Below are 61,969 nucleotides of genomic sequence, written 5' to 3' on the forward strand. Positions count from 1 at the left end.
AATGCATTTGCTATTTAATGATAACTGCGTCAGGCTGAAACTAGCAAAAAACACTTGCGCCGCACCTGGCGCTGCATTGCAACGGGTGTATGATAGGGCCCTATGTATTATTGTCCAAGGTGTCCTCTTCAGGATACACTAGAATCAGTGACGCATGGTATTACACAGATATTAATAATAATCATATGCTGGGTGTTTAGGCCAGTCCATAGTAGACTTGTATCAGTATCACACGCTAAAGCATTCACTCCCTATGTGCATGGTAATCTGTAATGTTTAAAAGTGTGTTCAAGAGGCGAGGGAGGAACAGGGCTGGGATCATAATTGGTGAGAAACTGAAAATGTCAGTTCCGCTAGCTTAGAAATCTCAGTCTACCGTTTACAAGCTGAGCTTTTTAATTCCCTCTGGCCAGAATGCCAATTTTCTGCTATAGTAGTGCTATGTCCCAGGAATTGCTTATGTTAATAAAGCCGGTGAAATAACCGCACAATTAAGCAATTTTAGTGCTTAAATTTTAATTTGAAAATGCTGCCATTTCTCTGCTTAGTCATCTGTGGCATGTAACAAAAATAATACAGACATGCACATTTTTCATGTCTCATCTCTTTTCCTCATATATACAGGTGAAGGGTAGATTTTAGATTTTTAGATTTTAAGGGTAGACAGGTTTTGATTGCACAGATTTCAAAACTCAGGCTGCTCTTGCTTGATTTTAGTGTTGTCGACGGCCTTCAGTGCTGGAGAAACATTTGAGCAAAGCAAATACTAATTTTAATAAAAAACATTCTTAATGATTTTCATTTCTTTCTGTGCCTTAAAGTACACACCAACAATTCTTTCATTATTTATGCTGTTATTTTCAACACTATTATTTTCCCAGAGGAACACAAAATGAATGAACTAGTATAGCTTTTGGTGACAACGGCAGCATATGATCTGCTTGTATGATGCTTTTTTTGGAGCTTCATAGATGTGGTCACTAGTGAAGTCTGTACACAGTGAATCTTTTGAACTCGTTCATTGATTTGTCCCGTGACTCTTTCTGCAGGTTACATGGTTATGTCAGTAGGTGGCGACAACCAAGTGTTTTGTTGTGTGTTATGAGCGAATCATTGTATCATTCACTCTACTGATTTTTTCAAAATCGAGTCTTATTATCCTTCGTTTTGTGTACAGTCATCAATCATTTTACATAGGCTATTTGTAATTCTTATAATGTAATAAATAATTTGAACGAGATAACAAACTGAATGAACAAGAGACCCTTCTCATTTAAAAAAAGAGAATGACTTCATTGAGCACAGAAATAAAAGCACTGAAGGGAACAAGAATGATTCATTCAAAAACGTTGTTATCGTTGTATGAAATAGAGTGGAGTTGTATTCCATGATGAGAAAATGTACAGATTTGGAATAATATAAGAGTATAAAAAATATAATATAAGAAAAGACTTGATTAGCATTTGAAGACAAACAAAAAACACAGATCCAAAAGAGTGTCCTGTTCCCTCCAATAAAACCTTCAATCACAGGCCTGAATGAAGGGCACAAATAATCAGTTCTATCCATAGATGCACTTTGGTTATTTGGGTGGATTTTCAAGCTTCTTTGGCTCGTTAAAGTCGGTGTGTTCTCAGTGCGAGCGCAGCAACAAAACATTAATTATCATTTGAAAAAGAGTCAGCCCAAAGCAAATCCCTGTCAAAAGCTTTGTGCAGTACCTGGGACTGGAGCTGCAGATCAAAGGCGTTTGATAGACTTCTGCTCTGTCATCATGGAACTTTCTTAATCTTCTTATGATAATTCACAGAAGGGGGAAAAGAGGAATTTCAAATGGCCTTAGCACATTCAGTCAGGGTTTGTTTTATTATAGAATAAGGATGTAAATAAATAATGTAATGCAACGTCGCTCAAACAGAAAAGCTCTCGAGAACCACACAAGGTCCCTTCACTTTCTGTAGGCCTATCATCCGCTGACTGTAATCCTCCGTAACCACCTTGGCGTAGGAGCGATTTAGAAAATCTTTGACCTGCTCTGATGTGCCATGCATGTGTTCAATTATACACCGCCCTGCAATTTTTCATGTTGAAGTCTTCTCTTCGGTTTGACATCCACCATTTTGCGGTTCTCTGTAGACGTCTGACCAATTCAGATACAGCTGCAAAGAACCGTGTTTGACTGAAAAGTGTGGTAATTTGCAAATGAAAAGATGGTGAGTAAGGGCACTCTGGGCATCTCTCCTTATAAGATGAGAGGTGATTTGGGAATTAAAAACCTCAATGATTTCCAAAGTATGCAAGTGTGTGTTTATCCTCCATCAAATGATGATCTGACAAACCAATCACGATAAGAGGAGCGACGCTCAAGTTTGAATGACACGAAACACTCGACATCTTCGCTCAGCATGGGGCAATTTGGTCCTTTCTGCGCTTCTCAGGCTTGCTTACAACATCGGAATATTGATCAGCTTTGCGAAAGGCACGTTTATTAGACTCTGGCGTTTTTAAACTTACATTTGAAGTGTTGTGTACATTTTAGGCTACTGCTGCAATGTGAAAAACAAGAGTGTTTGGTCTTTGCATCCATATGGTTTTAATACAGTTTGTCAGAACAGTTAACCTCTCCCTGAAGGAAATAATCAACGAGTTGAAGCTTTGGCATATGATTAAGACTCTTCAGTCTTGATGCATAATGCACTACTGCCCTCTAATGGACCATTTAGTTACAACATCTATGTTAAACGGATGTGTGTTGCATGTATTGGCTGAAGAAGTCTTTAGAAATATGCTGTTTTGTAACTGTAATTAAAGCTGTACAGGTAAGTATGCCAGTGGACTTTTCTCAGGAGCTCAACATCAGACTATCTTGTGGAACTGATCTGGCCAATGGGATCTCAAATCTGTTTGTTTTTGATCTATCACATAGATAGATGATGGAATCAAAGGGAAGTAATACAACCAAAAATAATAAGTAAAAATGTCACTCTAAATGCAATATTGATTATCAAATAATTATTTTGAACTCTAAACTTGGTCTATAGGCTGGAGTTTAGTTTTGTGATTCATAAAGTCTGTTTCTCTAAATTATTTGCTGATGTGGTGGGTGCTGATGGTTAAAGCAAATATTACTCATTACTTATGATCATGATGTCCAGAGTAACTCCTCAAGCTATGATGTTCCCTATTGAGTTCATACAAGATCAAGACTATATCTTCATATAGGTCAAGGTCTTCTTGATGGGAAGTTAAAGCTTGTCAGTCTGGTCGTGCTTTTTACGTCACAAGCCTGTGATCGACCCGATCCTTCACCTTACAGTCTCTCAGTCTTTATCTCTGGCTCTCTGGGCGTAACTATCTGCGTCTGATACCCGAATTCACTCACAAGACTCTTCAGGTGTGACTAGCGGCCAGCAGTGTGTGACAGTCCTGCTGATTAGTGTGACGACTGACTACAGTAATCTCTCTGTAAAAAATCCCATAGACTTACACTGAAAAACTTACGTCAGCTGTATCTATAGAGACTAGATTATCATATAGACTTGGGTTTAACTTAGGTCAGTAAGCAACTACATCATAACACCAATAGTAACATCAACTTGATAAAGAAAAAACCTGCATAACCACAGAGCAACACCCTCAACATTATGGTGGAGAGATTTGCATGGACAAGCACCGCTCTGAAAATGTATTTATGTCCTCTCTTTTTAACGGGCCAGTCATGGCCTAATGGTTAGAGAGTCAGACTGGTAACCTGAAGGTTGCGGGTTTGATTTGATTCTCAATACTGGTAGGAAATGACTGAGGTGCTCTTGAGCAAGGCACCTAACCCCCAATCGCTCCCTGGGTGCCACAACAAAAAAATGGCTGCCCACTGCTGTGTGTGTGTGTGTGTGTGTGTGTGTGTGTGTGTGTGTGTGTGTGTGTGTGTGTGTGTGTGTGTGTGTGTGTGTGTGTGTGTGTGTGTGTGTGTGTGTGTGTGTGTGTGCGTGTGTGTGCGTGTGTGCATGTGTGTGTTCACTACTCATACTCCTATTGTGTGTGCACTAACTATCATACTTACCATAGCCTTCACCTGTCACTTTCAGGCAAAACCTGGCCAAAATGACACCGTAAACATTAGAATAGAATAGCACAGAAAATGACTTGCACGTATTTGTAAGATGTGTGCTCTTGGCTAAAAGAATAGTTGTTGTTGCTGGAAACAACAAAATCATATATATGTGCATCAAATGTTCCACAGAGGAAAGAAAATCACATGTGTTTGGGACGACATGGCGGTGAGTAAATGATCATAGCTTTTTATTTTTTTGGGGAGAAATATCTCAAATAAATAAAGTTGACTTTGATCTGTATTAATCCTTGCCAAAGTGCTTTTCTTTTTTCTATCAGTCTAAATACTTTAACACTTCTGTACAGAATTGCAGAATTGATACAATAATCCATGCAGGTTTTCTTCTGTCGGGCTGAGTTTCAGAAGAGAGGCTGTGCCGTATGTGAGAGACGCCCAGCAGAGAACAGAAGAACAGCTAGAAGCACCTCTGAAAGAGTCACACTTTCATCTTCTGTTTGAGAGACTTTAAAAGGACATTCCTGACAAACATTTGCTATTTTTATATTGCTGTAGGATTAGGTAAGTTTTCAGATAAGGGTAGAAAATGTAATACATTAACACTTGCCAGTTTGAAGTTCAGTTTACTATTGGTGTTTAATTATTATTATTATTATTATTATTATTATAAAACTTATGTCAGTATTATTAGGCCTATAGTAGATCCCTAATCTTTGCTTTATACCTATTCTCTGCTTAGACTATAGACTAGGTACATTAGTGACATTGATCATAAAAACTTTGTACAGACGGTCAGATGTTCTTGCTTTCACTGAAGCACATAACAACATAACAAATCAAAACTTTTCACTCAAATTGTTATGCTGATCATGTGACTTGTATCATAAAATAATGTTTTGGAACAAAGCAAGTTAGGAAGCGTTCTCTCTATAGTCTCAGACTTGACTCCACCTAATGAGACAGTCTGTTAACCCAGCTGTGAATGAACAGACCTCACTGCATGGTCTGGTTTGAGGATGTTTCATGTGTCTTTGGGATGACCTGCTGTTTTTGGTCCTATCAGAGTTCTTACATCTCTTCGGTTTCCCTATGGCAGCAGAGGACAGAGGAGAAGATCAAGACGCCTTTGATGTGTTGCCCACTGTAGGCGATACAGGGATATGGAATATGATATCTAAAAAATGTAACATCTTGATTAAAAAGTAACATCTGGTTGAAATTCACATCAAGGAGTGGTATGTTTTCATGAACTCGTTTTGATGTGAAATATAATACATAAATTCTTCATGGAATTATTATTTTCTTTGCTTTATTTGGCACTTTGATCCGTGTGTGTGTGTGTGTGTGTGTGTGTTCCATTTTAGTTTGAGTAAAAAAGAAGTCGGCTCAAAAGAGTTATTCATTCAGGAGTCTAAAAAGAATCGTCTCAAAAGAGCTATTTGTTCGGGAGTCTGACTAACCTATATTGATTATCCTGTAATGTTTTTGATCTACTTAAAAGAACTGTCATAAGAATCATTCTTTGCACAGGAGCTGGACTATTGGATGCGTTCATTGCGCTATATGTGTTTTTGAAAAGAACCGACTCAAAAGAGTTATTCATTCAGGAATCAGACTACTCTGGCCGCGCTGTTTGTTTTTGATCCACTAAAAAGAACAAAATCAAAAGAGGGATTTGATTGGGAGTCAGACTTCACTGGTCGCTCTGTATTATGATTCACTAAAAAGAACTGTCATTAATTCGTTCGGGAGTTGAACTGTTGGATGTGTTCATTGAGTTGTGTTTTTGAGTCACTCAAAAAAGAACCATCTCAAAAGAGTGATTAAATCGGGAGTCAGACTACACTAGTCGCGCTGTGTGTTTTTGATCCACTACACAGAAACGCCTCAGAAGAGTGATTCATCCAGGAGTCAGACTATAGGCCTACTGGTTGCGCTGTATGTTTTTTATCCACTAAAAAGAACCAGCTCAAGCTTGCGTTATACTCGCCGCGTGGAAGGCCAAAAGGTTCAAAAACACTTTCATTTTAACACATTAACAACACGTAAAATATGCATATTTCACACGTATTTAATACATCCTTATCACCGGGGGTTTATTCAGAGATAACAACCGGCTGGATGTACAGTGGGGAGAACAAGTATTTGATACACTGCCGATTTAGCAGGTTTTCCCACTTACAAAGCATGTAGAAGTCTGTAATTTGTATCATAGGTAGGCCTACTCTTTAACTGTGAGTGACAGAATCTAAAACAAAAATCCAGAAAAATCACACTGTATGATTTTTAAGTAATTAATTTGCATTTTATTGCATGACATAAGTATTTGATACATCAGAAAAGCAGAACTTAATATTTGGTACAGAAACCTTTGTTTGCAATTACAGAGATCATACGTTTCCTGTAGTTCTTGACCAGGTTTGCACACACTCCAGCAGGGATTTTGGCCCACTCCTCCATACAGACATTGTCCAGATCCTTCAGGTTTCGGGGCTGTCACTGGGAAATACAGACTTTCAGCTCCCTCCAAAGATTTTCTATTGGGTTCAGGTCTGGAGACTGGCTAGGCCTCTCCAGGACCTTGAGATGCTTCTTACGGAGCCACTCCTTAGTTGCCCTGGCTGTGTGTTTCGGGTCGTCGTCATGCTGGAAGACCCAGCCACGACCCATCTTCAATGCTCTTACTGAGGGAAGGAGGTTGTTGGCCAAGATCTTGCAATACATGGCCCCATCCGTCCTCCCCTCAATACGGTGCAGTCGTCCTGTCCCCTTTGCAGAAAAGCATCCCCAAAAAATGATGTTTCCACCTCCATGCTTCACGGTTGGGATGGTGTTCTTGGGTTTGTACTCATCCTTCTTCTTCCTCCAAACACGGCGAGTGGAGTTTAGACCAAAAAGCTCTATTTTTGTCTCATCAGACCAAATGACCTTCTCCCATTCCTCCTCTGGATCATCCAGATGGTCATTGGCAAACTTCAAACGGGCCTGGACATGCGCTGGCTTGAGCAGGGGGACCTTGCGTGCGCTGCAGGATTTTAATCCATGACAGCGTAGTGTGTTACTAATGGTTTTCTTTGAGACTGTGGTCCCAGCTCTCTTCAGGTCATTGACCAGGTCCTGCCGTGTAGTTCTGGGTTGATCCCTCACCTTCCTCATGATCATTGATGCCCCACGAGGTGAGATCTTGCATGGTGCCCCAGACCGAGGGAGATTGACCGTCATCTTGAACTTCTTCCATTTTCTAATAATTGCGCCAACAGTTGTTGCCTTCTCACCAAGCTGCTTGCCTACTGTCCTGTAGCCCATCCCAGCCTTGTGCAGGTCTACAATTTTATCCCTGATGTCCTTACACAGCTCTCTGGTCTTGACCATTGTGGAGAGGTTGGAGTCTGTTTGATTGAGTGTGTGGACAGGTGTCTTTTATACAGGTAACGAGTTCAAACAGGTGCAGTTAATACAGGTAATGAGTGGAGAACAGGAGGGCTTCTTAAAGAAAAAACAGGTCCGTGAGAGACAGAATTCTTACTGGTTGGTAGGTGCTAAAATACTTATGTCATGCAATAAAATGCAAATTAATTACTTAAAAATCATACAATGTGATTTTCTGGATTTTTGTTTTAGATTCCGTCACTCACAGTTGAAGTGTACCTATGATAAAAATTAGACTTCATGCTTTGTAAGTGGGAAAACCTGCAAAATCGGCAGTGTATCAAATACTTGTTCTCCCCACTGTACATTATCTCTTACTTAACGTGTTAAAATTTTCCCCATCTCGGTGGCGGTGTGCACGGCATTTTTTGTAACTTTGCGCGCGGCTCCGCTTGCAAAGATGCACGACTTCGAGCCGATTCTGGCCGAGCAGGTATGTGTGTACAGTTTGTGCTTGTCCAAATTAATTGCTTACATTTACAAAACGAGCCTACAATAGCAGAAATAAGACTTTTATTGAAAAAAAGAAGGATTTGTTCAGGAGTGGTTGTGCTGTATGTTTTCAGGAAACTAAGTTAACAGCCCGCATCTACGGAAGAATGCACATGAACCATTAACACAACAAAACGTCATGCGTTTTCAATGTTTTTAATGGTTCCATTGATTGTTCCATCAGAACACCAGTGTCCGGCCGAGGGCTGTGTGTAAAAACACGCACAACCGAGTAATTTCTTTGCTGTAAACGGAGTTTATATTTCTGAAGAGCTCTTCAATGAGGTATGCCAATTTTATACACTTCGGATGTTCAATCTAAATGTAACAGTGATCTCAATGTTTAATAATAAAAAAAGTAGAAAATGTCTTGAATTCTCACATTTCATCATAATAATTTAGTTCCTCTAATACCTCTGGTCAAACTGTAGACTAGACTAGAGCATGTTTGTAGTGCCCCCTGCTGGCTGAAATGGTGTAGTGCAGAACTCCACTGACAACTTGGCCTGCACTTACTTTCTTTCCCTCTCCTCTCCTGGTCAAGCCCTCATATTTACAGCTCACTCTAACAGGTTAGACCTTATGACCGTAGAAACTGTAGAACATTTATAGAGTCAACATGAATTCAAAATAATCACACAAATGATTGATCCTAGTTGTGACATTTATTCCAGGTGTACAAGATCATAGATACTATCAACCGGTGAACATGAACCTTATATAAAGTCTGACTATTTTGGACATTTCAATACAAATCCCTGAGCCGCACATAAAAAATAAAAAAAAATCAAAGACTAGGAGAGGATATAATACCTTTTGAAAACCTTATATCATTATTGATTGCTTTTAAGAACCGCAGTCCAGTTCTGATGATCAGAAAATCTCTCATATATCATCTCTCACCTATCAGTCTCTGCTCAGCCTGGTGTCTTCTCTTCCTCTGAACTATCTGACACCTCGCATCTCTTCACGCCCGACCAGTCTGTCACCTTCTCTCATAGGAGGAGACGGTTTCCTAATGCATCTGAGTAATGGGATGCATATAAAGTATGAGGAATTTTAAAGAGTGGAAGAAATGTTTCAGCTTCTCAATCAAGAACAATGTTTAAAGCAGGACCAGTGAGGCTGAGAGGCAGAACACTGAGGTTTGTTTTCACAGTCCAGTGCCACTGTGATTACCAGAACTTAATTAAAGTTCACTTCAGTGTTGGAATTGTGTCAGAGCTCTTGGGTGTCCTCTCGCAAAGTGGACCAGGGCTTGAAAAGAAATGCACATGTAAAATCAAATGAAGTTTGCTTATATGTAGCGTATCAAATAAGAAACATATACCATTCAAATGTTAATGGTCTGTTTTCAACATTGACCATCATAATAAATGTTTCTTGTGCACCAAATCAGCATATTAGAATGATTTCTGAAGGATCATGTGACACTGAAGACTGGAGTAATGATGCTGAAAATTCAGCTTTGACATCACAGGAATAAATTACATTTTAAAATATGTTGAAATAGAAATCAGTTATTTTAAATTGTATTATATTTCACAATATAATAAAAGACCAAATAAAAGACAACTTTCATTCAAACACATGAAAAATCTTTAAGACCCAAAACCTTTGAATGGTAGTGTACAGCTTAAACACACAATCTTTCTCAACTTATATTAAATATTAAAATCCTCCAAAAAAAAAAAAAAAAAAAAAAAAATGTTGACATGAGGTAGGAATAAAGGATTCACTGGACTGAAAATTATTTTGTTTTATCGAGTATGAACATAAGAGAAAGTCAACTATTTTACCTTTATAAGATGAGAAATTTCTGAGGGAAGGAACTGCTGTTTGCTTCACAGATTACACATATTTTGTGTAAATTCCATTTCCATTTAAATTTTTAGTTGAAGAATAGCATGGAAATATGTGATATTTTACACCATCTTCCTCTGAGATTACAGAAGAAAAGTTTCTATATAGACGTTTAGTTCTGTCAGGCGCTTCATATATAAAATATTTTAGGGGCTCCCATCATGGAATCATTTTAGGGATATAGTTTTAATTAATTAATTAATTTGTTTTAATTAATTTTATGTAAATTAAATGTTATGAATTAAGCATCTCATAAGCATACTTTATTACTAGAAAAATTTTTAATAACCTGTTAAAGATGAAAGTATCATGCAAATATTTCTCCTTATGCCTTTTTGGCATAAAGTGTTCTTTAAAACTGAGTCAGAAACCTTAAGTGTTCTATAGAGCCTCATTTAACCTTATTTCTAAGAGTGTACATCCCCAAACAGCTCTTTAACTTACCGTCTGACCTGTCCATCTCCATATCCGTCAGTTCAAAGCATGTATTTTTAGAGTGAAATTAATATTGGTCGATAATTATTATTAGGCTATAAATTATTGTCCTTGAGTTTGTAAGATAAATGACTTTATCAGATGAGAATATTACGAATTCGTACCAATTGGTCATGAGATAACGTTGGAATGTTATGTTAAAAATTGCTCTGTTATCTTTTGATCCGATCAGAAAAGTGAACTGTGAAGTCACTGACCCATCCTGCTGCTTTTAATAAACGGACCAAAAAAGCGATACGACAGACTTTCATAACCTTCGGACAGAGGTCAGCAGAGGTCTGGAGGTCATGAAATGGCTCCGGTTTCATTGCCCTTATGAAGCGATGCACTTCCTGAATAATAAGGGTTTAGATCAAGGTCTTTTTGAGAGCAGCTCTAGCTGATCTCAGTGGAGAATCATTCATGCTGACTCACAGAGACCGCGAGGCGACTGCCAAAACAAGCACGACAAAGGCCAGAGAAAACAGAACATTAAAGAGCTATATTTCTAAATGGAAAAGGGTGTTTGGATTGATTATTTGCTCTGTGATATCTTCAAAGATGAAACTTTTTTAAACATCCTAAAAATGTAAACATTTCAATTGATTATTAGTTTCATTTATGTTTTTAGCTTTAAAACTGCCCAAAGTCATTTGTGTTTGTTTTGACTGCCAAAATGACTATTAGTCTTTGATTAATTCAGCAAAATTAAGTTTAACATGGTGACCCATCCATGTACAATATCATAAATACTGTATATATATATATATATATATATATATATATATATATATATATATATAGTACTGTGCAAAAGTCTTAGGCATGTTAAGACCCTCCCCCCCCCAATATCAGTTTACATTTCCAAACATTCCTTTTTGCCATTAATTGTAATAATCCAGTGAGATTTCTGTATGCACAAGTTATCTGACAACAGCCTGATCTGATCTCACCATCATCGAGTCCGTCTGTGATTACATGAAGAAACAGAAAAAAGCTGAGACAAACTAAATCCAGAAGTACTGCGGGAACGTCTCCAAGATGCTTGAAGAAACCTTCCTGCAAAGCTACAGTACTGTGAAAAGTACTGACACTTAAAATGCTGTAAAGTGAGAATGCTTTCAAAAATAAAATCATAAATTGAATTTATTTATGATTTAACTTCTATTAACGAATTCAAATCAATATTTGGTGTAACGACCCTTTGCGTTTAAAACGGCTTTTGTCCAAGTACACTTGCGCATAGTTTTTCAGGTAGCTATGTGGAAAAATGACTCATAGTCAACATATTGACTATTGTGGTCAACCTCATGTGAAAACATATTGAGTATTGTGGTATAGCAATACTTTTTGGGACAAGTGTCACTGTGGCACCAAGTATCACAATACTTATTTACTTGATATTTTAATGGTTTTATTTTGGTCCATCTACATCTACACTGATATGATGACGATACTATGTTAAAATTGCTGAACACCACAATATGGAACACATCCTTGTTTTTCACAATATAAATTCAAACATAAAAATGGCTGAAGACAACTATAACAGAAATAAATCACAACCACAATTATGTAAATTTGACACAAGCCTACTTCACCTTTCACTTTTAACTCCACTGCAACATCCACTTGCTCTGGCTAGAACAGCAACTGTCAGGGGCGGACTGGGACACAAATTCAGATGGTGGTGTCCGTGCCAGAGACGTTGGTATCCATGCCGGAGTCGTTGTTGTCCATTCCGGAGATGTTGGTGTCTGTGTTGGAGACTTTGGGGTCCATTCCGGAGACGGAGGTGTCCGTTCCGGAGATGGTGGTGTCCGTGCCGGAGTCATTGGTGTCCATTCTGGAGACGTTGGTGTCTGTTCTGGCGACTTTGGTGTCCGTGCCGGTGATGTCCATGCCGGAGACGGTGGTGTCTGTGTCGGAGACTTTGGTGTTCGTTCCGGAGACGTTGGTGTCCGTGCCAGAGACGGTGGTGTCTGTGTCGGAGACAGTGGTGTCCGTTCCGGAGACGTTGGTGTCCGCGCCTGAGACGTTGGTGTCCGTGCCGGAGACGGTGGTGACGTTGGTGTCCGTCCCGGAGACGTTGGTGTCCGTGCCGGAGACGTTGGTGTCCATGCCTGAGATGGTGGTGTCCGTGCCGGAGACGTTGGTGTCCGTGCCGGAGATGGTGGTGTCCGCTCCGGAGACGTTGGTGTCCGTGCCGGACACGGTGGTGTCTGTGCCAGAAACGGTGGTGTCTGTGTCGGAGACGGTGGTGTCCGTTCAGGAGATGTTGGTGTCCATGCCGGAGACGTTGGTGTCCGTTCCAGAGACGTTGGTGTCCGTGCCGGAGATGTTGGTGTCCGTGCCGGAGATGTTGGTGTCCTTGCCGGAGACGGTGGTGACGTTGGTGTCCGTCCCGGAGACGTTGGTGTCCGTGCCGGAGTCGTTGGTGTCCGTTCCGGAGACGTTGGTGTCCATGCCGGAGATGGTGGTGTCCGTTCCGGAGACGTTGGTGTCCGTGCCAGAGATGGTGGTGTCCGTGCCGGAGACGTTGGTGTCCTTTCCGGAGACGGTGGTGTCCGTTCCGGAGACGTTGGTGTCCGTGCCGGAGTTGTTGGTGTCCGTGCCGGAGACGGTGGTGACGTTGGTGTCCGTCCCGGAGACGTTGGTGTCCGTGCCGGAGTCGTTGGTGTCCGTTCCGGAGACGTTGGTGTCCGTTCCAGAGATGGTGGTGTCCGTGCCAGAGATGGTGGTGTCCGTTCCGGAGACGTTGGTGTCCGTGCCGGAGACGGTGGTGATGTTGGTGTCCGTCCCGGAGACGTTGGTGTCCGTGCCGGAGTCGTTGGTGTCCGTTCCGGAGACGTTGGTGTCCATGCCGGAGATGGTGGTGTCCATTCCGGAGACGTTGGTGTCCGTGCCAGAGATGGTGGTGTCCATGCCGGAGACGTTGGTGTCCTTTCCGGAGATGGTGGTGTCCGTTCCGGAGACGTTGGTGTCCGTGCCGGACACGGTGGTGTCTGTGCCGGACACGGTGGTGTCTGTGCCGGAAATGGTGGTGTCTGTGTCGGAGACTTTGATGTCCGTTTTGGAGACTGTGGTGTCCGTGCCGGAAACGGTGGTGTCTGTGTCTGAGATTTTGGTGTGACAGATGGGGGTACGGGAACAAAATGCTTAGTTTTGCGTTCATTTAATTCTACCCCACCTTAAAATAACATTAAAACAGCATGTATTTCTAGCAGGTCCACGCGGATGTTAAAAGCCTTAGAGGGAACGATACTCTAAAATTGCTGCGTATTTTAAACGGAAACGGTGGTGCGTTCTGATGACGCAAGAGTTGCAACTATGGCAGCTGAGAAGGCTGTGTTCATTTTGAAGAATTTTCGGAGCCTGATGAAATCGGTATAAATACGTGTTTAATACTGCAAAATACGCTCGATGTTACAGTCACTGCCCTTGCCGTCCAGAATAAAAGAGAACGTCCCAATCGAGTGAAGGGATTTGTGGAAACAAAATTTTGTGACAAAACAAAAGAATAAATAAATAAACAAGGAGGCGTTTCTCTGACTGGATGTTCTTCCTCCATTTTTGACCTATACTGGCGTTAAAAGAGGAGTATGGGAAATCCAGTTCTCATTAATATTCATAAACTCATTACCATAACCAATTTTGGGCCAGGCTGTCATACAACGAAATTATGAACACATGCATAAACAGGAAATGAAAAATTATTAATTTTGTTTTTCTTTGCATTTTTTTTTTCTGCATAGGAAGTAAAACTTGAGCTGTATTTTGCCTTTTTGACAAATAATTTTGTCAGATAAATACCTTGACCAAGTTTATGCCAAATGCATAAATATACATAACTGACTAAGTGTAAATCTAAGTGAGAAAAAGCCTACCCACAAAAACATCACCATATTTGGCGCATAAATTCAGAGCAACAGAGGCTACAGCAGTGGATCACTCAATCCCACAGTACTGACCTTTCTGACAGGAAAGATACCGCCAGGCTACATATCAAACATATTTCACTTCAAACACCCTTATGAAGTGTTTAAAAAGCAGTTACTGAATCATGTGAACTTTAACACACACACACACACCTGGTTGTTTCTCCCTTTCAGGCACTGATTGATGTCTAAGGATCTGCTTGGCGTGATAAAGGGAGGACAAACATGATTTATACCATTAAACCCACCTATGGGATGACTGTTTTTCCCCCTGTATCTAACCAACATTAATGTGTCATCTTGACCGTGAACTATCTAAATGTGTTCATGTGCATTCAGTACACCTCTGTGGCCAAGCAAACAACATTAGATGCACATGTTGCATGTAGCACACACACTAAGTCAATGTCCATCTGAAGAGCTGACCTGTTTAACACTCTGGTACTCTTCATGTGTCGGACAAAAATGACAGATTTAAAAAAATATATATATTATTTCAATGAAATTATTTTACTGTATTTTAGTTTGATAATGTATTTGATTTAATATCTTGTATTTATAGGGGATTTTATGTTATAAAATTAGCTATCATCCAGTAATTCACTTTTTGAGTGTAGACCTGAAAATAAAATTTCCAACTTAAATTGTTATAAATCTTGAATGCTTTGGAGTACAGTCTCTTTTTAAAGACAACACTTGGCAGATTATTGCTGAAGTAAAACAAAGTTGAAAAAAGTGAACTTGAAATAAGTTTTTATTTTATATTTATTGTTATGAAAAATGCAACATTTTTACATGAAATATATATTTTCCGAAACATGTTTTACTCTAAAACTGTGTGTGTGTGTGTGTGTGTGTAGCAAATGCCAAAACCTTTACCGTTTTTCAATCTGTCACTGAAACTCATTGAATAAATGAATGAATGAGGCATTGTAATTAATTGTAATTATTTTATACTTGCTAAATATAATATTTATAAAGAATAATATGGAAATTTGTAACACCACCATCCACTCAAATTACAGTACATCCTCAAAAAGTCTCTTTAACTCACTGTCCATCTCTATATCCAGCAGTTTTGAGCAGTTTTTTTTTTAGCAGTATAGGCTATATTATTGTCCTTAAATTTGGTTTGTAAGATAAATGACTTTATAATATGAGAATATAAGTCTTATATTACTTGCTACTGTAAATATAACATATAGAATATTTTGCATATATATATAAATAGTGGAACAGCATTTCCTGGGTCATTTTAACTCTGAATCAACATGAACCAGACATCAGACCAGTCGTTATTGGACTTTAACTCTGATCGGGATCAACATTACTTTTTCCAATATGGCTTATTATTAAAGCTCTTCACATGGGGAAATTGTTTACAATCAGATTTTACATTGTTAATATTTAAATCTTGGTTGAATACAGGATATTGTTAGCAACCTGTAAAACCGGCATTTCTGCATTCACCGTAAATAAACAGGATATTATATGCAGGCCTGCTTTTCTTTGTGCTGAACAGAAGGTGAAGCTGGACAACAGTGATACCTTATCATAGAAACAGGATTATGCTGACTGTACGGTTTTCAGTAATGGAAGCCGTGCTTAGGCTGTGCTTGGCCAATTCACCACAACCTTAAGAAAACTTTAATTTACAAGTATATGGCTTATATCAATAATGATTATTAAATGCCATTGCAAATAAACATAGCTGATGTAAATGCATCAACAGGTTTGAAATGCAACACTCAATTTTATGCAGTGTGTAACAGCTTCTGTCTGTTTATCAATGAAGGAGTTCTTGAAGTTTGAAGACCATAAACTGCTCAGACTAGTCTTAAAAGTTATTAGAGATAAGAGAATCAGTCAGAATGTTCCTGTATTTTCCACCAGATGTCACTAAACATACATTATTTGTTCAAAAATCACTTTTGACACATAATGTATATGGTATTTTAGAACTAGACACATTTATAAAAGTGCCTGATTATCACATCGAAAGTTGAGATTTAAAAAAAAAGGGAAAAAAAGAGAGAGAAAGATTAGACATTTCTTCTTTAAAGTCATAAAAGTGAAATATAAAGCGAATTTACATTTACTTTTTAAATCTGGAAAGACTGGTTTGCTTTTTTTGGTTTCGTTCAGCAACGTTACAAAACGCTCGAGTTTAACGTTCACACTTCAGAGGGGTTCCAGCCGTTGCGTCACATCCAGGGGCCCCTGGGCACTCAGCTAGATGCTGGTGGGCGTGACGTCATGCCCGAAAGTTTGATACAATACCCTCCATGTTTAGGGGAAGTTGTTGAATTCAACTGACAACAGCAACATGTGACGTACAGAAGACATGTAGATGTTCAATGGAATGTGTGCGTAGTTGACGGGACCGCGTGGGAAGCGACGGCTCGATGAAACAGAGTTGGACCTGTAAGGTTTTTTAGGTGAATCAATGGTTCGTGTAACACCCAACTATAAAGCGGTTTGTTCTCCGGTAGACAAGCGGGCTGCTTCGGATGAAACGTGTATCAGAATTAGTTTTCACGGAGTTGTATTTGGACTGCAAATATGTTGTTTCACTCTAAAATGAGGAACCCGCTGGACAGACGCTTTTAGAATTGTTCTTCAGCCCTTCGCGGACCTCTGTCGCCGGGCGAGAGTCGGGCATCGTCCTTTAGAGGAGTCTCAGAATGATAAAGCCCAAAGTGGGTCGGGTGTTTCTGGCGACATGCGTCGGGTCGTTTTTCATTCTCATATTATACTTCCAGAACATCTCAAGATCAGGTGAGTTGCCTATTACTGAAGTAGCGAAGTCTAATTCATAATGGATTTGTTCATTTGAGTCGGATCTTTTAAATGAGCCGGTTCACAATCAAAAATCAGACTGAATCGGTCCGAGCGTTTCTCTGAATCATTGAACCAAGAACCCGTCTCTCATTCTGACATTTACGATTCGTATGATCAGGTGTCAATGGTTTGGCTCATTAAATCGTATGTCAGTTGTATCAACACCAGATTTGGTTTTGAATTTTATTTAAACATGCTGAAACGCTTTTCAATTGTTCACTGTAAATGTTATATAGCCTACAGTAGCTAATTTAGGTTCTATCTTGGATGCAGTCAGCAAATGAACTGGACACATGAATTACAATAAAGCATTTAGAGAAAATCTTAAATAATCATTCAGTATGTGATGCTTATAATATAGTAATAAGCTATGCAACATCCAATTTCATTAGCAGTTTAACAATGTGTCTGTCATTGGGGCGTAAGCAGATCCTACAGAAATGTACGAATGAGATCATTGATGGCTACTTAAATTTAGTTTGAGATTGAGTAAAGACCATAATATTCAACTGCTACAATATAGTAAACATTTTTATTGGTGTACAGCTAATTCTGTCAATCAATCCCCCCCAAAAAAAGGAAGTTAGATGCTTGTTTCAACTTGTTTCACCAGCCAAATGAAGGTTACAAATCAGACTTCTTGCAACAGGTCACGACCACATCCTAAATTAATTCGTTCAGTGATGACATGCACAGTTTTTTTTAACAATAACTGTGGGCAATAATGTTTCAAGTGCATTTTGACCCATAGCTCCTCCCAGGTCTGGACATCCTAAATATCTGGGGTCAGTGCCATCAAGGAAGGTTGTTATTTTACTTTGGTCTGATCAGGGTTATTAAGTGTTTACATAACTACATAAGGGGTGTGTTGGTTAAAGATCTAAGTTGGTTGTTGAATGATTGCTAGTTTGAACCCAAAAGGGCCAATCCATGAAAAAACAAAGTTAAAGGTTTACTGAAGTGCCTTTATTCAGTGTGTTGACGTCATTTTCCCTGAAACAGGAAGGCAGGACGGGACATATCAAGCAGCTCCTCCCCTTTTTTAAAATAGCTAATAGCGTTTCATTTATATCACCGCTCAGCCAGAGCCATTGAGCTCTGTAAAGCTGCAGTTTCCTAACCGTTTCTCCTCATAATCTCCTCCATATCGCTTTAATAATTCAGTGCAGAATTCAATGATTCTGATTAGTTTTCTGGTCTGCGCCGACTCGCGCATATAATCCACTCTGTGCCATCGTGTCTCTGGCCCTGCCATTCACCATGTAGAAAATAGTAATTGTGTGAAAAAATGACAGCCATCAATGTTAGCGTCTATATAGGGGACATTTGATTGGACAGAAAATCTGATGAAAAGCGTGATGTCATCACAATCATTGATTCATATTGGCGGAAGTGAGGGACTGTAAGTCTTATGTCGTCTAAATGTGAATTTTGCCATTGTTTTGGAGCACACTTACTTATAGATAATAGTGAGGCTAACAGATTCATACTAAAAGCCAAAAAAAACTTCAATTTTGATTTCATGAGGAATTTAAGCCTCTGCTTTAGTGTCCCAGCTGCTTACAGTTATGTAGTTAGTTGAATTTAGCACAGTATCCCTGCTCTCCCAATATTTCTTCACTGTCCACCGGTTGAAAACTACTCTTCAAACCACTTTTAAAAGACTTAAAGGGAACCAGGGAGATCTTAAGCAATGACTGTCTGATTGAAATAACGATTTAGTGCGTTGTCATCACTTCCATTTGACAAGCTTAGGTAGATAAAGTTTAGATAACATAGACATGCATGCCACATAATGGCAGTTCCTCTGACATACAAGAAAGGACATCAGACTGTCCTCAGAGTGCACATGTGTAGGCTTCAGCCTGTTCAGAACAGCGAACAAAAAAGACTGTTCAAACCCACTGGAAACAAAGCAGACGGAGAGAAAAACTACCCGTGGAATGTTTGGAAGGCCCCCACTGGGAGACTCTGGGGCATTCCAAAACCTTTTAAACCCTTCCCCTGATGCCTCCGAGAGAAACGGATCACCTTGAAGAAGGATAGCATGAGATTAGAGAAGAAGGGGGAATTAAAGGTCAGTGGCTTTGACTTTGTCCCAGAGTTTTGGGATTGGCCTCATATGACCATATCTGATTTTTCACCCACTCATTACTTGCATTCATGAGAGGGTATATGGAGGTAAACCTGTGCTGCGACAGTAATTTATGAGTATGAAGTCCATCTGGACAAAATCAGAAACAGCATGAAGTGGTGAAGTATGTCACTACAAAATATGTCTACGTTATGGTTAGTCTCCTGTGAATTATGGATGAGAGTCTTTGAACATAACCTGGTAGTGATAATAGCTAATCTTTTTTCTATTTATTTTGCAAACTAAACTTCCCCCTTTGCCTGGGAGACATAGACTAGAGCCAAGTTCAGATTGTTTGGTGAAAATGTTATTATACAGCCAAGATTGCAAGGCTGGCGTCAATTTGGCGTTGTCCTTTTTTTAAAATTAAATGAATAATCCAGTTCCCCTGACTAGATTTGGCTCCATTGAACCGTTCTTGTTTAGGCTTGTTATATGCAGTTAAATAGCTTCTCAAGAATAGTTCAGGATTTGACCCTTAAGAATTCTCCTGCCAGAGGCAAATAGTTTGACTATGGCAAAAGAACATCATGTGATCCTTCATTTGTCTCTACTTACCAGGTGTTTGTAGGTGTTCACACCTGCGTTATTGAAGACGTTTATCTCAATGGCTCTCATTCACTAATAAGTGCGTACAAATTAGGTGCTCACAGAAACAAATTTCCACCGGATTAACATGTTTATGCACGTAGAATTGTTCTTATTCTCATTCAAATGTAGATGAATCCAGGCTATTCTGAGGAAACTTTTAGATAGGCTTAGACATGTGATTAAGCTTAAAACTTATAACTATATTTCTAACTGTATAATTAATATTGTGCAATATTTTTAAAGTATAAGTTACTATATTACTATATATTTGTTTTATTATTAACATCTTATTATTCATGATTTTGAAATATTTGTTTAGTGAATGAGACCCAATGAGTGTATAACACAAATGAATGTTAATTCTGTGCTTTATTTGCTTAAAGCTTTCCTTGTTTGGCTCATGGATAGATATTCGCTGCGCCACACCTCTTCAGTGTTCACAGGGTCACACACACTTCACAGGAAGTTTGGCTATACTATATACCACTGTGTCCTCCTAGTGGTTCCAGTAAAAAGAGCTGATACAAGTGATCTTAAAAGTAGTGCTCTGTCGGTGTCTTGGCCTAAAACTCGCAGCAGCAATCAGTAATTACCTTAAAATGGATTTTCTGTTTATGTATGTTTCTTCACGAAACCGCTTGGTAGCTGTCATTGTGTGTTGGCGCATTTATTCTGTGATCAAGTTCGCAATAGGGAAGTTGTTTAATTATCGAATATTGAATTTCCCCTCATTCTTCTGCTGATCTGCTTCTTTTTACCTGAAGCCAACATCAAGAAAATTTGTCCATGCAGCCAAAAGGCAATCTGTGAGGTGCAACTAATACAAGTTTAGCGGTTTGTCCATGAGAAACATATGGAGCTCCTTCCCTTTCTGTGCAGTAAGTGCTTGTGAGTCAGTGCACCGATCAGATACTCAACTGGACCTTGGGTGCGCTTTTGTCAAAAGACCTTTGAACATTTTCAAAGTGAGGGCCATTTCTTTGCCCTCAGCTCCACTGTGGGCAGTTTGAAAATAAGAAGGTGTCTCTGTCCTTTTATAGTCCTTTTAAAGGCTTGTTCTCATCTGATCTGGTTAATACTGCATCTGCTGAATGTGCAGCAGTTTCATCGCTTATCTGACCACCATCAGTTACTGCTGCTCATGCTGCTGACTTCACCACACATCACACTTCTTTTTGCTTGTTTAGTTTGACATAGACAGTCTGCTTAATCTCAGTCGAGCGTTTTACTCAGCTCCCTTACAGTTTGCTGTGGTAAAAAAGCATATTTAAAAAGGTAAATTAGTTTTAGGCATTGTTGATTGTCACAATTTTTTTTTTCATTGCAGCAATGAAATGGGTCACGACAGTCAACTAGTTGTCTGACAACCGACTAGTCGACAAATTATACAGGGCTACAGGATTAATTTGTTCACGGAAAATTTGTTCCGAAGCATTTATACCGCATGCCAGAAAACATAAGCTCATTCTTTACCATCAAGCAAACCTCCAATGCTCTTTCATTGGCCTGTTAGAAAAGTTTATGAAGTCCATTACTCCAGAGGCCTAGAAGCGAAACTGTCTTTGATCCTTGAAAATTGAGTCACATTATGAAGTGATTGAAGGTCAAATTGGATTTAGGATTTGTATTTTCTCCAGTAATGCAGCCTAAATTGTTTCCTAAATTGTTTACGTGTCTTTTACTCATTTCACACTCTAGTTGTAGTGAATTGGAGTGATTATGCTCGCCCAGGTTGGCATCAGCCTTATCGATTTTGGAATAAATCACCCCAGGGACTATAATCCAAGGACTGAAAACCTGTATTTAACAACAGATTTGAAGGGGTAGTTCAACTGAAAAGTATTTTTTTACTCCCCTTCATGTTGTTTCTTAACTGTAGAGCTTTGCTTCTTCTACAAGAACACACACACACAAATAATCAATTTTTAAGGATGTCTCAGACTATTTGTCCATGCAGTGAAAGTAAATGTTTAAAAATATATTTAGTTTTCCACTGAAGAAAGAAAGTCATACAGTTTGAAATAACACTTGGGTCAGTAAATGATGACAGAAATTTTGTTTTGGAGTGAACAAGCCCTTTGTAATTAGATCCTTGATCCTATGTGCAAAGCATGATACAATTTGCAGATGCTCTCTTGCACAGATAAATAAACTTTCAGCACTGTCTGACTGGATCCTACAGGCACATGTGTTTGGTATAGCATCATCAGCCAATGCTGGTTACCCATATAATGACATAACTCTGGGAGCCGTACTGCTCTACAGGGCCAAGTTTCCCAATGGACCTGTTTTATATTTTATGAGGAACTGCGCACAAGATGCTTTTGATTTAACGTGCTGCCGGGGCATTGGTCAGTATCCGCCAGCTCTCCCAATCCTTCGCTCTTCCTTTCAGACAGCCAAAACAGATTTTAAGCAGTCAGAGATTTGGATGGAATAAACAAATCATGCTAGGTGACTTAAACAGATTGTTTGATTGCCAAACCATGGCACTCGTTTGGATATAAGGCAATTCCTTGATGTAGAACAGCTTGAGGGTTGTTATATCATCTCTTTTGTTTTGGTAATTTTTTCACTCTTCAGGACTGGGAAGGAGAAAAAGGCTGCGTTCTTTTAATAAATAAAGGGAAATTTCCTGCCTTAAATGGAATTTTGGGATTTGGGATGAACAGTCACGGCTCTATGTTAGTCAGGGATAGAGTGACACCCTCACAAAGAGGCTCAGAGAAGTACGGCCTTTCTTCACCTTTTCATATCATATGCATCTCTTTCTCTCTTCTCAAATTCATCTTACGAGAGTAAAACCATTGCTATGAATGGAATACTGTACAGTACGACATGCTGGGCCACTATGAGTGGACATAACTCTATCCAAATCTCTGACTAAGCACATTCTTCATTCTGTAATAGATTTTGCTTTATGACATGGAGTTCTACTTCCTTTAGTGTGCTTGGGGCAGAAAGGAAAATGATTGCTCTAGTCAGATTCACTTCTGCCCTAAGACCACTTTATGGTAAGTAAAGCTACTTTTTACAGAAACAGGTCGCTGTAGGTATTCATTAGAATTTTAGCATAAGCATTTTAGTAATTTAGCACAGTAATTTAATCAAATCAGTAATTCTCAGTCATGTTCTTTCTTGTTTAAAAATGTGTTTCCTTCATAGCTTAAAGTTAGGGTAGGCAATTTCTTTTTATATATAAACACTTTTTGTTATACTGGTTGAAACTCTTCACATCCTGATAGCAATCAATAATAGAAGGGGTCTAAATATTAAAAACATGTACATATATCTTGTGTGGAAGTCCCAGGACCAAACAATTTTCATCCAATCTTTGCATTTGGTCCGAATGCAATGATAGGATGTCCTACCTGCCTACCTGCCTCATGAAGCTATGCAGAGTTGTCTGCTGAGTCACCAAGCACCACAAACAAACAGCAGCCTTTTACAGTTCTTCCTGAACCAAGACAACGAGTTTATGCTGCGTTCATGCCATGTCGTAACCGCAATTATGAGATGGCAACCCATAAGGTTCTACCCGGAGCTGTTAACGTCCTCAGACTCAGAGTTATGCGTTTCTATGTCAACACTATCAACGGCTAAATGAATCTGCAGCAGTCAGGTGGTACAAGTAAGAGCTCTTTAAGTACGCTCATTATTGTTGTTATATTATGTGCTTTGAGGCATGAGGTAATTTAACACGGTCTCGTGACGCTTTGCAGAATCTGCTGTTTGCGTTCACGTGTTTTGGAGGAGGTGTGGCATTGGCAGATCTCATGCTTTCAAGGCTAGCTTGTTATTTCTTTTTTGTTATATCTTGCTTATTCAGAATGTCCACTTTAATTGAACATTCATTCATATCTGTGCATATCCAAACAAAGATAGCTCTAAATGGCGATTCAATACATTAATACCTTTAATCAACAAGGCTCTGCCTGACTGCGAATAAATATGACCTTTCATAATGCTTTACAATAAACTCTGTTAGAGAGCAACGTACGTAAATGTATCTGTTCAATAAAATTCCTTGCTCGCCTGTTGAGTAATAAAAACGCCATCTCTGCATTGCTTTTACAACATTTCAAATCCCTCAGTTTTTGCTATCTCATTAAAACCAAGCCCATGTTGATTCTTGTTTTATTACGAGCTCTGTCGCGCTCCCTTTTTGCCAGCAGACTCTTCTGTTCGGCATTTTTTTTAAAAGGGGTGATTCACCGGCGGTTCGAGATTTAGCTGCTTCATGTCAACCTTTTTTGCTCGTTGTGATAACTAACCTCTGATACTCACACACCAGACACGTTTCAAAAGTATCAGGAGAAACATTTCTCTATTTAAAGATATGACGAGACACGCACGGGTGACTGGCGCAATTTCCTGTGAAAACCATTCTGTCAGATCTCAAATATAAACTATTTAATAGGCTTACCATAATGAATAAGAGTATAAAAAAAAAATTATGATACAGCCTATTGCCTCATTTAAATGCTAATTTTGAATAAAAAAAAATGACTTAGTATACCTTTAAATCAAAAGTGACAGAAATAATTTTTTTAATAAATGCTGGTCATCTTCGTTGTTTTCAACAAAGTTAATAATAATAAGAAATGTCTCTTGAGCAGTAAATCAGCATATTAGAATGATTTCTGAAGGATCATGTGACATTGAAGACTGAATTCAGCTTTATATATCACAGGAATAAATTACATTTTAAAATATATTCAGATAGAAAATATTTTAAAAACGGTTATTTCATTATTATTTAAAAAAAAAAAAAACTTCTTTCAAAAAATATTTTAAAAATGTAATGACCACAAACTTTTTGAATGTTAGTGTAAAAATGTGATAAGTGTTGTGCTACTATATGATACACAAAACACCAAGTTTGAGCCCTACCAGGTACAAAAGAGGACACTGACAAACTATAGTAAAACGGTGGAGAAAACAAGGTTTTGAAAAAAAGTCAGTATGATCTGCTTTTTTGTGGTTACATCTTATTATATTACTGGAAATTACATTTTTTTGAAGTAGCGTTTTCTGGGGGAAAGTGTATGAGACAAAATGCTTATGAAACGCCTTCATTTCAACATCAGACTTGTTTCACTTCTGATAGGTTTCATGACACATATGATGCTTCCTTACAGCACAACATCCAGGAAGCATAAGCTCTTCTGTTTCCAGTGTAGTTTCAACCTGAGAAACATGATCCTCAAAGTCATTTGAATGTGTTTCCAATACCGCAGCCTAATTATATTTAGACTATAGGGGCGAGAGCACCAGCTGTGAAGACAATTGAGTAGATAAATCATTTGATTTCGGGAGTAAAACAAAAACTGAAAAGTCACCTCAGAGAACAAAAAACTCTCTCCACACGAGGCTTAGCAGAATTCGATTAGTAAGCTAGCACAGTTGCTGCGCCGCATGAGGGCTTCCTGCCCATTACCTTGCGAACTTTTGATAAAAGCCTGCTGATTTGAGTGTTGTCCTCTGTAAACCCTCACAGGCCAACATAAATGGCCATAAGCCTGTGTAGCATTCCAGCAAACAACCTTTGTTGTTGCCGCCTGGCCTCAGTTGACGTGAGGAACCTCACTCATAGTGCATACTAACAACTTTTAAAAAAGAGACCTCATTGCACACCTTTGGGAGTCATTTAATGCTTTTTTTCTACCAAGTAGCTTTTTTGAGGAACTCATTTGGGTGATACTGTATTGTCTTGTCATCATTTAATTTAATCTGTTTTGTTCTTCAAGCAAATTTCTCTATAGATTACTCTGATCCTGTAAAAAAAAAAGTCACAAGCGGAAGTTCACGTCTTTCTGTGGTTGTGAATCAGACTGCCTCTAACGGCCTCTTGCACACACTTCCTTTTAAAAATGATTATCAGCTGATGTTCATGATTTCAAATATCTTGTGAAGACATTATTTTGCGATGGCAGCTCTGATATGATTGTACTTGGCACAGACATCAAATTGTGGCGTTGAGTAACATTATATAGTTCCTTATTTTATGCCTTAGTTTGTTTGTATACCACTATTTAACAAGTGCATTATCTGTTGTGAGGTCATACATTTTAAATATTTTATATAAAATATGCACATGTGGTTATGTGCACATGACACATTGAGCTGTGATGCTCACATATAAGGCTTTACGCTAACATTTTTGTGACATTCACTCAGCGGGTCTATTTGCTGAAAGGCAGACGTTGTTGGGTGGGTGCTAATCATCGGGCGAATTAAGCAATCAGGAATATTAATTAAGGTATATGACTAGATGCTCCTGGAAGGTCACCAAGCAACAACTTCATGACTGAATTAATTAATATTCACATGCCTAAATTTGCAGCCTAATTATACAGGGCTTATAAGTGACCTAGCTGTTCAGGCTATGATTCAACTAGTTGTTTAGCGCTCCAGCTGTTTGATTCAATACTATATTCCAGCTTTACCAGAGGCTGTAGTTTCAAGAGCGCATTTCTAGGACTCTAGTTTTATTTATTTTTTGGGGTGACAGCGCTACTAGCCAATTCTACTTCAACAACGGAGATATGATTCAAACTTCAAACAAACAGATGCAAACACTATACATACGGAAATGAGTCATTTTTAATTATCCTTCCAGCTTATTTTTAACGTAAGAGCAGGGGCGACTATTTTAAACTTGAATATTTGAGGCTTTTGGTTTCAGCAGTCTCCAGTTATTATAAGGCTGTGCAAAAACATTTCATTGTGCTGCTGGATGTTGTAAACTGGTATTTGTTTTCAAATTATTTTAATTTATTAACGTACTAATAAACACGCAAGTTTGTAGAGCTATTATTTTACCATTTAGGCTACTGCACATTGTTAAAGGGATAGTTCACCCAAAAACGAAAAGTTTATTTACTCACCCTCAAGTTGTTCCAAAACCCTTTATGAGTTTCTTTCTTTTGTTGAACACAAAAGAAGATATTTAAAAGAATGTTGGTAACCAGACAGTTAACGGTAGCCATTAAAGGACAAATCCAGTGAAAAATGAACCTAGGGGTAATTAACACATGGTTACCGAGTCGATCGTTCCCTGCGATGCGTTTTCATGAAAATCGAATGTAAAGAGTTTTATCTTTAAAAACAGATTAGCTCATAACGCTAGTATATGGGGCACAGAGTAAGTAAAAATAAATCGCTAGTTAATACCACTAACAAGGCTCAAAATAGCCTCACACTAACACGGTAGCATAATGAGGGTCCCTACATGCAAACCGAAGCATTGAGAACTTTGTAAGTGTACAGACAGTTTAATAAGAAGATACTTTATAAAGACAGTACATTACGCGTTGACATGCAGGATCCATCTTGGAAAACAGTCTCGACTAATCGAGTCACGAACGCCGTCGATAGGATAGCTGGTCGATAGGAATTACGTTTGTGAAATCTAACGTAGCACGGCGTTCGTGGCTCGATTAGTCGAGACTGTTTTCCAAGATGGCTCCTGCATGTCAACGCGTAATGTACTGTCTTTATAAAGTATCTTCTTATTAAACTGTCTGTACACTTACAAAGTTCTCAATGCTTCGGTTTGCATGTAGGGACCCTCATTATGTTACCGTGTTAGTGTGAGGCTATTTTGAGCCTTGTTAGTGGTATTAACTAGCGATTTATTTTTACTTACTCTGTGCCCCATATACTACTGTTATGAGCTAATCTGTTTTTAAAGATAAAACTCTATACATTCGATTTTCATGAAAACGCATCGCAGGGAACAATCGACTCGGTAACCATGTGTTAATTACCCCTAGGTTCATTTTTCACTGGATTTGTCCTTTAACTTAATAGCCATTGTATTAAAAAAAATTACTAGAAGTCAATGAGTGCCGTCAACTATTTGGTTACCAACATTCGTTAAAATATCTTCTTTTGTGTTCAACATAAGAAAGAAACTCATACAGGTTTGGAACAACATGTGGGTGAGTAAATGATGACAACATTTTTGGGTGAACTATCCCTTTATGTGTGTCAGTCACACATTAGTATGTACTAATGAATTGAAGTCTCCCACATACACAGAAAATAGTCTTTCTTTACAAGAAAACCAGAATATAGTTACTCATATATATTTCAAAGAGCGTGTTTAATGGGTATGTTTGGTTTAGGGGTTGTTTAGGACAATAGGCTATATCAATCAAAAAAATAATAAAATAAATACATAATTGAATAGTAAGTGCTATAAAATAGTTTACTGCTAATAAATAAATAAATAAAAATCCTGAAACTGTAGCCTGCGAGATTGCAGAAATACCCTTCTCGTTTGATTGTGAAAACTTATCTTGTTTATAATGGACCTACATTACAAACTAAGCATTTCACTTGCAAATGTTGCATGGTCACTCTTTACTATAAGTGTCAAATAAATAACAAAACTGAAAAGCTGCACATTGAGACTGCTAGATTTCACTGTAGATATTACATATGTATTTTGTTGGATTTGCAGACTTGTATTCATTTTCATTGAATAATGAGGATATATAAAAGCTGGGAAAGCCATCAGTGCCTGCTTTCATAGCACAATTTTTGGTCTGTATATGTACTCAACCCCCTCCCCATTTCCTTCTTTCTGCCTTTTCCATGTTATATCAGGGTTTTTTTCCCCTTCCATTTTCCATTTGATCCTCATATGGTCTTTTTTTATGGTCTTTTTGCCACTTTGGTGTCCCACTAATTCTTTTAGGTTTAGCTTTTAATTAATTCTCATTAGAGGTAAAAACATTTTTTAACTTAATTTAAATTTAGTTTGCTTGATGTACAAATTATTTATCAGTGTCCCACAATACTATACATTTAATGTTTTTCTGTTTATTGATAGAAAATTACAAAATAGGTCAAGAAAATGCTATAATTACATACATCATTGTACACATTTTTTACATAATTTTTGTCCCCCTGAGATTTACGATAAGCATTTTTTGAGGGTTAAACATCTTTCACTGACCATTTCTCGAAAAAAAAAAAAATGTAAGTTTTACTCTACTCTCTCAGTGTCCAGACTTGCTAGAGCATTTAAAGTATCCCTTTGACTTAGCTGGCACATGTGCAAAACCAATCACTTACGTTAGTGGTAAGGGGCCCAACACAGACTGAAGGAGTGTGCGTGTGTGTGTGTGTGTGTGTGATGGGTGGGAAGGGGAGTAAGGGGGGAAGTGGCTTGGACTGAAGAGAACAGACTGTTCCTATAGAGAATGCAAATGTGAAGGAGGAAATTTATGGCTGATCAGCTAGGTGCAGGAGTCAGAGAAGGCAGTAATTGTGTACCAGCACGATCCCCGCTGCTCCCCATATGCCCAGAATTAACAGCTCTAATCTTTTATAGCTCAATAACGTGATCGTTCAGACAAAGCACTTTGATCTCTGCTCTCGCAACACAAGGTCACGAGTCTCTTAACCCGAAAGAAACTCTCTGGGGGAAATGTAAATGATGCTCGAACATGCAAAACTCGGCGTCAGAATGCAGGGATGTTGTGGGTGGTTGCCAAGGCATTGCTCTGCGCAAAGACTAGTGGCTTTTTTAGCATGTTATCTGGTTTCTAGGTCTCTATGATATTCTGGTCTATTGAAGTTACTTCAATATCAGTTAATGTATCCATTGTGTTTTGCTTATGGAGCCATTAACTTTATGTTGCCATTTCTCATATTTTGTTTTTGTTGTGTGCTTGTAGCTTCTGAACAGATTTCGGGTCAGAACAGTTTCCCAGTTAAATCAGGAAGAAGTCCTTTGCAGACACTACAAGAAAATGACCAGGTATGTATTTTTTTCTGCTGAAATCATAGAAATGTTGTTGACTAATAATTATTCAATATTTATTTATTAAATTATTAAATAATTATTAAATAAGTTATACAATTATTAAATAAAACAAAGAAAACTAGATAATACTTTTGAAAGCGAATTTAAATGATATGATTTCGGTGGATAGCGCTGACTGACAGAGGACGGGGTGCATTTCTCGGACCCCTGTTGTTGAAGGGACAGATTTTAACAGCAGTGGAAGTCGAATTACTAAAATAACAACCTCACATTCCTGGAGGAGCTCAATTCACCCCAATTTACCCCTAACACCATCATCTTATAAAGACACATGCAAACCAACTGACAAAAACAAAATTACATGCATTACAACTATGTCAGTGTAGATTCTGACAGTAGATGTTTTAGTTTGCGTTGTTCCAAATCTAAAATCTACATTACATTTTTGAAGAATGAAAGTGAAAGGGAACTGGCTCTGACAAATTCCAAAATGGCAAACATAGTATATTAGGAGTAGTTCATACGACTTGTGCACTATATTCTTATATATTCTTATAACACTGGTGCTGACTCGACCGTCATAGTGACAATAGCCAATCACATTACTTTTCCAAGTGTTGCATGAACGCAATTGGTTAGCATCTGCGCTAGGGAATTTGCATAGGTAATCTGATTGGCTGATGCCTGCGTTGGCGCTTGAAACATTTTTTCAACTTCTGCCACGAGCAACGCCAGTGACGCGACGCAACGGAACCCACCATTCAATTCGGCAACACATTCAAAGTAAATGAGGTGTGTGTGAATGCACCGTACGTTTTTTGAAGCCATGCATACAGACACTTTTCATTGTGTAACTTTATTGTATGAAAAACAAACAGCCCAGATCTGCTAAACATCTGCTTTTGTGTTTTTTGGACAAAATAGTCACATGGGCTTGGAATGACATGATGTGCGAGTAAATGATGACAAATTTTTCACTTTTGGATGAACCATGCTTTTAAAGGTCTGAGTGGAACATCTAGATAAGGTCCATCTAGTTGAATCACTACTAGCTCATCAAATCCTATTATATTCTTGCCTGTATCAAACCCATCTGTGGATCATCCCCCAGGCAAAACCGTTACCCTCCCATTACTGCTATGTGCCTCATGATTTCACAAGAACTTCCCCTAAACACAGGATCTGTCTTATCATAAAAAGTCACACAAATGCATGCGTTTACATGTCGTGCAATTTGTGGTTTCCATAATTGCACTGTTAAGAAATTTTACATTTGGTTTCAGAAGAAAAGATTTTCGGTTTAAAGTAATAGTTAACCCAAATATGAAATTCTGTTCTGAACCCATTTGACTTTCATGGAACAAATGGTGCCTTTTTTTTTTTTCATTCTATTTCCTCTAATACCACTCTTTCCTGTCCTCCAGCTGGAGAAGTCTGCAGTGCAGGCCACTCTGCAGGGTCGAAGGGAACTCCTGGAGGAAACCTGTCACACCCACACCCACAAAAGACGCGTACTCGGCCCAGAGGACCTCCGCCACCTCATAGTGGACGATAAACACAAGCTACTGTATTGCTATGTCCCCAAAGTGGCATGCACCAACTGGAAGCGTGTAATGATGGTGCTTACAGGCAATGGGCGCTACCGTGAACCGCTGGCTATTCCCGCCAACGTAGCTCACGTAGCGGGCAACCTGCGTTCACTCTCGGAGTACTCAACGGCCGAGATCAACAAGCGTCTGCGCACATATCTGAAGTTCGTCTTTGTGCGCGAACCCTTCGAGAGACTCGTCTCGGCCTATCGTAACAAGTTCACCCGTAGCTACAACACAGCCTTTCATAAACGTTACGGGACCAAAATCATCAGGAGACATCGTGCCGACCCCCAGGCTGAAGCACTGGAAAAAGGCAACGACGTCTCGTTCGAGGAGTTTGTGTATTATTTAGTAGACCCTCGGACTCAGAGAGAGGAACCGTTTAATGAGCACTGGGAAAGGGTTCACTCACTCTGCCACCCTTGCCTGATCCGTTACGACGTGGTGGGCAAGTACGAGACTCTTGCGCAAGATTCCCGCTACATCCTGAAGTTAGCCGATGCCGAAGGAGAGGTGAAATTCCCAGCCACCTCCAAGAGCACCAGGACCACGGGCGACATGGCTGCCAAGTTCTTTGACAACATCAGTCCGTTTTACCAGAAGAAACTCTTCAATCTTTACCGAATGGACTTCTTGCTTTTTAACTACTCTGTGCCGGCGTACTTGAAGTTGAGATGAGGGTTTGAGCGTGTTTCAACTGATCCTAAATCTTGCGCACATGTCTTGTGGGCACAGACGTTTGAATTTTGCTCTTGTGTCTGGATTCAAGTGAACTGCCTGGGGGAGCCTGTAGAGGATGCGTCTTGAATATGGCACTGCCCTCGCTCACTTGAAGCGAAATTCAGCGCTGTGAACAGATTACTGCTGGCAGGGGTGTTGCCTCCCATCCCAAAAGTTCACAAAATACTGTCTGTAATTCCTTTGGCTTTGGAACCTTTTCACCAAGCTCCAAGTATGTGCCTTTGTCCTTCTGAATGTTGATAAGTGAAGCGGGATTCTTCATCAACGAATGAATGCTATGAATGTTTCATCTCCTTTAATTTTCACCACCCAAATTTATATTTATAATATTGTTTACATAGCATATTTATTGTGGATTTTGTTCTTGAACTGGAACCAGCGAGGCTTTGACGTTAATCTCAAAGAGATTCCTTGCGGCTGATCTCAAAGCCTCCTTTCTAACATTCCCTGGATATGATTCCAGACCATAACCTCACTCCCCGATCACAAAGGTAGTTTCCAAGTCTAAATGTAACAAACCATCAACATTTTCAATCAGACAGCTGGTCATATAGCGGAGAGAGTCAGAGGGTAAGGGATGAATTTAGACTTCTCTTGCAGTGGCAAACTGGACAAGGCTCTCTACCTTGGCCGGTTTAGCTAATCTGGAATGAAACGGTGTTCTCACAGAGTCACCCCTTTATTTAGCATGCAACGGGCTGAGTAAACAGTGCATAGCTGTGGTTGGGGAAAGGTAGACCCTCATCAGTGCGCCTCTTGTTGAGCTATGGATGCAGGGTGAGGTGCTAACTACCCACTGGCCATTGCAGGTCAAACATCAGCATGATCCTGGGAGGAAACACTCGTCTTATGAATTCGTAATAAGGGTTGAAGTGCAATAAAGGTTTTAGGAAGGTACCAGTATGTGTTTGAGTCAGCAGAAGATTATCTATCCCTTCAAACTCCTAAAGTGTGAAAAAATCAACCTTTTGTGTCTGTGCACTACAATACGGTTTAAAGTCCTGCTAGTTTTCATGACTTTATGAAATGTTATTGTGGTTCATTAGCACTTGGTGGAAATTACCTTAATTTTTTTTTTCTCTTTTTTTCTTTTTGTCTGTGGCAAAGGCTAATGACTAATTTTTTATGGTTGAATTGGTTATGAAATATTTAGAGAGAATGACAATGAGTCTGACTAAAATTTGGCCGACAGGCAGACATGTCCTGGTGCACACATTGTGTGCCACATTGCCTAACAAATTTGCTCTTGGAAATGCTTTGTTGGGAAATATTTTCGATCTAGCTAGTTAGTCACTATTTTATTGTTGAACTGGAATTATCCAGAATTTCCTAAGGACAAAAAGTCTCATCAACAGTTATGCTCATAAATTTGCATTCCCCTTGAAGAATATGCATTGAGAGCTGGTGGGTGTAAACTTTTTGAATTGGATGATCGGGGTAAATTGTACTTATTTTTTTCTTCGGGGAAACATGTATACATTTCATGTAGCTTTTAAAGTGAAGTATAAAAAATCTTTAAAAAGAATCTCAGCTCTTAATGCATCGTTTTGCCATCTTGAGCATCAGTGAATGTTTTCACCTATTATATCACGACTTTATATATTAAAGTCGATAAATTATCCTTCAGCTGAGACACTTCTGATGCTAACTGTTCGCCATGATGTTTTTTAATTGCTTGAAATATGATTGGAATCACTTCAAAAAGGAAAATTCAGTGCAACATGCGCAACACAAATCTGTCATATAGGGTTCATAAAATTATAATGAGAACATCATTATAATCATGTGCTTGGGACATGGCTTTTAATGGTGAGACTTTTGTTTTTGTAATCAGGCTCAAAAATGGCCAATATATCGTTATTGGCTTTCAAAGATAAAGAATTATCGGTATCGGTATCAGCCAAATTTTTCATATCGGTGCATCCCTAATTATTTTATTAATATTATTAATATTTGCATCTCCTGCAAGGGTTATATAAACTTATGAGCAGAACTGTAAATGTCTAGTATTATAACACATTTCAACAGATGATATATCTTGTCATTTGAAGAGGAGCATCATGCCTTGATATGAAAGTTACAGGAGTCCCAATGCATTTGTTCTGTCAAAATGTCATTATTCATTGAATGTATTGTAGGTTGAAAATGTGAGTGTAGGAAAGCCTTTCATTGAATGAGTGGAGCTGTTGAGAGTGTGGCAACAGTATGTGCCTTTTGTGATGCAACTAACAGTTTGCACCTGTTTTGAAAGCTTGTGGGCATACATGTGCTGCATAACTGTGAATCCCAGTATGGAGTCTTGCTTTGAAGGGTAAATAAACTTGTTTTTAATTGTATTTTTGTTTTTCAGTCAACAACAGGGAATACGTCAACCAACGGTGATCATTTCATCATTTCTTCTTACCATTTTAATTATATTGCCTCTGGTACGACAGTGGATCTTTTTCTGGACAAATATGGATTTTTTTTGTACTGTTTTAAGGACCAGGAGCCTCTTTATAAAACGTGCGTATGCACAGATTTGATCTTAAATTGTGCATATGCTCAAATCCACGCCAACGTTCATATTTATAAAAACGTGGAAAAGTGCTTAGGGTTTGAGCAGACGTACACACTTTTCCTTGGCAGTGAGTCGGAGTACTGCAGGTATTCGCTAGCGATTCATTATGCGCCGTTAACAAGGCAGAGATCTGACACCTTTCAGCTCTGCACAATTTCACGATCATTTGCGATTTATACATTTATCTTCTGGAAGAGAGGCGTACACACGTTTTTTGTGTGTTTGCTCATTCTCTGAATCACATGTAGGCACATTTGAGAAATGATCGTAAGATCAAATGTAGGACTGTTTCTATGCAACATTTTATAAATGAGGCCCCACAACACTCAAACTGTGGAAGAATCATGTGATTAAGGTTATTATAATTCAGAGTAACGATTTTACAAACATGTACTGAATAAAACTGCCACATCAACAATATCATTGTTGTCTTCATTGTCATCAATTTATTCAAGTGAACAACCAATTACATTCATTAAATAAGATAGTTATTTTGCCTTTTTCCCAAAGTGTGGTATTTTGAGAGAAAAAATATTTTAGTTGCAAAAAAATTACAAACTGAGAGGTACATTGGGCCCTCTGTAGGCTATATGAGTTGTTGTATCCAGTATAAATATCTAGCAGCAATTATGATCTTGTATATAGTTACTAAAACAGCAAAGGAATGACTTTCAAAAGTTTTGATACTTTACTATTTTCTTTAAAATCAATCCTGAAACAATATTCGTCAGACAAAAGAAACCTCCTAGAGTCATCCAGGGTCTGATATTTTGTAAACTTCAAATTCAATGTATACGTGGCACATGAAGGTTTGTGACACGCACCTAAAGTTAGACCTTAATATACAGTAATCAGGTGACTAGTGTGTATGAGAGTAGCATCATTGAAGCAACAGGACAACACACCTAGAATATAATCATGTTACAGACCATTAGGTAGTAGTCCATACCTGCCAATGATCAAAAGTGTACTTCATATTTCCAGTCAACCTATCCTGTAAGCACAGAAACAACGTGGCTCAAATTCTGTCTTTAGCTTCGCACAGAAAAGTTTGAATCTCCAAAGCCACTGCAGCCAGCCTGGGTGGCAAAGGTCCCGTGAACAGAGAGCTGTAACTGGAGAGGGAGGGGGTCTAACATTTTATAAGCCGTGCCCCTCCACTAACATGACCAGACGGAAACACAGGGCCAGGAAACCCGTGCCCAACAGGTCTCCCAGTGCAGTCAGGTATGGGATGGAGAAGTTATCAGGGTCCAGACCTTTCCTCCACATAAAACGCACAATCAAGTCCGCCGTATAAATGAGGATCCCGACCTGTGAGGAAAAACATGATTAAACGTTCAGTTATTAACTTATTACAGACAGATTTTTTTAACAAACATCCATTTTAATCTTTTATTAATAATTAATACTTTTGTTCAGCAACATATACAAATCGATTTCGTTTTCAAATAAATATTGTTCTTTTAAACTTTCTATCCATCAAAGAATCCTGAAATTATTTACCACGGTTCCACCAAAATATTAAGCAGCACAACTGTTTTCTATGGACGCTTGTTTCCGCCACAAAATATTTTTTTTAAAGAGAATTGAAAGAGACTTTTTTTTAAATCAGAATTCTGAGATGTAAACTCGCAATTCTGACTTCTTTTCTCAAAATTGTGAGATATAAACTTGCAATTACGAGTTATAAAGTCCAATTATGCGGGGGAAAAATATGACTTTTTCTCAGAATTGCTATATCTCACAATTCTGACTTTATAGCATGTTATCGTTTCTTGATTTCTGAAGGATCACGTGACTCTGGAGACTGATTACAGACTGAATTTATTTTAATGCTAACGATGCTGAAAATTCACAGGAATAAATTCATTTTAAAATATATTAAAATATCAAGCAGTTTACTTAAATTGAATAATATTTTACAATATTACTGTTTTAATATCGAGCTAGCCTCCGTTTTGTTTGACAATTCTTCGAGCGTCAACAAGAAGTGACGTCACCCAACATCGCTTAGAGCACCTTTAATAATACCTTAAAAAGAAATCTGAAATTAATAATTGGAGACAAAATTGAAATTTGTTAAATTTTTAAGTAAAACCCAGAATCAGTCTGTTCATAAACAGACCCCATTTGATAATGCCAATAGATTGCATTTGTATCCATATAATTAAGGAGGAGATTAAGAGGAGGATGAATACAGTCACGGCAATTTCCACATTTTACCTGAAACTACGAAAGTTTTAGTTTTATATATATATATATAAATAAAAAATAAAGTGATCCCATCAGTGAGAATGGTGTATTTTCAGTGCTTGTTTCATATTTATGTAAAAAAAAAACTAATGGCAATTAGAGTCAATGTTTATCTAAACTTTTTTGTGCCATTTATATTGTAATTATTTTTGCCAGCACTGGCAGAGCAGAAATGAAACACTTCAGCTAGGTTTGTATGTATGTACAGTATGTATAAGTATGTAGCACTACGGCTCACCTGAAGCAGAGCAGCACTCAGGTAGCAGCATGTGAATGCTGGTGTGATGGCAGTGTGACCTCCTTGAAGCATATTGATGGCAAAAAGAAACAAGAGATGACCTGGAACCACCAGGAGGAACAGCACCCGCGCTGACTTTGAGTTCACTCCTGAGGAGAAATGGCATGAGCGATTTCAATTATTTCAAAATGACTGAGATCGACATTAATCAAAACTAGACTTTTACATTTTTCAAAGGGGTTATGGGTGGTCCCAACTCAAAAGCTCATCTCCAAGTGATATTCTGGGGACTGATTTACGAAACATTCTTCAGAGTAAAACTCTTTGTAACTGCTATTTTCTTCTTTATTTCTAACTTAAAGGTGCAGTAAGCGATTTCTGAGAAATACTGTTGAAAGTGGATTGGGTCCTATTGGGTAGGGGCGTGTTTGTTTTGGTGAATTCAGATAACAATAGCATTTTTAGAAATCACTTACTGCACCTTTAAGGATAAAGTTAAGAATTTTTTGCATTCCCAAAGGGATAGTTTTCACCAGTCACAGTTATCACTGCTTAAAATTTATTTGAAGAAATGTCTTAAAACTTTCTTAAGCCATGTGCACACTGTACGATTGTGGCCACAATTTGGCCGTCTATGACAAATTTTGTGAATTCTAAAAGATTCCTCTGATCCTAGGCCAAAATTTGTCGTCATTTTAATCCCGCATCTAAATGCTGCTCACGGTCCCTGAACGTGTCACAGATTGATGATGTCTTCTAACACGCGTACTGTCGTACAGTCTGACATTAATGACAACTGAGATCCTACAGTGTGACATGGCTTACAGCTGGAATCATGTTCATACAGTCTGACAAGCAACAGTCATAAAGGACTAATATAAATCATACAGTGTGCACCCAGCTTTAAGAAACTTTTTGTGAATCCGGCCCCTGGTCTGGTCTCTAAATATGGCTCAGGCCTTTCCCTCAATGTAAGTCTTTGGGATTTTTGTTGTAAAATCACAGTGTAACCAACCACTTAAGAAAATGATAGAACACCCCTCCTCAACAAACAGCAGGGTTTGAGATATCATTCATAACTGTAACACAAATGCTGCAGATGATTTATGCGTGTAAAGTGTAAATATCAGGGTTCAAGTTTGTTCAAATGCCGAACCTGAAGTACGAAGCTTGACTTAGCAAACTCTACTAATTACCAACTTTATCTCAAAGATCTAAAGGAGTGTATTCATCCCAGGAGCACAAATAGTTTCAAAGTGATCTCACCTGAGGAGAAGAATGTGACACAGGGGTTGGGCCAGTGCTGTCTCATCTTATAGGGCAGGACTCCAGGTATGCTCAAGAAATGAAGGTAGGTGGAGATGCGACTGGCCTGGATGGCCACCAGATTCCCCCCTACCCCTGAAAAGTTCAAAACGGAAAGAATGTGAGAGCTTTCCAACCATTACACCATTACAATTCTCATATTCCCCTCATTTCAGATGCAAATGTTAAAACGCAGCATGCGTCTATGGAAGTATGCACAATGATATCTGTCAAATGATACATTTTCAGCATACTTCAGAGTATTGTGTGCACAATTAACAGCTTTTCCACATTTTAGCTCAAGGGCATTCCTTGACGTCAATATCAAACTAGGTAATGAGGTATCAAATTAGTCTTCCTGAATCCCAGCCACCTTGTGTTCCTCATTAAGAGTAGATTGTCTCAGGACTGAGCTGGAAAAATAGGGTGCCAGATCCAGATAAACAACTATGGAAGACGTCAGAGAAGTTTTCAGCTTTAGAATCACAGCTTCTACTGGATTAGACTGCTTTTACAACCATAACATGCTCTATTCCCATTGGGATGCGTGTAGTTTCCGCCAACATAGTATTAAGTCATGGTTCGAGAGGGACGGGACATTGGTAGAGCACATGTGCAGCTGAGTGGGAACAGAACCAGCTAGGGAAAATCTAAACCAGATTGCTGAAGTTGACAAATCACCACAAGTGATATTTTACGTAAAACCAAACAAACTCTGCCTCGGATGGGGTTTTTAAGTCTATTAGTTACACTCCCGTCAAAATGCTTGATTTCTTTCATGTACAATAAAACGTCGCAAGCGAAGAGCCAGTGCTCTGATTTATTGCGACGATTTGGAATGAGAAGGTTTTATTTTGGCAGCAGAGGCCGATCGCCTCCCTGAATCCACGAGTTGAGTTCCAAACACTGAGAGAGATGTGATCAATTTTACTGTAATGAGGAGTAGAGGAGGGAAATGGGCCTTAAATTAAGTTTCTAAACTTGTTTTTCAGGTTTATTGTTACTTTGTACTACTACTACTACTGCTGTACATTGACAATGGATCTGAGTATGTGAAAGGCGTCTTTGCTCAAAGTGTGGTTTGTGTTTGATATTTACTCACCGTTTATGACTGGTGTAAAGACCGCCATGCCCTCAAAGTTGGGATCGCTCACAGTCTTATCAAGAATAAGGCCTCCGAAACTTAAGTTGGGAAGAGTTTCATAAATTTTAAATGTATTAGTTGACCCACAAATAATAATTACTTCATTAGTTACACATCCTAAGAAAAGTATGTTGAATGGTTTAATCATAGAAAAAAACAAGAATCATTTCAACTTCTTCTTTTATTTTTATATACTGTATATCATTTTTGGTCAAGAAACATTTGCTCACATAACTTTATGGAATTAAGTTATTCTAAAGTGGCCCAATTAAATAGCCTTAAAGTTATTTGATTAATTTCAAATGTATTCAACCTGATATAATATTACTGTGTCATATTACTGAATAATATTATACTAGATAGCTTCCAAGCTAACAATCTATTAGCTAAGAATAGAACATATTAGCTTACTAATATGCTAGTTTCAGTAATGTCAAAAATTATCATTTTAATCATAATCAAGTGAACATATTGAGTTAGTTCTATACAATGTATTCTAGTAGATTACACATTTTAGAGAATTACATTAATCAATATTTTAGAAGAGAAACACAATTTTATTGTCAAATAAAATGATTGAGGGAATCAGACAAATCTGTTTTTTCAGTGAATTCTAAGAAATACAAAAAAAATTAAGTCAAAATTATGTCAGATCTAATCAACAGAGTTCCCATACGTTCTCGCAAACTAATTAGTTTACCTGTCATTTATGATTAATTTTGCTCTCTATAAAGAGCAATTTCTAACTAATAAAACCCGTCTAGAGCAGAGCATAATAAGAAAAATGTACATTGATGTTTTTTTATTTGCATTACTGTTTCAGCTAAAAAAATCCCTGATATTTATAGATTTTTCCATGACTGGGTGAACCATAGGTGTGTCCCAATTTGAGTACTTATTCTATGATGTTTTTAAGTATAAATAGTGTGAAATAGAATAGTTCCAAAAAGAAAAGATGCACTTTAAATGATGCACTAAATTAATGGAAAAAACGAAGTGTGGAATGTTAAGACAATTCATGCACTCAACTGTCGAAGCTTTAATTACGTAGCAGAGGGGGAGGGGCATCAGACTCCGATGTTGAATGACAAAATAACCGTATAAAATTCATTCACTACACAGATGAGTGCATAGTGCATAGTGTATAGGCAAAGTGTACAAGTGCATAGTGTATAGTGCATCATTTTATATTACAGGCACAATTTTTTTGCTAAATATATTTTTTTATTAAATATATAAGAATAGGCCTACATTTAATTTGTTATCTCTATAGAGTGGTGCAGGGATGACATCAGAACCCGGAAGCCTAATTCGCTCTTGTTCCTTCGAGATTTTCCTATGGGGGTTTTCATTATATGAGTAAAATAAAGCCTGTGGTAAACATAACTTGATGATACTTTGATGTTTTGTTCTACAATGTACACTGCAAACACTCACACCCCAAGCTGTCGTATCTAGTTACTTATTAAAAAAGTACGTTTTCAAAAATGAACTGCTTCAAAATTCACATTTTCGCTATGGGTGTCAAAATGTCAGTATAGTCAACAGTGCCGTCGCAGGTGGGGTGCGAGGCCCTGCTCTTTGATGTGGATGCTCAATTGGGCATGAATAACAGTCACACGGACGTAGCTGTTGTACTTCTATTGTACGCATAATCTCGCTGCAATACGTTTTTATCAAGTAGAATAATACAGCATAATCATGCACATAGTTTCAGCTATGACTTTTTGCTATTTATTTCAGAGGGGAAAAAAATCAACTGTGCAACGAGTGGCTTTACATAAAGTCAGCTTGAGAATTTGTCTGAATACATACATACATCCGCCAACTTAACCAACGTATATCTTAATGGTCCAGTGGTAAAACTTTCGCCAAGCTCGTACAACTTTCCGCACTCGTACATATTTTTTTTCTCGTATAACGTTAGGTTTTTTTTTTCTTTTCATCAAAACCGATCATGTTCATCAGTGGTTGTATATCAAGCAGGGACACATTTGTGTGCATTATGTTAAGAGTATCCGCAACGGACTGAAGCGCGCGTCCGAGTGAAGACAGTGCGGCGTGTGCGCGAGCCACACGAGAAAACACTGTATCCGCGCCACTGATCGCAGCTGCAACGAGCACTTTGATCACTTGATAAAAAACACATTTCAGCGCTAGATCGTCTCTTATTTAAATAAACGAACGAAATGAATGCTCTGCCAGTTAACTGGAAATGTTTTATTTGTAGAATTGTTACATTCGTGCCACGAGATGTTTTAAAAAGTGGTGGGGACAAAAAAAAACAAAAAAAAACAGCAGGATTGCGAGGCCCCCTAGTGGCGCGAGGCCCTGTGCGGTTGCACAGTTCGCACAGTCTATGCGACGGCTCTGATAGTCAAGTTATATTTACCACAGACTTTATTTTACACGTAAATATTTGGGGATATTTAATTTAATTAATCAATCAACAATACTATTGATCAGCATTACCAAACGTGGACGTTTTCCACTAGAAACAAGCATTGATGTATTATTTTAATTTAATACTGTGAAGCTGCTTTGATACAATCTGTATTGTGAAAAGCGCTATATAAATAAACTTGACTTGACTTGACTTGACTTAAATCATAAAACCCCTTAGGAAACTCTCGAAGGAACCAGTTGTGAATTAGTATTCCAGCTTCTGATGTCATACCTGCACCACTCTATTCTGACGCATTGATCGAAGAGTGTGTCTCTGCATGCACAGTTGTACCTGCTGATGGACATGGCTACTATAACAGGCTGCCAGCCGGACTTCAGAACCTCTTTAATCTGAGGACTCCGTCTAGCGATGAGCACCCAGAGAGGAATGAGCAGCAGGAAGAAGACACACACCAACGGGGACAAATACCACACATCTGGACACACACAAACGTTTTTAGATTACCCTGATTACACATGCTAGTCTTATAATTGCATATTTTCAGATAATGTGCTAAATGCAGATTTGAAGGGCTCTAAAGAATAAAACGACATCAGAACCACATTCTGTAGCTCTCTAATGTCTCTTAACAAAACAGAGAGATGATTTTCCCAAGGGGAGGAGATTTCCACTCTTAATCTTTAATCATGGGAACCAAATGGTTTAGCAATGCTAAAGAAAAATGTTTAAGTAATATTTTTTGTGCATTTCTACTGCCCTCTTCTGGTACACTTTAAACAGCTCACACTCATTTAGTATTTAGAGGCTCAAATATAAAAATATGTGATATTTGTAATTGATTTAATCGATATATATATATATATATATATATTGATCAGTTTGTGGATATTTTAAATTATTTTATTTTTGTTTCATTTAGTTAATTTATTTATAAAACCAAATGTAATTTAAAATTAAATTCCTAAAAGTTTTCTACACTGCTATTATCTAACAATAGCAATAGTCTAATTAAATATTAGGCAGTTTTGTAACAATATGTGCTGTAATGAATAAAATAAATATTCTAGGCTCTAAAACTAGCAGTTATTAGGTTACGTAACGGTATCGATGACTGAATTATTAGATGGCCCCATACCTCTGTACTGGAACAATGTGGTGCTGACTCCAGCCAATAGAGAAAGAGTGATGAGATCTCCCAGACTGGCTGCTATCGGGGTGGCCACATTATCAGGGTTGATGCCCACCTTCCTGGAGCCAATGACCACACCAATCATCACCAGACCTGGACACAGAAGAAAGCAGCTGAGTCAAATACTGTATTTCAGTGGTAATGTTCAATGAAAGATTCAAAGAAAAGAAAAAAGATTATGTTGCATCATCCAGAAAGGTGAAAACAACATGAAACCGTATTCTCAAAACATCAAAATGATCCAACTGTATACACACATGTTGGGTTTCCATGTTTTATGGGGACTTTGCAGAGACATAATTATTTTTATATTATATATTCTGTAACACTTTACAATAAGGTTCATTAGATAATATTAGTTAACTAAAATGAACTAACAATAAGCAAAAAATTTGTTACCATATTTATTAATCTTTGTTAATGTTAGTTAATGAACCTTATTGCAGAGTTTTACCATATATTCTATCCCCTAACCTTAAAGGGATAGTTCACCCAAAAATGAAAATTCTATCATTGTTTACTCACCCTCAAGTTGTTCCAAACCTGTATGAATTTCTTTGTTCTGCTGAACACAAAGGAAGATATTTGGAAGAATGTTTGTAATCAACAGATCTCGGTCCCCATTGACTTCCATAGTAGGAAAAAAATCTGTTTGGTTACAAACATTCTTCCAAATATCTTCCTTTGTGTGCAGCAGAACAAAGAAACTCATACAGGTTTGGAACAACTTGAGGGTGAGTAAATGATGACAGAATTTTCATTTTTGGGTGAACTATTCCTTTAACCTTACCCCTGAACACAACCCTCGCAGAAAACGTTCTGCATTTTTACATGTTCAAAAACATCACTTGGTATGATTTATAAGCTGTTTTCCTCATGGGGACCAAAAATGTCACCACAATAACAAGAATTTGAGATATTGCCATTTTTGTGGGGACATTTCGTCACCATAAAGTGAGGTGTACTAGAACCAAATGCACACACACACACACACACACACAGTATTACCGTTTAAAGTTTGGGGTCAGTTGTTTTTATGTTTTTGTCTTTTATGCTCACCAAGGCTGCATTTGATCAAAAATACAGTAAAACAGTCATATAATGAAATATTATTACAATTTAAATGAACCGTTTTCTATTTAAATGTATTGTAAAATATAATTTATTCCTGTGTTGTCAAAGCTGAATTTTCAGCATCATTACTCCAGTCTTTAGTGTCACATGATCCTTCAGAAATCATTTGAATATGCTGATTTGCCACTAAGGAAATATTTCATATTATTCTCAATGTTGAAGACAGTGGTGCTGCTTCATATTTTTGTGGAAATAGTGATTAAAAAAAAATTGTCTTCGATAAATGTCGATATTGATAGAAAGATCAAAAGAACAGAATTTATTTTAAATCGAATTTTTCGTAACAATGTTAGAGTCTTTACTGAAATTTGTATCAATTTAATGCGTCCTCCAACAATAAAAATGAATTTACTTAAATTCGTACTTTTTTAAACTTCTGAACACATTTTGGTTTATAGAAATATTGCAATTTTATTTTATCCATTGTATTGTGGATTGTGAAGTAATTTTATTTATTATATGCAAGTTTTTTCCTACCTATGCAGTATTTTAAAATGGTTTTAGAGGCACAGAAATTTCTTTACATTTTAACTTCTAGATTATGAAAATCAGTTTGTTTGTTTTTTTCATAAAATATACATCATAAACGATAAGACCATGGATATTTATAAAGAAATGTAAATTGATTTCATGTCATCTTGAAGGAATGAAGAGTGGTGTACCTAAGGACAGCGCGGCCATGAATGCGGTGGTAACACTGCTGGCACACAGGACAGCCGCCTGGTCCAGCTCTACACCCCCTCTGGACAGAGCGCCAAGCCCTATGGCCGCCAGAGCTGCCAGAAAGCCCACCACAGTGGCCTGAACCTGAGGAAGACATCCACACAATCACAGATCATATGCCTTCATTCATAATTAAACAGAGATTAAAAATTCATTTTATAATGAACGAGTTCTCATTAGTATTCAAGAACGAGGACTCCTGCAGAATGAAGTCTCGGAGTGATTGTTCATATTCTTATTTATTTAATGTTTAATGAAAGTTTGCTCTGTTAATTCATGTTTGTAATGTCTAATTTGTCTCTGACTGGTACTAAAGCCAGTTTCCAGTGTATTCCAGTGTATTCTGATTCACCCACCTGAATAAGAGCAAGATTACAGGTCACCATCAGCCACTGCTGTTTGGGGTCGTCCATCTGTCCAGTGTTAGCCTGAGGAAGATGGGAAACAAAACCACAGTGAAGGAAATAACCGCTTGAAGTGTTTTGATGTAATAATTGAGACACACTCAGGGTCATTAGATTATTGATATTTTTACATACAGCAGTGGAGAGACGAGATGCTAGAGTCATCTCCAGGTTTCCCTTGAGCCCGACCAGAGCAGGTACCAGGATGAACACCTCTGTGATCACCTTAAACACATCCCAATGCTGAAACACACACACACACACACACAGAGCAGATTTATACAGTCTGAAACTGAAAATATACTGTTCTCCATGATATCGAGGTTGACCTGGAACCATTAAAACAGTATTTATGAAATGAAAAGAGAAATGTGTAAGCAGGCAAAAAAGTAGACCAAAAAAAGAGCGATTTTCCTGGTATTTTAGTTTCGGCACAAACACATTCAGGTTTTACAACACCAACAAAAACAACAAAGTGTAAATCTCATTAAAATTGTCAAGCAATGTCTGCGTCATATCTATATAATACTAATAATTTAGAATTCAAAAAAATTATTTGTAAAATATATTTATAAAATACATCAAGGTGGTATTTATTAAGATTAATGTAGTTAATGCAGATTTTAAAATGAATTAAAAAATAAATAAATAAATAAATCACTTGTGTCCAGACAGGATTAACAAGAGACTAGGGGGAGGGATTGAATGTGCTTAATACAAAAAATAAAAAATAAAATAAATAACACCACAATGCAAAAATATGTTTCAATATGCAAAAATAAATAAATAAAATCTGCTGAAACTGCATTTAAAATTTAAATCGCTTTCAATTATCGCTACATAATTCAAAGGGACAACAAACACAACAACACTGGTGCAGACATAAAAAGGTACACAGTAAAATAATAATTCTCATTATCCATTTAAGTCACACTGAAGCCCTGCCCTGAGGTCCACAGATACTGAACTTTTCAAGCTAAACAGATACTTTTCACAGAATGGTGCATTGGCTTTCCCACATCACGGCTAATGTGACCATCAGTCAATACTTTTAAGTGACGTCTTCAGATTAATCCAACTAGGTGTCAGTTTCAGCTCTTTATTCTGATTCTTACAGTCAAAACACAAACTAGTCATCAGCAAAATCATAAATATCATCTCATAATGGGCATGCTGACAAAAGAGTCGAAGTGACTCATTGAACATGAATGGCTTCTTGTGCTGTGCGTTTATATTTAGTACGTGTCAGTATACGAGTTGAGCGCTCCTCTCTTCACAAGCCCACTCATCATGCAGTTAAAAATAGCCGTAATGTTTAAATGAACAGATAAGAGACCGGTGCCAGCCAGCCAGCCAGTCAGCCAGGGGATGGTATTTTTACCACAGTGCAGGCTGTTTCGAGAGACCGGTGTCACGTCACAGGCCCGTCTTGGGATCTAGCCCACTTCTCCTCCTCTCTCTCTCAGTCCTCTACAAACAAGCTCTCATTCTCTCACCCTGTCTATCTCACCTGCCCCCATGAGAATTCAATTAATAGACACACAACACAGTCCATGCCAACAACTGGAGGACATGAGGGACAAGAGGAGCTGTTACTGTGCAAGCTAGCATGTGCTGCCTTGTGAAGTGTGCTGATATTCCATGAGATAACTGCATACTGTATATATATATAACATTAAGTATATTAACTAGGGGACATTTTGAGTTAGAATGCAGTAGCTTTAGATCTACATACATTTTTCTACATATCTAATGTAAAGGTGTAATAATGGAACATACAAAAGCAGTGTTATTTTTGTATTATTTATGTACTATTATAGAATTTATTCACATTTTGAATTAGCTTTTATTTTTAGACTTTCATTTTCATTTTTAGTCATTTTGTTATGTGCATTTTTTCATTGATTTCTATTCAGTTTTAATTTAAATCTATTTCAGTTTTAGTTGTAGTAATATTACTACTATTACTATTCATTTTATTTTCATTCAAGTTTTTTTGGTTTAAATATTTCATCTAATATTTATATTTTATTTTATTTCAATTATTTTTAGGGAACATTTTTTATTTTTTTTGGTTAACAATAAAAAAAATTCTCATTTGTATTTGAAATGCTTTCAGAAAGAAAGGAAATAATGTTTTAGCGATGAATTAAGCAGAAAATTAGCAAATATTAAGTGAACCAGTTTTTAAATAAATTTATAAATTAATCGATGAATTTGAGATAAGTTATTAATAAAGTATGATACAATTTTGTTTTATTTATGCTGTCATGTTATTAAAGCATTAAAACCAGTTAAAGCCATGAATCAGTGATTTTACCTCTCTTATTATTCTTAATACATTTATTAATCTGGCTTATACAATATCTATATGCTTCAACATGTACCCACTAAATAAGAAAACACCAAAAAAGTAGAAAAGTACCATGGTATTATGATTTTAGGGACATGCTACAATGGAAATATGATTTTTAGACATGTATATCATGGTATTCGTAACATGAAGATGGTATATGAATATGGTAGTATCATGCCTTTATAAAACTACTTTAGGACTCCCATGGTATTTACATGATACTCCAAGGCACAAAGTCATAGCACTACCATGGTACATGTCCAAAAAAAGGTACTTTTTTATAAGTATAATGGTATTACATCTAATCCCACCACTGAACCATGGTATCGCCAACATTTATCAATACTTTTGTAAAACAGAATTACTTACAGTTTGTAAAAATGCAATTTCAATAACATATCAACCAAGAAATATGGCAAATCTAGATTAAATTGCTCATACTTGGATAATGTCCATGACGATACCGGCCGCCACCATCCCCAGGCCGCCCAGCAGATACGGCAGGAAGACCTGCGCAGCGATGATGTACGAGCTCTCCGGCAGAAAGCCATGAGCCGAACGGGTGAGCTTGCAGGTGAAACCTCTGAGCTTCGTCCCCTGATAACAGAGCTCCAGCTCTAACTGAGTGACCACCATCTCTGTTACCCCATTCCCCAACGTAACCGGAAGATTCAACGAAGGGTTCCTGGAAGCTTTTAACACTCTCCTAGATAGCTGAACGTTCCTTTCACAATGTCTCGAAAACCAAAATAAGAAGCTCAAGACAAACAGGCAAGAATATGATCTAGGTTAGGAAGAAGAAAAATAATATGCTGACTCAGACAGATTAAACAATGAGGCAATTTAGTATCTTCAGATTGTCCCACGATAGCAAAGGCCCGACAAGTTGGCTGACGTATATTTCAGTTCTATCAATGCCAACAAATCCAACAGGAATCTTCACATTCAAAAGTCTCCTTCTCCTGAGTTGGTTCTCTGAGCATCAAAATCCAAACTTCAAGACTCGTCATATGCCTGATGAGAGTTGTCTCTAGAGGACTCTTACGATAATTCCCAAGCCGCCGCTTTTTTCACTCGCAGGTCGCTGGAACGTCCATGTACACGAGCGCTACGATCTCCAGAGTGCATCTTCTCTCTGCCACAGGAGTCGTGACTCACAAGACACACAGTCCTGTCTGGCTCGACGTCTCCGTCACCAGGCCTGGTCTAACAGGTCCAGAATGTGACAGAAACACATGTTGAGGCTTTTTTCCACTCGTTCCTCTTCACCCCCTCCTCACCGGTGCATAAGGCCTTTTAACAGTCACTAGTCTGAGCCTTATTACTTACTATCAACCATTTCATCTGACTCAGATGCTCAGTCTTGCATCTGTCCCCCTGTCCTGCTCTTTGCTAATGTCTCCTCTGACGTATAACTGAACCTGTCTTATCAGCTATGAAAGGGCTGAGTGCTTGGCAGCCGGACGAGAGGGGGGAAAGACGAAGGAGGAGAGCGAGATAGAACAAGTGTGTGTATGAGAGACAAAGAGACAGATTGAGAACCCATGGGGTTGTAAAAGCAGCGTTGTTCGATTACTCACCACTCTACCGCTAGCCAGTGCGTAGAGGACACGTTGGGACGAGGGGCATGATTCAGCTAAAAACAACCCCAGCTCGGTCGTGAGCAGGCACAGTGACGCAGCAAATCCAGACCCACATCACCAACACACACCTCTGAACGCATTCATTAAACACCATCAGGACACAGCATCTCTTGAGACAACGTTCTTTAAAATAATCTATTTTGTCAATATTTACTCGTTCTCATGTGGACTTTTTATCTAATAATTCTGACTTTATTTTCACAAATCTGAGTTTATCTCTCAATTTTGATTTAAAGGGATAGTTCACTCTAAAAGGAAAATTAAGTCATAAATTACTCACCCTGTTGTTGTTCTAATGCCGTATGCCCTTCTTTCTTTTATGGACCACAAAAGGAGAATTTGTAAAAAAATGTCTCATCCATGTAATAGCAGTGAATAGCGACCAGCTTCAAGCTTTTTAAAAGAGACAAAAAATATCACAGAATGAACCCATGTGTTTTATTTAAGGAAAATCCTGACCTTAGCTGTTGGTCTTCAGTGCAAAGCTACGCGACGTGCAAATTGTGAGAAATCAAGATTAATAAATCGCAAATCTGATTGTTTCTGAATTCATATCTCACAATTCTGACTTTTTTCATCTTTAATTCAGACTATCTTTTTCAGAATTGCGAGTTTATATCTCGCAAAAGTCTGATTTTTTCTCTGAATTCTGAATTACGTCTCGCAATAATTGTCTTTTTGTCTCGGAACTCTGGGGTTGCATCTTGCAATTCTGACTTTTTTTCTTGGAAGTTTGAGTTCACATCTCACAATTTGGACTTTTTTCCTCTGAGATCTGAGTTTATTTCTATTTTGAGGGACACCTAATAAAAGGATTCATCTGTATCATGAAATGCACATTTCGTTCAATAAAAGTCATGGTACATTCCATTTTTTAGAGACTTTTATTACGTCTTTTTGTTCTTTTTAGAGCTTGACACTTTTCCCATTCACTTTTGTTGCATGTAAAGAAAAGATGCATTAACATTTTGTTAAACATCTCAATTTGTGTTCCACAAAACAAACAGATTTGTAGTGACTTCAAATTTTTGGTTGAAATATTGCTTTAATGCTTCATGATAGGAGTGTTTTGTCCGGTCTCTCTCCTTCCGAATGAATTTTAATGACCACATTCATTTGCCTCACACTCTGCTTCCTGTAAGTGAGGACTATAAATATCAGCACTTGACATGCTGGATAATTAAAGTGGGCACATTAATTGCTATAGCATCAACCTCAAACTGTTGCAAAGACATGTCAGGCGATATAACGTTATGTAAAGCGGCAGAAAGTTCTTCAAAAGTCTCTTACCTGCACACTGTCCAGCACCATACCTGCCATCACCATCCCCATCCCAGCCAGCAGGTATGGGATCAGCACCTGCAGGCAGATAGAAATGGCCGACTCATCCTCTATCTTAGCCTGGGCTGTTTTGATCCTCTCCTCCATAGGCTTTTTAGGTGGTAAGATGGGAGGTGGCAACAGGAGGTCATTTTGCTCATCTAGACTGCCAGCCCGATCCAAAGCACCCTGCCCCTTCCCTTTCCCCTTTTTGGACTTCTTGCGGCCACCTCCTTTCCTCTGTCGAACTTCGTCTCCTGGCATGGTGGAGTCTCTGGTCCGCTCCCTCTGAGAAACAGGAAGTCCATCACACAGTCAAAGTCAAATACAATAAAACATTTTAAAGGCCAAAACATACAGTTTGGATTCATAAGTCAAAATATCCAAATTTAACACAAATATATTCATTAAATGATAATAAAATCAGAAAAATAATTTTGAGTGAAAAGCTGAACAAATTTAAGAGGATATTTCACCCAAAAATGAAAATATCTGTCATCATTTTCTCATCCTCAAGTTGTTCCAAACCTGTATGAGTTTTCTTTGTTCTGTTGAACACAAAGGAAGATATTTTGAAGAATGTCGGTAACCGGGCAGTTTCAGCGCCTCATTGACTTCCATAGTATTTTTTTACTACTATAAAAGTCAATGGCTACCGTCAACTGTCTAGTTACCAACATTCTTCAAAATATCTTCCTTTGTGTTCAGCAGAACATAGAAACTCATACAGGTTTGGAACAACTTGAGGGTAAGTAAATGACAACATTTTCATTTTTGGGTGAACTATCCTTTTAAATATTTGGTGATGAACATTGTTGTTGTTAATTCTGATTCTAGAATGTCATTCTAATAATACATTTGTAGCATTATTTATGTCAAGAAAAACATTAAATAAAATTGAATGTGACATGAAATATGTTGCTAAAATATAATTGTATAAATATGTATTAATATTAAACATGTTTATATCTTGTTATTTTTTTTCTTGTGTTAAAAATTTTCTCTTTAATTACATATTTCATTTACATTGCTTTAGATTTTCAATGTAGCTGCATACTCATGTACCCCACTGTACAATCTGAGTAGCCTAACGTGTATTTTAGTGATTTATCTGTAAGTGAGTTTGAATATAAGGCATTTATAAACGGTAAAGCTGCATAAATATTACTGCATTAGCGTTAATAATGTTAATCAGTATTTTGGAAGTTAACGTTAGCTTTTTCGGGCTACTTTTAAACAGAACTTGTTACCACTATAATGATCCACAATCAATGTATCAACAGTATGATCTGAAAGGTTTGTATCACTTCGATCTTTAATCACACCGATGAAGATGCTCTTGTTTTGGTCCATAAGCAGTGATGACACGTTGCCATAGCAATATCAAGTCGCACATTCCCACAGATATATCACTGAAGCTTCTCAATCTGACTGATTGTTCAAATCTCACAACAACCGTTCCTCTAACAAATAAATCTATCTCACACGTATACGGATCGAAGCTAAATGCTATCGACTCATGATATTGACAATGACAGATGAAAACAATGATAGGTTACACACGGTTGATAGGTTGTGCTCCACATCAGCAATAGAAAGCCACGTAAAGAACAGCCTACCGTCTCAAATTAGCCCTTCTTTTGTGTTTATGTTCATCACATTATATGAAGCTTCGCTATCGATAATGATATTATTCACTGAAAATGCTTAAGCGCGTTGAATCACTACTCGAAATGATAACTTCCTCGATAGGAAATGAATTCACCAATAGTACTACAGAGAAAGCTTGGCTCATGAATATTTATTAGTCACGTGAGGGGACGCGCCTAGAAGGTTTCAAAGCAACGTCTGCATGATGAAATTAATATTAATTCGTTATGTATAATATCTGGCGATTCGACAGTGAAAGAACCAGGATGTATTCAATCCATGGCAGGTATCAACTAATGTTAATGTTTTAATATGTTCAGACATTAGTTTGAGCCTGAGGTGCTATCTTTCAAATCGGTGAAACTTCTAACTTAACTTACTTCACTATTTTAATTAAGGCGTTTTTTTAATCTACGCATGTGTGCTTCTGTCGTCAGTAGCTAGTGGTTTGGATTTTTTTATTAAGTGACTCGAATCTTTTAACCCCTTTCACTAAAATATTTATTCAGATTCATTAATTCGTTCAGTGATATTTTCTGTAGATTGCATAGCTAATTTATGCCAGTAGGTGGTGACAAGCGAAAATAAAGGGTGAGTGAATCGAATCGTTCATTTAACCGATTCGCTTAACACAGTGTCGTTCAAATCCTTAATGACACATAACGCTTTCCCCCAATGTATTTAAGTTACAGCTAACAGTATAAATACATTTAGTAGTTTAATGTTGTTTCAATATATTCTACCTATTTTTTATGTATAGTCATGTTTACATTCATAATTCTTCCGCACTCTTATTTCTCTCCTTGTTTTGAACGACGCTGAATAGAATATTATAACATACTAGTCTACAAATATTTTAGGGTATATTAACACTGATCTATATAAATGACGTTTATATAGATCAGTTATTCACGAACGAGCTTCGTTCTCACTTGGAGGAAATCGGTCACTTGCTTCAGTGAACGGAAAACATGAATGATTCGTTCGAACCGGAATGCTTTGTTCACTTAAATGATTCATTCAAAAACGAAACAACGTACACTAGTTGTCAACACTCTAGTCAAAACCCAAAACCCGAATGAAACTAGGTGATGTTGTTAGTTATAAAATGTTACATTTCGCATGTAACATTTTATGTATACAATTATTTTATTTAGTGTGTAAACTTTGATCGATAATTCTTATATTAAATTTGCATTGCAACTTCATTTTTAAGGGATGAGAGATTAAAAGTACTGTCTACTTCTAGAGTTGAGTATGTAATAATTTGACTTCTCTACCTTGTATTTGCCCACATTGCAAGTGTCCACGCATGCATCTAACTTCCAAAGGTCATGAAAAGTTGCACACCAGGCAGACAACTGGATGTATGAATGTTCCATATAATGATATGGGAAGCTGATAACACAAACCAATCCCAAATTCTGCTGCTACAGTGTAAATACAGCACAGATTTGTCCATGCAAATCTAACACACTGATAGTCTTACCTATCACAATGTCGCAAAGCGAAGGAAAGTCGTAAGTGACCAGCATAAATCTTAAAGGGCACAGAGGATAACAACATGCAGTCGGATTGGAGGAGTCACAGATGGGGGGTGGCTCGGAGAGTGTCTTAAATTTCATCCGGCTGGCAGTTTAGAACACCCCCCTCCTGTCTGACCAAATCTGCCCCTGAGAAGATGGTGTTGACAGGGAAACCCATGCTCCTCTCCCTTCAAAGAACATCCAGTTAAACGGTTTCCATACACATATCACTATCACTTCACTGCCACCAAATTTGAAATGACAGTGCTTGCAGGCACAGGTTTTGAAAAAGGCTTTTAGACCTAATTTGGTGCAGTAATTATGCAAATAGTGTTAGAGCACAGCATATGATGTTGACTGACTGGGTCACTTTATAATGAATTTACCCTGCAGTAATTCTGTTGGTTTCGCATCTGTTGCATAAGCATATTTTCAGTATTTGTTTATATATATTTCATAACAGTATTATGCAATGACATTCTTTTTTAAATTGTTGTCAGCTAATGTTGTTATTTATTGTTACAGGAACAAGATGAAGAAGCCAGACGGTTCCAGAATCAAATACGACATTGATTAAGGATCATAGGATGTGTTCGGAATGGAATACTAGCTCACTGAATACTGCACAGTATACGCTTCAAAAACAGTAAGTACAGTATAGTAAATGTTTCAAAGAATAGTACGTTAAATTATGTCACATGACTTCATCATGTTCCATGTGTGTGACAGTAACTTCTAGGAAATGAAATGGGTATTTTGCCAGTTCATATTTATAAAAAATATCTTTTTTTTGGCTGTCACATCAAATAATGAGTGACAAAAAAAAATTAAAATTACTTTAGGTTCTTTCATCACATTGGAAATTAAATGACTACAGTACAGTAAAGACAGTATAGAGCCAGTGTTATTTTAGTATGTTTATATATTAATATAAATATTTTTAATTAGCTTATATATATATATATATATATATATATATATATATATATATATCAAAAATATGTATTATTTTTTAGTTAAGTTCTTGTACTTTTGTTATGTGTACTTTAACTTATTTTTAGTTAGTTGCCAATGCAACATTTCACGTTTTTATTTACATTTTTCTAAGTGTACGTTTTTCATCTAATATTTTATATTTTATTTTATTTCAGCTTTATTTATTGAAAACTATTTTTTATAGCTTTATGTAGTAGTGCATATATTCTATGCATACAGAAAATGTGCATGCTGAGCCAAGTATACATACTAAAATATATACTAACTACAGGAATGATAGGTTTAGTATGGTAGTATGCTATTCCATAACATTCTCTAAATATCTGAGAATGACCTAAATATGTTTCTGCTTCCTGTGTGATGTTACAGTGGTCCACTAGGTGGAAGTAAAGTACAGCAGAACATGTGCCTCTGTGGCTAAATAGAAATAAGCCACATAAAGGTTATTGAGGAGAAACTGTGTTTTAGTAATTAAAAGAACAGTTGGATTGCAGGGTTTGCATGTTGATCAAAAATAGAGCAGAATAATGTGTCGGTGGATGAATTACACACATAACAAGAACTCCCACAATGCCTCTTATGGACCTCTGACATTAAATACCGGAATAAAATGCAGTAAAACAGAAACAAACACACACACACAGATATGCTGTAATTATGGGTATGCTGTTGCCTGACAGGAGTGGTGGAAACTTGTCAGAGGTGCTAAATATAGCCACTGTCCCTTTCCAGCGAGACACAGTGGACACCTGTCACACACACGCACACAAACACTTACCCACAATGCTTAACTTTCACATTACACCACCTCCCACACTCTTCCTTTGGCTTCAGACGTCCCAGCTGTTCTCCACTTCATCTCAAACTTCAAAGCAAAAGAAAAGGAGCTAAAATGAAGGAATGTTATGCCTGGAAAAGCGCACTGATTCTGTATCAATCAGTTTGTTTGACAACCTAACGCTCTGTGCTCAGCGACAATTCAAAAGGAAACATATTGCAGGCATACTGTACATTCTATAGCATTTCAAAACCCGTAAATGCCCATCAAAGTCATTAATTCAAATGTTGACAAGTGGCGTCTTCCCACTTCTAAACAAGGAAAAGATGGCTAATTGCTTCCTCCAAGCAAATCACCTCAAACATACCCCATAAAACTGTCACATCAAAAGAAATCACAGTAACAAGTAAACAGGGCCGGTTTCCACAAAAATTACAAGGCAGTGAAGCCTTTAGTAAAACCCATAAGTACATATGTTTAATCTCTAGTGTACTTCACTAACATGAAGAGACTCCAACAGCAGGAATCAACTAGAGTTCCAAGAAACACATAACCCCTAACCTTTCCTGAAATGCAGTAGCTTCGCACATGTTAACGAGGTCTTAGCGGGGAACAGATAAATCAAAACTTATAAGATGGTTTAATACCTTAAACTGAAATGGGATTAGTGTCAACACATTCCAAAGAGCTTATCAGCACCTGCGCCGGGATCGTGTAAAATCCTTGAAACTTTTCTTGCAGAGAGAAACAGCCCCAGTGCATATATTGTAAGAAATATCAAAAGCAAATTTGATCATTGACTGAAGTCACAGCGTGACTGCGAACACTACATGTTTCCTTCACCCTTAGCTCAGAGCTAATAACAGGTTCTCAAATGACCTCTCGACTCTGCGTTCAGAACGTGGTGATCATGTCTCTGATTCCAGGCCTCTGAGGTCATGTTATGGATGTGAAGGTCAGGAGTGTGACTGACAGCTTTCTACTTAGAGCTCCTGAAGACGAACAGCAAACCTTCAACACACAATTGCTTATAACGTTATTCATTTATTTTGGGCGGCATCGAAACGTTTCCTAATTGAGCAACGACTCTGTTACACCCCTAACAAATATGATGTCTCATGTTTCTGAGCCCTAACGTTCATGAAAACGTGGTTCAATCCAAGAGGGAAGAATCCCTGCCATGGCACATGCTGAATGAAGGATAAGTTTGGCACATAAGTCTCACTGTAATAGCTGTTAAACAGCCTGCCAAAGAAAATAAGTGCATTCGTGATGAGGAGATTTTGTTTTAAAATAGAATATAATCTTTATTTATTACCAAATGAACAAGCCTGTGAGATGTTGCAATAGAATGGTGGCATGATTTTATTATTGGGACAGTTCCCTTGGAGAAACCTGAGGTTAAGTGCCCTGCTCAAGGGCACAGTGCTGATGGCTCTTGGCTGGCTCATTATGGGGAATAAACCAAGGAGGTCTATAATACACAAAGTTATCTGATACGGTTCCCATTCAACTCAGCTGCAGTCATCAGAGGGAGGGCGCATGGCCCCCTTGAAGTACGCAGCCTAGAGGATGCCATCTTTGTTTCATGGCTACTCGCTTCCAGAAACATGTGACTGATCACTTGTCAAAAAAAAGTCCATTTGATGCTTTTAAGAGCCCTCCAAATAAAGCATCTAATATAATGAAATATTTGTGTGGCTTGAACAAAAGCAGTTACTTTAAAAGGCCATTAAACATGCTTTTTGACAACATAATGGTGTAGTAAGACATCCACCAGTAGGGATGAAGGTGTTGACGCTATCTAGTCAATAGAGCACAGCAGTGACTAGACACTTTTTCAGTGGCATTGGTTCCCATTTTTCCCATTCATTTTCTCCATAAGGATTGAAAAAAAAATGAACCATGAACCAAAGCAATCACCTCTGAGAATACTCACAACATTAACTGTTTTGAAGCAAAAAAAACCCAAACATATACATATACAATGCATGAAAATCAGAAAAAGACAAATGTTCAAAACTAATGTCTTCTATGAGGCAATGAACAACAATCCAATGAAGCACTGCAAATGACATACTTGAATTAAAAACAATAGTAAAACTGATTTATTATTCATAATCGATTTTTAGTTATTTATCCTAAGTATAAACAATATATTTCAAATCAGCATAGATGAAGGATTATGTGACACTGAAGATTGAAGTAATGGATGCTGAGAATTCAGATTTACCATCACAGTAATTTAAAATAGCTTTTTATATATATACTGTAGGCTATATTTTAAAATGTAATAACATACAAAACAGCTATTTTAAATTGTTATAATATTTCACAACATTACTGTTTTTACTCTATCAAATAAATGCAGCTTAGTTGAGACTTCTTTCAAAAACATAAAAAACAATCTTATCAGCCCTAAAAATTGAATGGTATTGTATGTGTATATACAAATAAGAGAGTGAAGAATGTAGGAATACTGGCTTGATTATGTCAATTGTCATGGGATTGCTTTCTCTTTAGGATTCATGGGTAGTGTAGTTCTTCATCTAAAAATTCAATATTAAATATGATTATTTTTTTAAATTACATTAAAATTACTCTGAATTATGGCTTCAACAGAACCACATACCATTGATTAATAACCTCCAATCTTATGGTACGTCTTTCACAAAAGGTTAATCGTTAAAATTGATTTCTCTATGGAAAAAAAAGAATGGGATTTTTATTTCCAGAACCCAACCCTAGATTGTTCCAGTTACACACCCTGCATTTTATCCACTACAACAAAACACCACCCCATTACTGGCTAAATGTGTATTTAGTTCATGCATTATGCATGGATTCACCGTTTTCACACCATCACCACCAAGATAGAAGCCCATGGGGAGCAATTTCCGACTTTGTGCACTCCAGATCTCTGCAGACAGTGTACAGAGTTCGTTACAATAAAATAATCATCATGACTATGCTGATCGTGATGTTAGCTGCAGGATAAATGCGGTGTAACTGCTTTCCACCCCACTCCCACATTTCTTCGCTTTCCCACAGCGCGCTTACTCTTGCTTAGCGTGCTCAGATCGGCCGCAGCTGTTCGTGTGGGTCTCCACCCTCTCCAGCAGAGCTCGATTACATAACGTTACAGAGTGATTGATGAGTTCTCAGATTTCCTCTCACTGCCAAGTGTCCATTCTCTCTCCTCTGTCCAGTCTTAGTCTGCATAAACGTTCCCGTCTCTTTTCGCTTTATATCTCAATCTTTACATCTTCAGAATAGGACAAAGAAGAGGCAAAGCAAATCCTTCAGAAACAGAGATGATAAGACAGTCTGCTGGCAGGGCACAAGTGCAAATCTGAGTCATCCAGTTTTATGAGCTTAATCTCATTCATGTCACAACACGCACCGAGCTGACGAAATGACACATATTGCACTTGCAGCAAACTGCACTCTTAGCACACAGAAAGGTCTCCTTTTTGTCTAGCAAATGTAATTCTTGCATTACGACTCCCTTGTCCACGCACTACTGGGTTTTCTGCAACAACCCAAAATATTACTCAATTCTGATATGTGGCTTGACCATTAAACATCTGTTATCAGTATGGGACTTTCACTCTTATCAGAACTAATGTTTGAGCATAACTGCAGCAGAAAGAAACGAATAGACTTTGCAAGAGAAGAGACATGGAAAACTTCTGTTATAAGTTTCATGGGAATAGTGAGCCGTTCTTTCTTTGACGTCACGTCATTGAACAGGAGACTCACGGAACAAGCTTTAGTGCTTTTTGGGGAGTGTTACGGCACTCACAGGTGTAGACAGACATGCTCCCTCTCAATCAAACTTTCAGAGGACTGTCTTAATGTACTCTGTGCACTAATAATGAGAGATGACAGCTGCTGATTAATATTCAGTGTTTGCCAAGGCAGTGTTACTATTACTTTAGCTCATACTGAGAGGTAAGGGGTTTAGGGGCCGATCACACAGTCCAGATTTCCAGTCCACTGCACTACTTTTCCATTGTTTTTTATGTAAACACGCTAGACGGACGTGTTTGACCACTGCGCTCACGTTTTGCGTCGTTTGCAGCATTTTGCGCATGACACAGCATTCTAAAAATGCAGCGTTCAAGTTAAAAGAAGTTCAACTCATTCCTCTTCATTCTGTGTGAATGGCCCTTAAACATAAATTACATTACGGCACATAACTCATACTCTGCACCGTTTGAGCTGTGCACATGATCAATACCTCAATTACCCAGATAGTTGTGTGCTGTTATTTATATCTTCATGATATTTCACCCAGCAGATCATAAAATGGGCAAATACATCTCATTAACACGGCCATCGAGGGACCAGAATATCATATCATTATACAGTTTCTGCTTGAGTGTAAAAAAAAAAAAGGAGGGGGACAAATTTTGCAAAATAATTAAATAGTCCAACTCTGAGATATTAAGTCACACTGTGAAATATAAAGTTGCAGTTACATTTTTATTTTATTGTTTTACTCTGAGGCAGCTGGTTGCCTCAGTGCTATTTACATCTTCAAGTTATCAGACATACAATTAATAAAAATATTTTTGCATGGGTATGCAGCACTCACGTTTTCTGATTTTCAGCAGTCAAATTTATTCTTAACTAGCTGCACTGTCCTGGCCAAAGGTAGTCTTGTGTAGTGAAGTATTGAAATATTGTAGTATCTTTATGGTTTAAAGGAAGCTCTGTTGGAGTAGATAACACCCCAAAAAATTATTTCAGATACTGATGATGGCACATGAGGAAAAGCTCTCTAAATGTCACTCTAAAACTTCCTGCCTGAGGTTACAGAACAACACCGCAAAACCTGAGAAAAAGGGAAAACTCATCTGGAACATCTTTGTGCTGCAAAACGGCTCTAAGGTCTCTGTATGTGAGACTCATCCACCGCATTTTTTTTTGCAGAATCTTTGAAGTTACTTTGGTTTAAATATCTTAAAATGATTGGCTACTCAATATTTAGTTTTATAGTCTGCTCTTTCGTTGAGAAAAAGCAGATATAATCACAAGAACCTCTTCCATCTGCAAATCGTTCTCTATAATATCCTTAAAATGTGTGTAATTTTTTTGCTCCACCAGCAGCAAAACATTTTCCCAACAGAACTGAAAAAAAAAAAAAAAATAGTTTTCAAACATTCCCTCATATTCCATTGTAGTCCAGGTCACGCCATTATGCCCATCCCAGTCGAGCCACCCAAACACATTTTAATTGGTGCTGCTAAAAAAATTATAAATTATACACCCCACATACACACACTGAACAGTTTTCATAATTTATCAAAAATGTCATGTAGTGTTCAGTGAAGTTCACTAAAGAAAGTTAGATTCCTGCTCACTGAAAAATCATAGTTTTCATCATTTTAATGTATAGCCTTCAGCACATGATGTAACAGCACAGACCAGGTCTGTCATTTATTAAAGAGTCTACCTGTATATTAGTACAGTATTCATTTAATCTAATTCATTTGTTGTTTTCATGATCTTTCATCTGCTGCATTAAAACAAAGTAGCACAACAGTTGTAAGCTGCTGTCCCCTTTGAATGTCACCATGGAGGCGGGAAAAACCTGTTCTTCATTTGATAAACAAACAGGCCCAGGCTAGCTGAAGCATCCGACCATATCATCTAATCAAAAAAAAAGATTACACAGTTGCAGATTAAAGAAAACAATGTACATGTCACAGCTAACACATAAATATGTCAAAAGTATCAAAGAAAAATATCCAATCTACTGGTTTCAGCCAATTGTGTGTGTGCACCGTCATTCATAGAAGAAGCAGGCGAATGGCAGAGCGCCTCTATCTTCTGCTTGTGATTTGCTACAGTCATTATGACATTAAAGCAGGCTTGGCCACAGCCTTTCTTGGAAAGGAAACACCAGCGTCCTCACACTCTTAAAATGGAGGGGAAACACAGAGAGAGGTTTTGAGCACACGGAAGGGTAACATTAACCAAGATATGCAAGATGATGATGGTCCCTGGAACAGTATTTCTGGCTCCATCCAACAGCTATTACATAAGTTACTCTGAGTGCTGTTGTACCCCTTTGCTAGCGCTGTGTGTATGAACATTACTGTACAGCTCTGCAAATGCTCTTGGGATCAAATCAAATGACTCTTAGTCCTTGACCTTCATCCATAATGGTTGTATTTGTTCAGAATCCATAGGATCAACGGCCAGCAATCAGACTCATTTGAATCAGCCCCACTATCGGTCCAAACCATCAGTGTTGGATATCAAAATTACATACAATCTGGTGTAGTTTTAGGCCCAAAGCAGCTAATGCTGGCTCTCCTCATACATACACATCTGGGCTCCATCACAGTTCTCTTCTGGCCATATGGGAGTGTTTAATTTCTCCC

General features: G+C 37.8%; 2 protein-coding genes across 7 annotated transcripts; one reads left to right on the forward strand and one right to left on the reverse strand.

The window, feature by feature from the left end:
- Positions 1–16,428: 16,428 nt before the first annotated feature.
- LOC311073214 (carbohydrate sulfotransferase 11) lies at positions 16,429–34,281 on the forward strand. Its single transcript, XM_084098727.1, has 3 exons — positions 16,429–17,043; positions 29,524–29,606; positions 31,037–34,281. The coding sequence occupies exons 1-3, from the start codon at positions 16,950–16,952 to the stop codon at positions 31,880–31,882; spliced, it is 1,023 nt and encodes a 340-aa protein (XP_083954853.1). The 5' UTR covers positions 16,429–16,949; the 3' UTR covers positions 31,883–34,281.
- Positions 34,282–34,928: 647 nt separating this feature from the next.
- Positions 34,929–55,762, reverse strand: LOC311073212 (solute carrier family 41 member 1). Of its 6 annotated transcripts, none has more exons than XM_084098724.1 (11): positions 55,575–55,762; positions 50,595–50,912; positions 45,441–45,548; positions 45,258–45,329; positions 44,841–44,985; positions 42,991–43,137; positions 42,186–42,330; positions 39,407–39,486; positions 38,266–38,400; positions 37,000–37,148; positions 34,929–35,819 (listed from the first exon to the last, which is right to left on the reverse strand). In XM_084098724.1, exons 2-11 carry the CDS (start codon positions 50,886–50,888, stop codon positions 35,646–35,648), a joined length of 1,449 nt encoding a protein of 482 aa, XP_083954850.1. In that variant the 5' UTR covers positions 50,889–50,912; positions 55,575–55,762; the 3' UTR covers positions 34,929–35,645. The 6 variants fall into 6 exon arrangements, with proteins under 6 accessions (XP_083954850.1, XP_083954847.1, XP_083954846.1 ...); XM_084098721.1 differs by lacking the exon at positions 55,575–55,762 and adding an exon at positions 53,764–53,929; XM_084098720.1 differs by lacking the exon at positions 55,575–55,762 and adding an exon at positions 53,555–53,788.
- Positions 55,763–61,969: the final 6,207 nt, after the last annotated feature.

The sequence above is a fragment of the Abramis brama genome (genome assembly GCF_963993115.1).
Source record: "Abramis brama genome assembly, chromosome: 22".
NCBI lineage: Eukaryota > Metazoa > Chordata > Actinopteri > Cypriniformes > Leuciscidae > Abramis > Abramis brama.

Coding starts and splice junctions, on each gene's coding strand:
- LOC311073214 (XM_084098727.1), top strand. CDS start 16,950: ATGATAAAGCCCAAAGTGGGTCGGGTGTTTCTGGCGACATGCGTCGGG. Junction 17,044..29,523: donor CCAGAACATCTCAAGATCAG/GTGAGTTGCCTA, acceptor GTGTGCTTGTAG/CTTCTGAACAGATTTCGGGT. Junction 29,607..31,036: donor CACTACAAGAAAATGACCAG/GTATGTATTTTT, acceptor CCTGTCCTCCAG/CTGGAGAAGTCTGCAGTGCA.
- LOC311073212 (XM_084098720.1), bottom strand. CDS start 53,656: ATGGAACATTCATACATCCAGTTGTCTGCCTGGTGTGCAACTTTTCAT. Junction 44,986..45,257: donor GTAATCTTGCTCTTATTCAG/GTGGGTGAATCA, acceptor TGTCTTCCTCAG/GTTCAGGCCACTGTGGTGGG. Junction 37,149..38,265: donor TGTCACATTCTTCTCCTCAG/GTGAGATCACTT, acceptor ATTTCTCCTCAG/GAGTGAACTCAAAGTCAGCG.